At 33.8% G+C, this 72,089-nt stretch overlaps 1 protein-coding gene across 1 annotated transcript; it reads left to right on the top strand.

Moving 5' to 3' along the window:
• Positions 1-36,769: 36,769 nt before the first annotated feature.
• On the top strand, positions 36,770-40,550 carry LOC149580195 (tRNA dimethylallyltransferase). Its single transcript, XM_089789977.1, has 7 exons — positions 36,770-37,079; positions 37,302-37,419; positions 39,241-39,284; positions 39,411-39,521; positions 39,641-39,733; positions 39,855-39,973; positions 40,093-40,550. Exons 1-7 carry the CDS (start codon positions 36,961-36,963, stop codon positions 40,215-40,217), a joined length of 729 nt encoding a protein of 242 aa, XP_089646103.1. The 5' UTR covers positions 36,770-36,960; the 3' UTR covers positions 40,218-40,550.
• The last annotated feature ends 31,539 nt before the right edge of the window (positions 40,551-72,089 follow it).

The following is a 72,089-nucleotide window of genomic DNA, read 5'->3' on the forward strand; positions in this document are numbered from 1 at the left end:
AAGTATGTGTGGTTGTTTACTTTGACACATTTGATATGAAAATGAGCTACCTATTGAAGGATAAAGAACCTAAGACATTATACTAGGCATTTATGACTACAATTGATATTGAAAATAACATGAAATATGGATTGACTAGAGGTTATTTTGCTAAGAACACATGTCGATATAATGCATTATTGAGTAAGGATGAATTTAGTATTAATATATTAGCTTCAAATCAATGTATCAACCCTATTGTAGTTTCTAATCATGTTGAGGAGTTCATATTAGATTGTATACTTGGAAAATAATTCCATATTCCAAGGAAGGGTTGATCCTATTACTGATGAAATGTCACAATTGTGAATGATGTTTCAAATTGTGCTAAATATGATCCACAGAGTGAGATGTCAATCCATGAAATAGTTGTTGCAAGAAGTTTTACTCATGGTTCTTATACTCATTATGATGTTGACAATAATGCTAATCAAGAACTTGCAGTATATATACCATAGTTTTGTAATGAAGAAAGTGTTGAAACTTGTTATGCAAATGAGGAAGATGAAAAATATGGTGCCGATTTGTCCAAATGTAAGTCAGATGCTACTTGGCAAGAAGAGAGCAATTATGAGAGTGATGATCCTCTATCAATGAAGGTATTGATCACTCTCCAAAATCTAAAAATGCATTTTAATCTCTGCAATATACAAATCAGTTTGATGATGAAAGTATTGAGAGTGATTTATCTCCAAGATATGAAGATAAAGAAATGGTTAGCCAATATGTTACTTATGAAGCTGAATGTGAAAATTAGAATGAGGAATTTGTAAATGTATTTGCACTAAATATTGAAGTTGTAGCATATAGTGATGAGTTTAAGGATGATTCATGGTCATTACATATTGATAATTTTGAACAAGAGAATGAAAAGGATGTTGATATGAACACTATATGCTTAATAGATGAAATAGAAAATGAATCTTTATGTAGTTTTGATTTTTCTTCATACACTAAAATTTTCCATGATAGTGGGAGGGAGTGATTTTAAGGTGTTCAGTAATGTTTTATATGATGGTGATTTTGACTGTAATCAACCCATACTTTGTTATAATGTTCATAGGGGAGCATTACATGGAGTTTTTAACCCACTTTTTGAACAACACATTAAAGTTTTAGATTTGGTTAATCTTGACTTTAATGATGATGCATTGTCATATTATTGTAAAAAATCAAATTACTCTTTTTCTAATATTGATAGTAATAACGATGATGATATTGCATTTTGTGAACTAGATAATGAATTATTTGATGAAACTATTATTGTGGATCAACCAGCTCTTTGCAATAACTTGTACGGTGAACATTGTTACAATATTTCTAATTTGTTGTTTGGATGTGAAGATTCATTGGAGCACATTGAGGTGGTTTCATATTTTTATGCTGATCACATTTGTGAATATAGGTCTTATTTCTCATTTGAACACCAACTGGTTGTACATGAAGAGATACTAGATCATGGTATGTATGATGCCCTTCATCAAGTTGAATATGAACATTTTGATTTTCAGCTTAATATCATGTACAAGATCCATAATGAAGAATATTTTTATTTTATCTCTGATATTCTTGAGCATTCTAATCCATATATTCACATGAGCATTATGTTGAAGCTATGCCTAGTTTGTATATGCACTATGAAAGTGAAGATGTAGAGTTTGTTTTGCCTGATAAATTAATTGAAGGTGTGTGTGTGTGTGTGTGTGTGTGTGTGTGTGTGTGTGTGTGTGTGTGTGTGTGTGTGTGTGTGTGTGTGTGTGTGTGTGTGTGTGTGTGTGTGTGTAATTGGTGAAACTAGTATGGATAAATATTTCAGCTTACCTCTTGAAGAGAGAAATAGGAATCAAATTTATGATAGAGCCATCATTTGTATAGTTAGAGTTAGTTTTCTTTCTTTTAATAAAGTTATTCAAAGAGAGTTTGTTGGAGTGGTACACTTCTTCCAGATATTTGAATTCTTTCCATGCCCACAAGGGAAATGCATCCCTAGATAGAGCCACTGATGGGACTCAAAATTGCAAGTGAAATTTGAGTACCATATTTAAAATTTTGTTAAATGAACCCCTATAAATGCCTTGTGTGCCTAAGTGATGGGTTTCCATTTTGAGTCATGGGATGTGTTTCAAGAGCTTATTATCATTCATTCAGTATAATCATGCACCTTAGGTTAGTATTTTAAAGTTTCAATCATTCGATGTGGTGTAGTTTTGAGCATGTATTATAATCTGCATATTTGCATTTGTCAAACAATGATTAGAAGCCTAGTTTACAATTGAATATCTTGCACTTGGTAAAGTGTCATGACTCGCCACTTTGGTCATAATTTAGTATATTCATGCATCTTAGGTCACTAGCTTGAAGTTTTCAATCATTCAATGTGGTGTTGTTTTGAGCATTTGTTATAATCTGCATATTTGCATGTGTCAAACAATGATCATAATCCTAGTTTGCAATTGAATATCTTGCACCTAGTGAGGTGTCATGACCTACCACTTTGGGAGTGTCTAGTACACATATCAAAGACCCTATGTTTCACATTTCAAGATGTTTTGATGTGTTTTGATAAGGTTTTGAGTTCTCCAAAATTGGTTGTTTACTATTGTCATGTTGATGCACATTGTTCGAATTTCGAGAAGCCCTGTTTGACAGTGAATATTTTATGACCTATTATGTATTTTGAAGAAATGGTCATACCAATGCATTCTAGTCATAAATCTCATCCTATTTTTTCAATTTAATATCTTTATGAATTTGTTTGACTAGTTTTCAAATGTGATTCCAAATGAAGTTTCTAAAGTTATATTGGTAACCATATATGCAGATTGATTAGGAGGCCTATTCGGGAGGTTATAAATTTGAAATTGTGATTGGTGAAACTAAATTGATTGTGTGTATATATATATATATATATATATTGAAAATACTCATCCCATGCCCGAATGCAAGTTTCCACCAATCCAATTGCACATTTTCTCAGGACCGTTTTTATGCAAAAATCTCAGTTTAACAAGTTACCCAATTCTATAGTTCCAAGAAGCTGACTTTAGAGTTTTCCAAATGAGCCCAGTTATCTTTCATTAGCCCAAATACTAGAACTGCAAGTGGTGGTCCCCTTGTACCTACTTTGCAAGTATGTATCACATTTGATGGGGTAGCAGAAGGCCGAGAAGGGACATGCTTGGAAATTTTTTGGTGCATGTATTTTTGAGGGGCACTCTTATGTACCTATGCCTCCTCTTCAAAGACCAAGTACCTACACTTTGGGATCCAACTTGTACCCTGCATCATGCTTTGGTATCCACATGCTTGCAACAATTTTTGGAGCTCACACTCATTATGGAAGGCACTTTTTTCTTGTGCTTAGGACTATTTATTTGGAGTAACACTTTTTTGGGGACCACTATGTCTTTGTCCGAACTCCCAAAACCTCCCTCTACATGCATCTTTGGTCCACCCTCTATCACATCCATAGTTTGTGGCCTCCACATATGCCTATCACATGCATTGATTTTTCTAAATTTGATTGCATTTTTTCAAAACAAGCTTGCATTTTTCCAAATTGGCTATGTTTTTTCAAGGAGGATTTCTACTCTCATCACACTATCATTTATTAATATATGATAGTTTTGGGGGATATGAAAGGTCCTTCAACATAGGACACGCCTCATGTGTCTACATCACCAACAAGAACTCATAGAAAGCTCCTATGCACCCTCCAACACATGTCCTTTTGCATATGTGACTCATATTTGGGGACATATTTCCTAATTCAATGTGCTTTAAAAGCACCTATCCAATCCACTTGAGATGTCAAGCAAGTATTTCCTATCCCACCAATCATGAGCCCCCATGCAAACTCTCTTTTTGGTGAGTGATGGACTTTTACAATGACCTCTTTATTTTTCTCCTAGTATTTTTGCCCTTTTCTAAGAGGATTTGAAATCTTATCAGGTCATTTGACATGTTGATGGGAATTTTATTCTTGCCTTCCTCAAGGTGGTTCTAACATTTTTTTTGGCACATGTGATTTTTGGCCACTAAATTTTATTTTTTGCACTAACTCTTGTTTCCTAGTAGACTGGGTTTTTTTCACAAGTATTTCTGGCAAACTAGATATTTTTATGGAATTTTTTTTCCTTGACAACCCTTTGACTATCAAATTTTGACTTGTCACTTGCTAATGTTAGTGCCTACATCATTATACTTGGTTGCCCTTCTAGCTTTCTTTTGACCTCCCTATGGTTTTTTTTCCATATCTTGTTCATGTAGACTCCATTTTCTATAAACAAAATATTGCCATAAAGATGGTTCTGAGCACATCACAATGGTATAGGTATTTGTCAGTTTTGATGAATTTTTTTGTTGTTAAAGTTAGGAGTTTCTTTTTGCACTTTGGGAGACATATCTTGAGCATCCAATCTTTGATTTGGGAATTCTTTATGTCAATAGAAATATCTTTTTGTACCTTTTCTTTTCTAGTGATGCTAGTTGTTTTTCAAGAGTTTGCTTCAGACACATTCTAATAATTTTTTTGCATTGTTGCACTCTAGTGGATATCTTGGTTGTTTTAGGTTTAGCGATCGATTTTGTTGCTTCAGATGATTCGTCATTGGTTATACCATATATTGTTTTATCATTAGGTCTCTTCTAGTCTTTGTAGACATCGTTTGTATACATTTTTGCAAATGCACTAAGATAAAGTGCCATATTCCATTTGTATTTTTGTTTCACTTGTTTTGCCTTGTTTTATGTTATGATTTGAGCAATTTCATCTGAGGACACTCATGCCAATTATTATTTTCTTTGGATCTACCATATCTTGTGCCTTATTGTACATGTACTACTCTATAAGTGCTATTGGGGTGATGTTACCATATTCCTTTTTTAGTGAGTATTCCATCCGTGACATGAGTCTCATGATGTGTCTAAGATTGATCACCTCAGTACACACATATAAATTCCTTTGTGCATCTTGATTGTGGTTCTTTGACATACTGTACTTTTGAATCACTTTTTCAATTGCCTAATACCTCACCCATTTTTATATTAGGGAGGGGTTCTTATGCTTCCTTGGTTCGATGGAGTGAGCTATGTATTAAGTATTTATTCCTATGTAGTAGGTGGATGTAGTGGCTGGGTAATTATTCATTTTTACGAGATGGATCATTTACCATACATAAACTCCTCTTTTCCTTCCTACTATTGAGATCCATTTATGGCCCATTTTATACCATATTTATATTCATTTTATATACTATTATATTCACTTCCATATCCCATTTTATTCTTTTATGTTGCATATGATTATAAATTTATAAGAGATAACTAATATAGTTTGAGATTAAAATATGGGGATTATATATTAATTGTGTTTACTAATAAGCATCATTATGTCAAGCCATATAAATCTTATGTTTCTTCATGCATATTTAATCTTCCTTCCTATCACTTTTTAGTCAAGAACTAATGAGTATTACTCTTGGACTAGTTTCATGGAAGGAAATATTTGGTAGAAATCAAAATCATTTTCTTATTTCATTTGTCGTTATATTGAGCCATTTCAAAATTATGGAGAATAGAAACAAAAAAAACATTATCATATGCACATAATAAATTATGGTTGAAAATAGTTTTCAGATACATGAGGAGAATGGTTTATGGCTAGTCAAGAACATACTTCAGCTATAGTATAAAAGCCATGTTTTTAATATATAAGATCAACTATTTAAATACAAACAAATCTACAAGAATAATGAAGTTTGTTAAGAGCTATGATTCATGTGAATAAAATTCTCTCATCCCAACACATACAAGCTATGAAAGGGGTTTTGCAATAACCATGAAGTATTCTACTTTGGGTTGCCACATCATTATCATTATTTTGTTTGGATCTATTATAATATAGAAGTTAAAATATTTTATTTGTAGCCACATTGTAACAAAAATATTATTATTATATGGTCACGATTTAAGGCCATGCATAGACCGTATGGTTTCTATAGATTTGTGATTAGAGACCAGCTAAAATATGGAGGAGAATCCTTGGTCTAAGTGGTTGCATAGATGGAGAAAAAGACAATAATTTTAGCCTTTATTTAGGCTTCTTATTTCAACGGACTTATTATTAATTTGTGGCTATTTTCAAAGGACTTATAGGAGCCTCCTGGTCACTTATTTGTTGCAACAAACCATTTAATCTATCTTGCATTACTATTCAATGTATACTTATATATATCTTATGTAAATAAGAATGGGGAGATATTCACATTTCATATTATATCTCAAAATTCTGACACAAACCTTCCAGTAACAAGATTCTATATTATTTATGGATGAATAAAATAGTGTTATTCTGATTAAGCAAGGGTAGCAAGTTGCTTGTGTTTCATCACCAGTCATACTAGGGAGACATGATCTACTTCTTGGGATGAGTGGTGATTTAGTTTATAGATTGTTTGTGTGTTTTTATTTTCTATGTGTCATTTTTTTATTTGATTTCATACATGAATAATTTTATTTGTTTATATACTCTAATTTATGCAATTATATGGATGATTTTATATATATTAAATGTATGTTTTATTTTCTGTGTGTTATTATTTTGATTTATACATAAATATATTAGATTAGTTTAAATATTTTAATTTATGTAATTAAAAATAGTATTTTTAATTCATGTTTTCTTTAAATTTAATTGTAAATTTAGATTTGTGTAGTTTGTTCTTATGATATTAAATTGTAGATTAAATTTTCATGTTTTACAATGCTTTCAAATTCTTAGAATAGTTTTTCTTTAACAATTATATTTAGCTCATGTCATTAGGAAGTGACAATTCCTATTACCAGTTATGTTTTGGTTTGTTGTAGGTTTCAGCTTAGCTCCTACCGCTAGTTTTGTTTTGGTTTGTTGTAGATTTTCTTTTGCATGCTCTAGTCACATCCATACTCACTTGGCATGCTATCTTCATCCCTTGAAATGACAACCACTATACATTCATTAGTTTATGACCCCAGATTGACACTTAAATGTGAGATGAACTGGCTCTTAATCTTATCAATTATCCTTAATATTTGAACTATAGTTTTTCTCTAAATTTTTGGCATTGTTTTCGGGGAAAGGTATTAAAGGTGTGGAATCATAGTAAGCCAAGTTAGGAACAATGTACCTTTGGGAGTGTCTGATCAAGTTTCGATCTTGCCTAATCTAGTACCTTAGGTTTATACTATAGTAAATCATCTAGGTCCATTGTTTTAGAGTTTGCAAGTATGTCTTAGAGGTTCAATTCACTTTTATGTTATTTCTAGTTATTGTGATTAATTGGAAATGAAAAGGAAAATTTGAAGAAACAATGTTAAAGATGATGTATTTTCAAGGTAATCCATACACATCAATTTTGAGGGAAATCTTCTTTAAAAATACAAAACGTGAAGAGGATACAGGAAGCAAGGGGCATTTCCCCTTGACCCCACTAGAAGTTGCCACGCCTAGACCTTTGCTTTAAAATTTGAAAATTAAAGGAGAAATTGGTGGGGGAATTACATCGAACAAAGGTGGTATTTTATACACTCTCTACCTAATAAATACAATTTAAATGATCTTTGATCTTCCATTGTCACAGGTATATCCAAATATTATTTCCATGTTTGAACAAGAGCATATAATTGATGAATTTTAGAATGATGTAATTTTGTGAATGAAAATTTAACCATTTGTTGTTCTATTTGTTATGGGAAAGGTGATAAATGCATATGCCCAAACAATGAAGAACACATGGTGAATGAAGTAGGAGATCTTTGTGAACCTCACCATGCTAAGGATGCAAGTGAAAATGTATTATTTATAATTTGTGAATAGTTTCAAAGAACAAATCAAGAAGATTGAGGTACAAATCATCACTCTACTACATTGCAAAGACAAATGTTTCTTCAAAATATAATTCTTCACCTAGTATGTACAATGAATGTACTCATGTATGCTCACAACAACTCATATATCCATCCTATATCATACCCTCTCCACTATTCCTATTCTACTCACCTACTCTATATTTAATACAACCTTTTCCATTATCTTTATTCCATTCATTTTACCTACCATCCACTCCAACATATCCACTAATGAAAATTGCAATTCCTCACGAAACATTACATAATAAGGTGGATCAAACTACATACAATGATAAGATTTTACTGATCCTTTTAGATTCTCTTAATATGCACAAAATTGATGGTATGGGTAAAGAATGTGATTTTTGTTTTAAAAAAGTAGAGAAAGATATTGATCAATTCAATGACCATCAATTTAGTTCTTCTTACATGCTTCTTAAGTCACAAAATTTTGAGATATTTCACACATATAAGGAAACAAACCATTATGATTTCATCATTGAAAATATATCTAAGCTTGCTGAAATTAATCATGCGCTAAAAGGTGATCTATTGTATACCTTAATCATTCAAGTGTTGTGTGTGATGCCAAATGATATTTTACAAGATTTATTCTTTACAAATGTTTTAATATTCACACTCAAGATCTTGGAAGGCTTGTGACAAAAATGTGTATTCCTCACACACTTATTGATTTGGGTCCAATTGATTAAAGGGAACTAGAAGGATTTGAATGCACTAATGACCAAATAAAATATGTTACATATGGATGATTCATTTGTTTAACAAGAATCAAGGTATCAATATATATACTTCTCATTACTGGTTCTTGTATCTTAAGATGATCATTCATTAATTTAGTAGTTACTAGACCAATTTCTTGATTCCTTGGATGATTTGAATGTCTATGCTTTTGTAACATGACATTATAGAGAAATCCACAGAGTTCTTGAAATTGACTAAAACTCAAGAAATTCTTAAATGCGCTACTCACTTTATTTCATTTTTTAATTTATCTTAATGTTCTCGTGACATTGTAGTATGAAGTTAAGGGGAAATCTCTCCAATTTTGTGGTTCTTGATTGATTTCCAATAAAGCTACATTAATTTTTCCATTGGTCTTCTAGTAAAAATCCATATGTAAGATCTCAACCAATTCAAGGTATGTGTTGTTGTGTTGATTTTTCTTGATAATATATGTACACAAGAATTTATTTTATTTATCCATTTTATTATCATCAAGCATCTATTCATATTAATAACTCTACCTATCATTTGCAAAATAAATTGCCTACTTAATAGTAGAGTTATTGAATGGATGATATTGGTTTACTATACTTGATATGCTTGGTCTTAAGAATGTCGTTACAAGTCTCTTATTGTGGTGGGTTGATATCTTTGCACTAATACCAATTGGCAATGTTTCCTACATAAGAATCTAACAATACTAGATTTGCTAATAGTTTGTTGGCCTTGTTAGTTATTTGGAATATATCAGTTTCTATTGTGCTTTACTATTCAATATTATGTGAAAATTTCTCACTTGACATATTCAAGATCTTCACCTATCAGAGATGATAGTTCTCTTCTTTGGTGCTAGAGGGTGGTCTATAACTTGGCCTATGAGATTCATGAATCTTGTAGTGTTATTTTATAGAGATGTACATTTAGAGACAACTTGAAGACATGCATAAGGATCTTGGGCATAATACATATCATCACATTCCTTCCTACAAACATATCTCTATTTGCCTCTAGTTTTATGGACACATTGGTGACTACAATTGGTCTTTGACTCCACCACCTAGTCTTTGGTAATGAAGGTGTGTTGTTAAATGCAATGGATACCTCTTATTCTTACCAAGATAAGATAACATAGCTTCATGTGTTTTCATCATAGAGAACTATGTCTTTTGAGAATTTTCATCATTATGAGTAATTCTTTTAGCCAGGTGTGTTAATATGTGTTCCACAAAGTTCTACAAGAAGATCCCACAATCAGTGGCATGAGATACATGGATCGAGATTGTTTGATTGGAAAGTTCTTAGGATGCTCAATTTATTCTTGGTCATCATTTCCAGTTCATTATGCAATACATTTTAAATGGTGCCTTTTGTAAGGTCATGGCAAGAATTCAAGTTTTTGATGATATTGTTCTTCATCATCCATATAAGGATTGCTTTTCCTTTGGTTATTCTATGCAGTTATTAAAAAAAGAAAAAAGAAAGAAAGAAAAGATCCAACAATGAAAATCTTTGGGCATTGTTGGCTAGTTGATATATGAACACCGATTCCTAATAGATATTAACTAAAAAATAAATTCCTTGTGGTGAAAATTATTTTTACAACACCATTAAGCGATAAGAGATTGAAAATTGGCTTCCCAAAAATCACTTGTCATTATTAAAAAAAAAAATGAAAAAAATGAGAAAAGTGCAATAATTGGGTTGAGCTAATCATTTTTTTAAGGACACGTAGTTTCTTCTTTGGATCTTTCTCTCTTAGTGTTTCCCATATCTCTTGTTGCTTCATTGTGTGGTTGTGCTTCAGTTTCTAGTGGTCACCATGATTTTGATCACCTATAGTTTGTGCTACACATTCAGTCAAGGTTCTATGGGAAATGGATCCATCTCCCTTTAGTGTGCTCTATATTGTTTCTTTCAGATAGTGATCTTCCATTCAATGGTAGTTCAAGCCAACATTTTTGGTTCCTTCTTTGTTGGTGCCTTACCATTGCTGAGATCTTTTGGCTATTATACCTTGGCATCTATCGCCATGCATGTTGGTAACATAATCAATTATATTTTTCATTATTTTATCTCTTAATTTTATTAATGTTTCTTATTATATTGATCATATGTGCAACATCCCTACCTTCCCTCTTCTAGTTTCCTAAGGATGATCAACACTTTAAGTTGGGGGGAGATATACCATATTTATTACATATATTTTCACCCATTATATTTTATCCTTGTTCATGCCATCCTGAAACCCATAATTTCCTACTTCATATTCTTCATTCCATCTTGCATGAATCCAATTATTTCACCCTTGCTAATCATTTGTGTTACATAACAATTCCACCCATTCCAAGTCATCTTGTGCATAGTGCAATGAAATTATCATGAAACCTCCTGTACATCTAGCATTTGAGAAATATAATGCTATGAAATATGAAAATATAGAAAAAAAAATGTTGGAGGCATGAATAATAAAATGCAAAATGCAAAAAATTCAACATAAGCTATAGAAATTAAAAGGTGAAGAAGGCAAATTCTATAAATCCAAGGTTCTCTTTCAAAAATAAAAGATTGCACGAGGATGTGCAAAATGCTAAGTTGGGGGGGTGGATGATGATGAGAGCCATTTATGACCCATTTTATATTATCTTTCTATGCATTTTGTATACTATTATATTCACTTCCGAATCCCATTTCATCCCATTTTATTCTTTTACATCGCATATGATAATATATTTAAAAGAGATAACTAATATAGTTTGAGATTATAATATGAGGATTATATATTAGTTGTGTTTACTAATAAGCATCATTATGTTAAGCCATAGAAATCATATGTTTCTTCATGCAGATCTAATCTTCCTTCCTATCACTTTGCAGTCAAGAACTAACGAATATTACTCTTGGACTAGTTCCATGGAAGGAAATATTTGGTAGAAATCAAAATCTAGCCATTTTCTTATTTCATTTTCTATTATATTGAGCCATTTCAAAATTATGGACAACAACCACAAAAAAATCATCATCATATGCACATAATAAATTATGGTTGAACATAGTTTTCAGCCACATGAGGAGAATGGTTGATAGCTAGTCATTACATACTTCAGATGGTGTTATAAAAGCCATGTTTATAATATATGATCAGCTATATAAAGATAAATAAAATTGTAGGAATAATACAGTTTGTTAAGAGCCATGGTTTACGTGAATATAGATCTCTCATGTCAAAACAAACAAGCTATGCAATGGGTTTTGTAACAACCATGAAATATTCTCCTTTGGATTTCCACATCATTATCATTATTTTGTTTGGATCTGTTATAATATAGAAGATGGAATATTTTATTTGCACCCACATTGAAACAACAATATTTTTATTATATGGTCATGATTTAAGGCCATTCATAGACGATATGTTTTCTACATATTTGTGATTAGAGACTAGCTGAAATATGGAGGAGAATCCTTGGTCTAGGTGGTTGCATAACTGGAGAAAAGGACAATAATTCTAGTCTATTTGGGATTCTTGTTTCAAAAAAATTATTATTATTTTGTGGCTATTTTCAAAGGACTTATATGAGCCTCCTACTCACTTATTTTTTGCAACAAACTATTTAATGTTTCTTGTATTTTTATTGTAATATATATATATATATATATATATAAACAAGAAGGGGGAACAAATTCATATATTAGATTTTATCTCAGAATTCTATAGCAAACATCCTTATAGAAATATTGTATATTATTTATGGATGAATAAAATATTGTTATTTTGATCGCGCAAGAGTAGAAAGTTGTTCATGTTTCATCACCATCTATACTAGGGAGGTAGGATCCACTTCTTGGGATGGCTGATGATTTAGTTTAGATTATTTGTGTGTTTTAATTTTCAGTGTGTTATTATTTTTATTTGATTTCATATGTAGAATTATTGTATTAGTTTATATACTCTAATTTATGTAACTATATTGATGATTTTTTATATATTAAATGTATGTTTTATTTTCTATGTGTTATTATTTTGATTTGTACATAGACATATTATATTAGTTTAAACATTTTAATTTATGTAATTAAAAATAGGTAGCTTTAATTAGTATTTTTTTTAAAATTTAATTGTAAAATTAGATTTGTGTGGTTTGTTCTTGCAATATTAAATTGTAGATTAAATTTCCATGTTTTACAATGCTTTCATATTATTAGAATATTTTTTCTTTAACATTTAGATTTAACACTTATCGCCAAGAAGTGACAATTTGTGTTGACAATGTTGTTTTGGTTTGTTGTAGGTTTCAGTTTAGCTAGACTATCACCAGAAAGTGATAATTTCTATTGCTAGTATTTGTTTTGGTTTTTTGTAGATTTGCTTCCACGTGTTCTAGTCACATCCATCCTAACTTCGCATGCTACCTTCATCCCTTGAGCTGACAACATATATACCTTTCATGAGTTTACAATCCTATATTGAAATTTAAATGTGAGATGCACTAGCTCTTAATATTATCAATTATCCTTAATGTTTGAACCATAGTTTTTATCTATACCTACTTTGGATGCAAAATTTCATGTTTGATTGATGAGCTCTTCAAGCTTTGGTATTTCATATCATTGGTATCTTTGAATTTAGCTATTTTCCTTTGTGTTCCTCCTAATTTGAGTAGTGCCTTTTGATGACACTCATGTAGATTATAGTCTTCTCTACTTGGTCGGGTTCTATGTCTATTGAGGTTCTTCAGATCAACAATTACTTTTTGATAGAGATTTGCAGCTTCTTCATGTTTTAGTGGTGTTCTTCATTATCATCCTTTTTGTTCCTATATTCTAGGTCATTCTCTAGTTTGGAGGCTTTTACAGTCCTTCACTTGTCTTTCAACATTATTTCCATCTCTTCTTGGCATAGGGTTTTTCCCACGTGGTTTTCTCTATTTCTCCACTTTAAAAAGATTTGATTATGCTTGGGTACCTCATTAAGCCTTGTTGTTGGGACCCAAATCTACTTTTGGTACTACTTTCTAGGTTTTTAGCTACTCCCCAATTTTATCTTAAGGGGGGGGGGGGGGGGGGGGGGGGGGGGTGTGTTAGAGTAATAAGGTATTTTCTTATTAACTCTATCTTGCTTAAGCTAAAATTCAAGCATATAATAATTAAGTATTTCAATAATTATTATCATGCAACCTAGGCTTTAACTTTTAGGGTTTTGATCTCTTTGTAATATTTTATTCACTTAATACATTTTAATTTGTTTCAATTGCAATGTCTCCTCTCTCATGGATCTATGAATTCCAAGCTCCAAATCTTTACTCCTCTCTTTATGTAGTAGGTGTTTGCATGCAATGATTTCTGCAATAACCATCAAGCCTCAACCATACAAACAAAATGGACATTTTTAGAATAATGATTATCGCTCATTCACACCATCAAATATTTTTGCATAACTCTTTTTTTTTACTTGACATATAATACATATTATGGTCTACATGTATTGTTTGTTTTGCCTGTTGATATGTCGCTTTGTATAAATCTCAAACAATGATAATATTTGTATCCAAATTGTGATACTTATTCAATATACTCATGCCTAAGAGTCTTTTTATGCATTCAAACCTCCTTTTTCCCCTATTTTAACCATTTTTTGTATTCACATTTTTTGCCTAGGCTGGCTTTTTATCTTGGGAATGTACAAGAATGCATATTTCAATCGCATTCCAAGAATTAGAAGATCTACCGAATTGTCATTCTACTTCACATGACTTAGGGAAACTTGAAAAGCATTTGTTGAAATGTATGAAAAATGTGAAAACTTAGCCTCAAAACACCTTAAATGGAGATAAATGTTTTAATACCAATCTTTGAACTTGGTATAAATGATTTCATGTCCTAAAGATGAGGGAATTAATTAATGTTTACAAGTCTTTGAACTTGGTATTAACGATTTCATGTCCTAAAGATGAGGGAATTAATTAATGTTAACATTGCTATTGTTCTAGCTGACGGTTGTGAAATAAAGAATTGTGCTGAAATCTAAGCTGCGAAACATGGAGTGAAAATTTATTTAAGCGTAGAAGTATACAATCATTGTAATTACTACCTTGTCAGACGTGAAAAATTGGAGAACCTAAAATATGTGGATCATTCAACATAATTTCCATGTAGTCCCCAAGAATTCTACAAAATTAAATAAAATTTACAATAACTATTTTTTCATATGAACCAAAAGAAAAGAAAATAATAATATTTTTAAAATTAATTATAAACTATAAAACTATTCCCAAAAATTATTAAATTTTATACAATGATTGGAGGAACTATTGAAAAGATCAAATGCAATGAATGTAATAATAGGTGGAAAAACCAATTGAATTAGAAGTAGCATCTAAATTCTTTTATTGAAATAATATGATAAAAAAATTAAAGTATTAATAAATAAGAAAGTGAAATAAATTTAGAACTAGACATTATACAAAACAACCAAAAGAATTAGAAGACACTAGCTACCCAACTTGACTCAAGAACATAACTTAACCTAAGTCATTTTTTGTCAAGTAATTATTTGATTTTTATCACTTGCAGGTGCCAAAGTTTTCATTGTTTTGGGAAGAAAATGTAACATACCATTCTTTGTCAAATCCAAAATCCAAATTTTTATTCCCTGAATATCTGAGGAATTTGTAATAATATATTTTGACACTGTATTCTCTCATTTAAGCAATATTGGAATAGTTCTTCTCTCACCCCAAAGTGCACACCAGACTGGTTGGAAGGAAATCTCACACAACTAAACACACTGAGAAGAAGAATTGAAGAATTATGCTCCTAGGGCCTTCACATAGGTACATATGTAAATCCACTTCATTGTTTCATTTTTCTCCACTTAAATTGTTCATTCCTTCTTTTGGGTACACTTTATTTACTATTTATATGGGTTTTCCTTTTGGGGTACTAAAGCACCCCTTTCTATTTGAGTGGCTTGAAATTATTAAGTTTTCTATTGTCGGTTATCATGGAATGTAAAATTCACTTCCTCTAGACTATTATATGTTTTATTTTGCAGTGGGAAAACATCCCTACTTTTGCAGTTTGCTTATAATTATTCTATAGAGACCTCGATCACTGTCATTTTTCTCTATAAAAGATTTTTTTTTGAGAAGAATCCCCCATTTTTACTTCAAGTTGGAAAGTTATCTTTTATTTTTTGTTTGTTTTGGGAATCACAAATTTCTTTATTTGAAAGAGTTGTGACCCCAGATTGACATTTAAATGTGAGATGAGATGGTTCTTAATCTTATCAATTATCCTTAAAATTTGAACCACAGTTTTTGTCTATACCTACTTTGGATGCAACCTTCCATGTTCAATTGATGAGCTCTTCAAGCTTTGGTGTTTCATGCCATTGGTATCTTTGAGTTCAATTGTTTGCCTTTGTATGCCTCTTAATTTGAGTAGTATCTTTTGATGACACTCAAGCGGATTATAGTCTTCTCTACCCAGTCAGGTTCTATTTTTGTTGAGGTTCTTTATATCAACAATTACTTTTTGATGGAGCTTTTGCAACATCTTCATGTTTTACTGGTGTTATTCATGATCATCCTTTTTGTTCCTATCTTCTAGGTCATTCTGTAATGCCCCGCCAAGGGATCCAAAGAATTTTTCTAAGTTTACCAAACAATTTTTTTTATTTTTTTTTTTAAAACATGAAAGATAAAACCATTCATAACATTTGCGGAAGCAATAGCAACAATTTAAATAAAAATAAATATAACATATATAAATAATAGGTTGCATTCTTTAAAGATCCCTTAACGTTGTATCACATCTAAATTAACTAAAATACATGAATCCATCTAGTACAACATCCATATGAATAATAATGATAAGTCCAATGTTCCTACATTACATTTCCAAATGCTCAATCATCCACTGTACATGTCACAGGGTATGAAGGCTTAAAAGAATTTACATATGTGAAATAAGGTACATCATCCTATTCCAATCCATGATACATCAAAGTAGAGATAATCACATGATACATCATCATAAAAGACATATACATCTATCATAAAGATCAAACAAAATAAACTAAGTGCACGGTTCCTCCCAACCGTTAATAGCATCATTAAACCATCGTGGATCCTAACCATCCCTCCGTGCGTAACATCCCAAAGCACCGAAGAGATCATCGGCTATAACATAGTAGGAATGTCACTCCTAAAACATCCTACTAACATGCAAAGTAAAGCATAGGATACCATCATCTAACATATGCAAATCATCAATATAATAACATACCAGTAATACATCCATCATAAGGTATATCATCTATCATAATGCTCTAAGAACATAATGAAGATAAATACCAACCAAGAATGCTCTAGCCACGGTGTCTTCGACGGATCTCAAATGATAAGAGTGGAAAAATTACTACCACCCGACCGCATGGAACCTAAGTGGTCCACTCCCACCGTGCTGAGGAGATAATCTCAAGTCCCAAACAGGCTATCAATCCACAAAGCATAAATCTCTATAGTCTAGGAATCCTGAAAGTATACTAACTCAAAGGTTCCAATCACACACAAAATCAACATCTAATTCCCAGAGGCACAACAATGACATGTAGGAAACTTACTCTGCAAGCGAGAAAGTGTCATCGCATTTATCTCGTACAAGTTACCCTGGTAGTTAGCTAAATTGCACGGGTCCATACAGATCTCATGCGGCCACTAGTATCCTCTCATACTGACGAAGCATACTATGGAATGCAAGGTCACAACCATGCATTCTCACTACTCCCATCCTAGCCTATACAAGCACTCAAGGCATGGGCAAGAACCAAAACAATTATCTTTTTAGGTTCATTTAATCCCCATTTAGTGTGTAAATGTTATCACTTATTAACCAAACTTACAATGAGTTACCCTGGCAGCCACTTAGGGCTCCGACCCCCATTGCAAGCCACTTTCTGACACTACAAGTAGATTACCTACCCTAATGCTCATGGAATCATAAATCACCACAGTCCTGTACAAGCGACTGTAAAGAAAATTCATAAAAAGAATCATCAAATATCCATGATAAAAGCATCAAATATCAATAATAAGAATCATCAAATCTCCAAGATAAGAATCATCAAATCTCCATGAGCATCCGAAAAGAATCCATAGAAAATCATGATCACAATAGTTCTCTATTGGCAACTGAAGGCATCAATAATAATCATAAGTATCCATTGGTTCTCAATAACCAAAATATATCATCACAATCCATTGGCTCTCAATAAGCAACCAATAATATCTTAAAATCATACTGATCGAAGACTCCAAAATGGTTGAGTCAAACATGTCACAATATGACATCATCAAGAAATAAATCAACACTTTAGTCCCATCATGGCGACTACAAAGCAATCCAAGGATAACTGATCAATGACTCAAAAATGATTAGCTCCAGTGTCTCATACACATACATCTCAGCTTCACACATGAAGACTGATGAACAATAACAAACATTTCATAGAGCATATGATCACATAACCATGGTTGGGTTTATAAAGATCGAAACCAAATAAGATCAACATGCCATCACATCTCATAACCCTCGAGCCTCTGGTCACAACCTAGGACTAGTCAACGCTAGTCAACCTAAAACCCAAAACAAGAAGCATATAGAATACACGATGCAAATAAATAATCTCTACTAGATTATCTCTAATCAAATTGGTTGGTAACTATTTAAATCATTATTTATTAATAGTTTGTTAGACCCAACAAACATTAATAAATAATGAACTCATCAAACTATATTTCCATAAGCCCCATTAGTTAATATTTAACTAACCTTTAAGACATATCAATAATTTAAATCGTAGCTATGTTATAACAATGTTATAATGTAACTATGACTCCTTGTCAATAATAATAATTCTTATTTAAATCTAAATCCAATATCATTAAAATTTGAGTCTCTTAATAATCATCATTAAACACTTTTATAAATTACCACCTCTTAACTATATATATTAAATAGTATTTAATATTGAAAGTCATCTATTCTCTATTAATTCAATATCTCTATTCATCAGCTCCATCCACAACTTTCCATTAAAAATCTCCATTAATTCATTTAGAACATTCTTATTAGTCTTTAGACTAATTAAATAATTATTAAATTCTGATTATATTACTTTGATATATTATTTTTGTGAAGTTTAAGCATAAAGAACTCTTGGTTATGGAAGATGAAGAGACATCCGTTTTTGAATAAAACAGTCTCAGTACGAGGGTCATATCTCCCTAATGAACCGTTAAATCGGGCTGAAATTTAAATATGTTGGAAAGGGCCAAGTTGCGCCAATTCTGACCGAAGCGATCGAATCAATTCGATCCTGATAAAAAGTTATGAATGACTGAATTCGGATCTATCCAAGGGGCAGCGACAGGACAATTTGTGATGAATTAAAAATTTCCTGTTAAAATAATTGTTCTCTAAATTTAACCATAAAAGGGTTTGTTCATATGCATCTAAAAATATAATTGATAGAAAGATTACATCTAATCATTCGAATTTTCACCATAAAAATTTTATTTTAATTTCAAATCTTCTCTATCTAATATCACAATATAAATTCGAACCCAAACCCGATTAAGATTTAATCATTTCTCCTTAATTGGATCTAAGTTTTTCTATTGTTTTCTTCTCAACCAAATAAAATATCTTGATTCTAATTTTAAATAGTAGATTCAATCATAGAGAGTATTCAGACACATAGAACAGATATGATAAAGACAAGAAGAGAAAGAGTGCAAAGGAAATATAAAAATATCACGAGTGCACCTGGACACTGATGCTAATTTGTCATGCCTCAGAAGTTCATAGAAAATTCTTTCATTCTCCATCATTCGCAATTCTTCCAAGAATCTGACCCGATCGAATCCTCCAAGTGATTAGAAGTGCTAGAAGGAGCATAGAAGCAAGTAAAAATATATGAGTATATGAATCTTCTCTCATGCATGTAAGCTTTGAAACTTCTATCTTAGCTTGTAGCTCATGGCTTCCCTTAATCTTGTAGCTTCCATTAAGCTTTTTTTTTAAGCTTTTATGAATTCTTGAATATCAAGAGCTCTCAAGAAACTTTTGAAATGCTTCTTGAAACTGCTGAAAGGTGTCACCAACTAAGCATGGATCTTTTTCAATTCTTTTTTATGAGTCATAGAATTGTAGACACCTTATGCTTAATTGATGCACTAACTCTTGTGTTGTTGACACGTGTTAATTTTCACGTAAGCTTATAACTCCAATTTACTTTACTCTTTTCAAATTTAATTAATTTATTAAGTCTCATGCACTAACTTTAATATCTCCTCTTTTCAATCTTAATATATTTATATTTTAATCATATGAGATTTAGAATCTGTTAATAATTTAAAATATATTTTCCACTTTAAAATTTTATTTCCCAAAATTTTATTGCTAAAATATTTATTAGCTTTAATAATAATATTATTTAGTCATCTATTTAAAAATGAGCTCCAAATATATTATTATTAAAATAAATATTGTTACATTCCAAATTTAATATTATAACTTTTATCTTCCAATTTAATTATTTTATTTAATTAATTTCTCAATTAATTAAATAAGATAAATAATAAAATACCATATTAATTTTGCATCTAATTAAACCATTAATTAAATCTTTTAATTAGGCTTAATTAATAGAAAATATTCCAAAGACTCACAAAGGTAAAAATACGAAAAATCCATCATAGCCAAAATACATACAAATCAAACCAAGGGGTTTATATCATGAATTACATCATCTGATGCATTCGAAGGGTACTCAACTTAGATACTTTTCCTAATATTTCAATTAGAACAAATGGCTTAAAGAGTTGGAATTTGGACTTGAGAATATATCTCCCCTCTCTTATTATTGAGATAATGTGATAGGGTACGCTCATCCTGACAATTCAGGAAAGTCGATACTCGGTACCTGCAACCTACATAAAAATTATGCATGTACAAGCACAATATATACTAAACTAAACAGGCAATGGCAGGAAGTGGTGCATCGTGTAGATCCCGACTAGCAGGTGACTACGACTCCCTTCCTTAACCACAGCAGACATGCCATACAAAAGCAAACACACAAAGCAAACATGCACACCATACACATGCAAGTATGGGGTAAGTATCCATAAGAAATCACATATAATAATAAATCATCTTATTAATCATCATTAATAACTGAAAGCAATGTAATAATCATCATCAATAATTGCAAATATTAAAAATAATCATCATACATACATAAAATGTAGAGTCTAAGTAATCTCATCACATATCAACTAAATCCATAGCACAATATCTGATAATCTCATAACAATACTGCTAACCAACAACATAAAACTAGCTCTAAAAGAGTTCAACAATGATAACAAAATGTGAACTAGGGGCAGGCACTACATCCACCCCCCCTGAAATTAGGCTCACTCCTAGAAGCCTACAAGAATGAAAAGCTAAGATACTCACTATGCAGCTGTCATTGAACCCTTTTCTTCTGTAGGGAGGCATGATTCCACTGAAGATATTACAACACCTTTAGAGCAATATGATTCTGGTTTAGTGGTAAATCGAAAACCATATCGATCCAACATCATTCTTTTAACAACTACTGAAATATATCTCTTAATACATTCTAAACAAGAGCAACTTAATGCTTGCAAAGATAAACAAAGGTATACTACCTTGAAACTTAGATAAAAGATACATGTTTTGCAACTAGAATAAGTTTTCAATTTTCAGTTTTGTCTTCGTTTAAGTTTTCAGTAGAATTTTCAATTTTGAAAGCTAAGTGTTAAAGTATGAAAAATATGTAAGTAACAGTTTCAAGTTCTGTTTCAGTTCACCTAATTTTCAAGTTTTCAGTTTGAAAAAGATACACATGATAATTAAAAGTTTTCATTTTGATCAACTAGTTAACAACTAGTGACATTCCAATATACCCAGAGCTCCCAATGCTGAAACTTGGGCTCTGATACCAAATGTAATGCCCCGCCAAAGGATCCAAAGAATTTTGCTAAGTTTGGCAAACAAAAATTATTATTATTTTTTTTTTAAACATGAAAGATAAAACCATTTATAACATCTACGGAAGCAACAACAACAATTTAAATAAAAATAAATATAACATATATACATAACAGGCTGCATTCTTTAAAGATCCCTTAACGTTGTATCACATCTAAATTAACTAACATACATGAATCCATCTAGTACAACATCCACATGAATAATAATGATAAGTCCAATGTTCTTACATTACATTTTTAAATGCTCAATCATCCACTATACATGTCACAGGGTATGAAGGCTTAAAAGAATATACATATGTGAAATAAGGTACATCATCCTATTCCAATCCATGATACATCAAAGTAGAGATAATCACATGATACATCATCATAAAAGACATATACATCTATCATAAAGATCAAACAAAATAAACTAAGTGCACGGTTCTTCCCAACCGTTAATAGCATCATTAGACCATCGTGGATCCTAGCCATCCCTCCGTGCGTAACATCCCAAAGCACCAAAGAGATCATCGGCTATAACATAGTAGAAATGTCACTCCTAAAACATCCTACTAACATGCAAAGTAAAGCATAGGATACCATCATCTAACATATGCAAATCATCAATATAAGAACATACCAGTAAATACATTCATCATAAGGTATATCATCTATCATAATGCTCCAAGAACATAATGAAGATAAATACCAACCAAGAATGCTCTAGCCACGGTGTCTCCGACGAATCTCAAATGATAAGAGTGAAAAAATTACTACCACCCGATTGCATAGAACCTAAGTGGTCCACTCCCACCGTGCTGAGGAGATAATCTCAAGTCCCAAACAGGCTATCAATCCACAAAGCATAAATCTCTATAGTCCAGGAATCTTGAAAGTATACTAATTCAAAGGTTCCCATCACACACAAAATCGACATCTAATTCTCAGAGGCACAACAATGACATGTAGGAAACCTACTCTACAAGCGGGAAAGTGTCATCGCATTTATCTCGTACAAGTTACCTGGCATTTAGCTAAACTCCACGGGTCCATACAGATTTCATGCGGCCACTAGTATCCTCTCATACTAACGAGGCATACTATGGAATGCAAGGTCGCAACCACGCATTCTCACTACTCTCATCCTAGCCTGTACAAGCACTCAAGGCATGGGCGAGAATCAAAACAATTATTTTTTTAGGTTCATTTAATCCCCATTTAGTGTGTAAATGTTATCACTTATTAACCAAACTTACAATGAGTTACCCTGGCAGCCACTTAGGGCTCTGGCCTCCATTGCAAGCCACTTCCCGACACTACAAGTAGATTACCTACCCTAATGCTCATGGAATCATAAATCACCACAGTCCTGTACAAGCGACTATAAAAAAAATTCATAAAAAGAATCATCAAATATCCATGATAAAAGCATCAAATATCCATAATAAAAATCATCAAATCTCCAAGATAAGAATCATCAAATCTCCATGAGCATCCGAAAAGCATCCATAAAAAATCATGATCACAATAGTTCTCTATTGGCAACTGAAGGCATCACTGATAATCATAAATATCCATTGGTTCTCAATAACCAAAATATATCATCATAATCCATTGGTTCTCAATAAGCAACTAATAATATCTTAAAATCATACTGATCGAAGACTCCAAAATGGTTGAGTCAAACATGTCGCAATATGACATCATCAAGAAATAAATCAACACTTTAGTCCCATTATGGTGACTACAAAGCAATCCAAGGGTAATTGATCGATGACTCAAAAATGATTAGCTCTAGTGTCTCATACACATACATCTCAGCTTCACACATGAAGACTGATGAACAATAAAAAATATTTCATAGAACATACAATCACATAACCATGGTTGGGTTTATAAAGATTGAGACCAAATAAGATCAACATGCCATCACATCTCATAACCCCCGAGCCTCTAGTCACAGCCTAGGATTGGTCAACGCTAGTCAACCCAAAATCCAAAACAAGAAGCATATAGAATACACGATGCAAACACATGTTTTGATTTTTCTATCTTACATAGTTGAATCAGTGTAGAGGTTTCTAGTTTTCTGTTTGCAAGTATATTTTCAAGTGTCTTAAGTTCATCATTTGACTTACAAGTCAACCCATTTGTTCCTCGATAGCATTATCCTTCCATTATTAAGAATTGCATTCTAAGAGTAACTTAAGCATAAGTATTTACTTATTGGTCTTTAATTAAATTGTTCTCTTTATTTAACTATGATCCACATTTTAATTAATTAACCTTTCAACTTTTCTAAAATAATTATTCGTTATATTATAAGAGGATCAATTATCATTCTTCGAATAAGAGATTATAACTTTATTAGAATGATTAATTAATATCGGTTCACAATCTTTGACCTTTAATCGTTCTAATAATTCTCAATTATATATTACTAAGTCTTCACCATTAAAATATCTAAAGTCATTATTCAAGTCATCGGAATAAGACCTATCAACTTGATATTACTATTTCTACAATCTCATTAAAAGAATTATATCAATTAAATCTCTATTACATAATTTAACTATTAACTAAATCCTATTAACTCTAGTTAATTGATTTAATTAGTAATTTCACAATCAAACCATCAATCCAATGAATATTAATTGACTAATAACTAAAGGTCAGCCACACACAAATATTCAGGTTCATAGTTCAATAATAATAATAGCTTGCTAATATTTAATGACAAGCTATATTGAGAATCTTATTAATAGATCACATTCATCATTCTGCAACAATGTTCTCATTTATATTTTAATAATAACAAGTTATAATAAATTCTCAATACCAAGTATTATTATCTCAAAAAAGTTTTTCCTATGTACGTTAATTCAGTTAACTGATAATCCTCCAAATTATTAACCAATTCAATTTGATTAATATCTTTTACAGTACTTCAATCATTAACTAATCTCTTTTAGAGTAACACTATTTGTATTAATTGATAACTATTTATACTATTTATACTATTATTTATTAATAGTTTGTTAGACCCAACAAACATTAATAAATAATAAACTTATCACAACTATAAATAATCAATCTAGAGAACTTTTACATAGAACTTCATTAGCTAACTCTTAATACCATTAAGGTATTCAAACGTATTAACCAATAACATAATAATTCAATCTTAATCCAATATCATTTAGAGTTTCTAAATTTAAATCAACATAATATAAATTATCATCTTATAATTATTTAATCAATATTAAAATCAACCATTAGACTCCATTTTCTGATTGTTCTAATGTTTTGTTTATATAAAAGTTGTTTTGAAAAAGATCCCTATCAAATCAATAAAACTCATTGTAGATTTTAACATGAATAATTTTCAAATTCTTAACATTATCATCTTCATTAAACAACTCTAAAATTGTTTAATAGTATTCAATATACATTATAAAAAGTCCACTATATAAACTATATTAAAATATCTTTTCTTTTAATCCATTTACTTAGATTGACTAATAATTAATTACATTTCTTATTAACTAATTTTAATTAAATTAAATTAAATTAGATTAGATAATAAATCATATAAAACTAATGTATATTAATAAGATTCTAATAAGGGAAGATTGCAATAATATTTTTAATTCATTAAATAATCTCCACTAGATTATCTCTAATCAAATTTGTTGATAACTATTTAAACTATTATTTATTAATAGTTTGTTAGACCCAACAAACATTAATAAATAATAAACTCATCAAACTATATTTCCATAAGTCCCATTAGTTAATATTTAACTAACCTTTAGGGCATATCAATAATTTAAATCGTAGCTATGTTATAACAATATTATAATGTAACTATGACTCCTTGTCAATAATAATAATTATTATTTAAATCTAAATCCAATATCATTAAAATTTGAGTCTCTTAATAATCATCATTAAACACTTTTATAAATTACCACCTCTTAACTATATATTAAATAGTATTTAATATTGAAAGTCATCTATTCTCTATTAATTCAATATCTTTATCCATCAGCTCCATCCACAACTTTTTATTAAAAATTTCCATTAATTCATTTAGAACATTCTTATTAGTCTTTAGACTAATTAAATAATTATTAAATTCTGATTATATTACTTTGATATATTATTTTTGTGAAGTTTAAGCATAAAGAACTCTTGGTTATGGAAGATGAAGAGACATCCATTTTTGAATAAAACAGTCTCAGTACGACAGTCATATCTCCCTAATGAACCGTTGGATCGGGCTGAAATTTAAATATGTTGGAAAGGGCCAAGTTGCGCCAATTCTGACCGAAACGATCGAATGAATTCGATCCCGATAAAAAGTAATGAATGACTGAATTCGGGTCCATCCAAGGGGCAGCGACAGGACAATTTGTGATGAATTAAGAATTTCCTATTAAAATAATTGTTCTCTAAATTTAACCATAAAAGGGTTTGTTCATATGCATCTAAAAATATAATTGATAGAAAGATTACATCTAATCATTCGAATTTTTACCATAAATTTTCTATTTTAATTTCAAATCTTTTCTATCTAATATCACAATATAAATTCGAACCCAAACCCGATTAAGATCTAATTATTTCTCCTTAATTGGATTTAAGATTTTTCTATTGTTTTCTTCTCAACCAAATAAAATATCTTGATTCTAATTTCAAATAGTAAATTCAATCATAGAGAGTATTCAAACACATAGAACAGATATGATAAAGACAAGAAGAGAAAGAGTGCAAAGGAAATATAAGAATATCATGAGTGCACCTGGACACTGATGCTAATTTGTCATGCCTCAGAAGTCTATAAAAAATCCTTTCCTTCTCCATCATTCGCAATTCTTTCAAGAATCCAAGCCGATCGAATCCTCCAAGTGATTAGAAGTGCTAGAAGGAGCATAGAAGCAAGTAAAAATATATGAGTATATGAATCTTCTCTCATGCATGTAAGCTTTGAAACTTCTATCTTAGCTTGTAGCTCGTGGCTTCCATTAATTTTGGAGCTTCCATTAAACTTGTAGCTTCCATTAAGCTTTTCTTTTAAGCTTTTATGAATTCTTGAATATCAAGAGCTCTCAAGAAACCTTTGGAATGCTTCTTGAAACCGCTAAAAGGTGTCACCAACTAAGCATGGGTCTTTTCCAATTCTTTTTGATGAGTCATAGAATTGTATACACCTTGTGCTTAATTGATACACTAACTCTCGTGTTGTTGACACATGTTAATTTCAACGCAAGCTTATAATTCCAATTTACTTTACTCTTTTCAAATTTAATTAATTTATTAAGTCTCATGCACTAACTTTAATATCTCATATTTTCAATCTTAATATATTTATATTTTAATCATATGAGATTTAGAATTTGTTAATAATTTAAAATATATTTTTCACTTTTAAATTTTATTTTCTAAAATTTTATTGCTAAAATATTTATTAGCTTTAATAATAATATTATTTAGTCATCTATTTAAAAATGAGCTCCAAATATATTATTATTAAAATAAACATTGTTACATTCCAAATTTAATATTATAACTTTTATTTTCCAATTTAATTATTTTATTTAATTAATTTCTCAATTAATTAAATAAGATAAATAATAAAATACTATATTAATTTTGCATTTAATTAAACCATTAATTAAATCTTTTAATTAGACTTAATTAATAGAAAATACTCCAAAGACTCACAAAGGTAAAAATACTAAAAATCCATCATAGCCAAAATATATACAAATCAAATCAAGGAGTTTATATCATGAATTACATCATCTGATGCATTCGGAGGGTACTCAACTTAAATACTTGTCCTAATTTTTCAATTAGAGCAAATGGCTTAAAGGGTTGGAATTTGGACTTGAGAATATATCTCCCCTCTCTTATCATTGAGATAATGTGATAGGGTACGCTCATCTTGACAATTCAGGGAAGTCGATACCCGGTACCTACAACCTGCATAAAAATCATGCATGTACAAGCACAATATATACTAAACTAAACAGGCAATGACAAGAAGTGGTGCATCGTGTAGATCCCGACTAGCAGGTGACTACGACTCCCTTCTTTAACCACATCAGACACGCCATACAAAAGCAAACACGCACACCATACACATGCAAGTATGGGGTAAGTATCCATAAGAAAACACATGATAATAAATCATCTTATTAATCATCATTAATAACTGAAAGCAATATAATAATCATCATCAATAATTGCAAATACTAAAAATAATCATCATACATACATAAAATGTAGAGTCTAAGTAATCTCATCACATATCAACTGAATTCATAGCACAATATCTGATAATCTCATAACAATACTGCTAACCAACAACATAAAACTAGTTCTAAAAGAGTTCAACAATGATAACAAAATGTGAACTAGGGGCAGGCACTACATCCACCCCTCTTGGAATCAGGCTTACTCCTCGAAGCCTACAAGAATGAAAAGCTAAGATACTCACTATGCAGCTGCCATTGAACCATTTTTCTCTGTAGGGAGGCATGATTCCACTGAAGATTTTACAACACCTTTAGAGCAATATGATTCCGGTTTAGTGGTAAACTGAAAACCATATCGATCCAATATCATTCCTTTAACAACTACTGAAATATATCCCTTAATACATTCTAAACAAGAGCAACTTAATGCTTGCAAAGATAAACAAAGGTATACTACCTTGAAACTTAGATAAAAGATACACGTTTTGCAACTAGAGTAAGTTTTAAATTTTCAGTTTTGTCTTCGTTTAAGTTTTTAGTAGAATTTTCAATTTTGAAAGCTAAGTGTTGAAGTATGAAAAATATGCGAGTAACAGTTTCAAGTTCTGTTTCAGTTCACCTAGTTTTCAAGTTTTCAGTTTGAAAGAGATACACGTGATAATTCAAAATTTTCATTTTGATCAACTAGTTAACAACTAGTGACATTCCATTATACTTAGAGCTCCCAATGTTGAAACTTGGGCTCTGATACTAAATGCAATGCCCCGCCAAGGGATCCAAAGAATTTTGCTAAGTTTGGCAAACAAATTTTTTTTTTTTTTTTTTTTGACACATGAAAGATAAAACCATTCATAACATTTGCGGAAGCAATAGCAACAATTTAAATAAAAATAAATATAACAGGTTGCATTCTTTAAAGATCTCTTAACGTTGTATCACATCTAAATTAACTAACATAGATGAATCCATCTAGTACAACATTCACATGAATAATAATGATAAGTCCAATGTTCCTACACTACATTTCCAAATGCTCAATCATCCACTATACATGTCACAGGGTATGAAGGCTTAAAAGAATATACATATGTGAAATAAGGTACATCATCCTATTCCAATCTATGATACATCAAAGTAGAGATAATCACATGATAGATCATTATAAAAGACATATACATCTATCATAAAGATCAAACAAAATAAACTAAGTGCACGGTTCCTCCCAATTGTTAATAGCATCATTAGACCATCGTGGATCCTAGCCATCCCTCCGTGCGTAACATCCCAAAGCACCGAAGAGATCATCGGCTATAACATTGTAGGAATGTCACTCCTAAAACATCCTACTAACATGCAAAGTAAAGCATAGGATACTATCATTTAACATATGCAAATCATCAATATAAGAACATACCAGTAAATACATCCATCATAAGGTATATCATCTATCATAATGCTCCAAGAACATAATGAAGATAAATACCAACCAAGAATGCTCTAGCCACGGTGTCTCCGACGGATCTCAAATGATAAGAGTGAAAAAATTACTACCACCCGACCACGTGAAACCTAAGTGGTCCACTCCCACCATGCTAAGGAGATAATCTCAAGTCCCAAACAGGCTATCAATCCATAAAGCATAAATCTCTATAGTCCAAGAATCTTGAAAGTATACTAACTCAAAGGTTTCAATCACACACAAAATCGACATCTAATTCTCAGAGGCACAACAATGACATGTAGGAAACCTACTCTGCAAGCAGGAAAGTGTCATCGCATTTATCTCGTACAAGTTACCCTAGCAATTAGCTAAACTCCACGAGTCCATACAGATCTCATGCGGCCACTAGTGTCCTCTCATACTGATGAGGCATACTATGGAATGCAAGGTCGCAACCATGCGTTCTCACTACTCCCATCCTAGCCTGTACAAGCACTCAAAGTATGGGCGAGAACCAAAACAATTATCTTTTTAGGTTCATTTAATCCTCATTTAGTGTGTAAATGTTATCACTTATTAACCAAACTTACAATGAGTTACCCTAGCAGCCACTTAGGGCCCCGACCCCCATTGCAAGCCACTTTTCGACACTACAAGTAGATTACCTACCCTAATGCTCATGGAATCATAAATCACCACAGTCCTGTACAAGCGACTGTAAAGAAAATTCATAAAAAGAATCATCAAATATCCATGATAAAAGCATCAAATATCCATAATAAGAATCATCAAATCTTCAAGATAAGAATCATCAAATCTCCATGAGCATCCAAAAAGCATCCATAGAAAATCATGATCACAACAGTTCTCTATTGGCAACTGAAGGCATCACTGATAATCATAAGTATCCATTGGTTCTCAATAACCAAAATATATCATCACAATCCATTGGTTCTCACTAAGCAACCAATAATATCTTAAAATCATACTGATCGAAGACTCCAAAATGGTTGAGTCAAACATGTCACAATATGACATCATCAAGAAATAAATCAACACTTTAGTCCCATCATGGCGACTACAAAGCAATCCAAAGATAACTGATCAATGACTCAAAAATGATTAGCTCCAGTGTCTCATACACATACATCTCAGCTTCACACATGAAGACTGATGAACAATAACAAACATTTCATAGAGCATACGATCACATAACCATGGTTGGGTTTATAAAGATCGAAACCAAATAAGATCAACATGCCATCACATCTCATTACCCCCGAGCCTCTAGTCACAACCTAGGACTGGTCAACGCTAGTCAACCCAAAACCCAAAACAAGAAGCATATAGAATACACGATGCAAACACATGGTTTGGTTTTGCTATCTTACATAGTTGAATCAGTGTAGAGGTTTCCAGTTTTCTGTTTGCAAGTATAATTTCAAGTGTCTTAAGTTCATCATTTGACCTACAAGTCAACCCATTTGTTCTTCGATAGCGTTATCCTTCCATTATTAATAATTACATTCTAAGAATAACTTAAGGATAAGTATTTACTTATTGACCTTTAATTAAATTGTTCTCTTTATTTAACTATGATCCACATTCTAATTAATTAACCTTTCAACTTTTCTAAAATCATTATTCGTTATATTATAAGAGGATCAATTATCATTCTTCGAATAAGAGATTATAACTTTATTAGAATGATCAATTAATATCGGTTCACAATCTTTGACCTTTAATCGTTCTAATAATTCTCAATTATATATTACTAAGTCTTCACCATTAAAATATCTAAAGTCATTATTCAAGTCATCGGAATAAGACCTATCAACTTGATATTACTATTTCTATAATCTCATTAAAAGAATTATATCAATTAAATCTTTATTACATAATTTAACTATTAACTAAATCCTATTAACTCTAGTTAATTGATTTAATTAGTAATTTCACAACCAAACCATCAATCCAATGAATATTAGTTGACTAATAACTAAAGGTCAGCCACACACAAATATTCAGGTTCATAGTTCAATAATAATAATAGCTTGCTAATATTTAATGACAAGCTATATTGGGAATCTTATTAATAGATCACATTCATCATTCTGCAACAATGTTCTCATTTATATTTTAATAATAACAAGTTATAATAAATCTTCAATACCAAGTATTATTATCTCAAATAAGTTTTTCCTATATACGTTGATTCAGTTAACTAATAATCCTCCAAATTATTAACCAATTCAATTTGATTAATATCTTTTACAGTACTTCAATCATTAACTAATCTCTTTTAGAGTAACACTATTTGTATTAATTGATAACTATTTATACTATTATTTATTAATAGTTTGTTAAACCCAACAAACATTAATAAATAATAAACTTATCACAACTACAAATAATCAATCTAGAGAACTTTTACATAGAACTTCATTAGTTAACTCTTAATATCATTAAGGTATTCAAACGTATTAACCAATAACATAATAATTCAATCTTAATTCAATATCATTTAGAGTTTCTAAATTTAAATCAACATAATATAAATTATCATTTTATAATTATTTAATCAATATTAAAATCAACCATTAGACTCCATTTTCTGATTGTTCTAATGTTTTGTTTATATAAAAGTTGTTTTGAAAAAGATCCCTATCAAACCAATAAGACTCATTGTAGATTTTAACATGAATAATTTTCAAATTCTTAACATTATCATCTTCATTAAACAACTCTAAAATTGTTTAATAGTATTCAATATACATTATAAAAAGTCCACTATATAAACTATATTAAAATATCTTTTCTTTTAATCCATTACTTAGATTGACTAATAATTAATTACACTTCTTATTAACTAATCTTAATTAAATTTAATTTAATTAGATTAGATAATAAATCATATAAAACTAATGCATATTAATAAGATTATAATAAGGAAAGATTGCAATAATATCTTTAATTCATTAAATAATCTCCACTAGATTATCTCTAATCAAATTTGTTGGTAACTATTTAAACCATTATTTATTAATAGTTTGTTAGACTCAACAAACATTAATAAATAATGAACTCATCAAACTATATTTCCATAAGCCCCATTAGTTAATATTTAACTAACCTTTAAGGCATATCAATAATTTAAATCGTAGCTATGTTATAACAATGTTATAATGTAACTATGACTCCTTATCAATAATAATAATTCGTATTTAAATCTAAATCCAATATCATTAAAATTTGAGTCTCTTAATAATCATCATTAAACACTTTTATAAATTATCACCTCTTAACTATATATATTAAATAGTATTTAATATTGAAAGTCATCTATTCTCTATTAATTTAATATCTCTATCCGTCAGCTTCATCCACAACTTTCTATTAAAAATCTTCATTAATTCATTTAGAACATTCTTATTAGTCTTTAGACTAATTAAATAATTATTAAATTCTAATTATATTACTTTGATATATTATTTTTGTGAAGTTTAAGCATAAAGAACTCTTGGTTATGGAAGATAAAGAGACATTCGTTCTTGAATAAAACAGTCTCACTACGACGGCCATATCTCCCTAATGAACCGTTGGATCGGGCTGAAATTTAAATATGTTGGAAAGGGCCAAGTTGCGCCAATTCTGACCGAAGCGATCGAATAAATTCGATCTTGATAAAAAGTTATGAATGACTGAATTCGGGTCTATCCAAGGGGCAGCGACAGGACAATTTGTGATGAATTAAGAATTTCCTGTTAAAATAATTATTCTCTAAATTTAACCATAAAAGGGTTTGTTCATATGCATCTAAAAATATAATTGATAGAAAGATTACATCTAATCATTCGAATTTTTACCATAAAATTTCTATTATAATTTCAAATCTTCTCTATCTAATATCACAATATAAATTCGAACCCAAATTCGATTAAGATCTAATTATTTCTCCTTAATTGGATCTAAGATTTTTTTATTGTTTTCTTCTCAATCAAATAAAATATCTTGATTCTAATTTCAAATAGTAGATTCAATCATAGAGTATTCAGACACATAGAACAGATATGATAAAGACAAGAAGAGAAAGAGTGCAAAGGAAATATAAGAATATCACGAGTGCACCTGGACACTGATGCTAATTTGCCATGCCTCAGAAGTCCATAGAAAATCCCTTCCTTCTCCATCATTCGCAATTCTTTCAAGAATCTGAGCCGATCGAATCCTCCAAGTGATTAGAAGTGTTAGAAGGAGCATAGAAGCAAGTAAAAATATATGAGTATATGAATCTTCTCTCATGCATGTAAGTTTTGAAACTTCTATCTTAGCTTGTAGCTCGTGGCTTCCCTTAATCTTGTAGCTTCCATTAAACTTGTAGCTTCCATTAAGTTTTTCTTTTAAGCTTTTATGAATTTTTGAATATCAAGAACTTTCAAGAAACTTTTGGAATGCTTCTTAAAACCGTTGAAAAGTGTCACCAACTAAGCATGGGTCTTTTCCAATTATTTTTGATGAGTCATAGAATTGTAGACACCTTGTGCTTAATTGATGCACTAACTCTTGTGTTGTTGACACATGTTAATTTTCAAGAAAGCTTATAACTCCAATTTACTTTACTCTTTCCAAATTTAATTAATTTATTAAGTCTCATGCACTAACTTTAATATCTCCTCTTTTCAATCTTAATATATTTATATTTTAATCATATGAGATTTAGAATCTGTTAATAATTTAAAATATATTTTTCACTTTTAAATTTCATTTCCCAAAATTTTATTGTTAAAATATTTATTAGCTTTAATAATAATATTATTTAGTCATCTATTTAAAAATGAGCTCCAAATATATTATTATTAAAATAAATATTGTTACATTCCAAATTTAATATTATAACTTTTATCTTCCAATTTAATTATTTTATTTAATTAATTTTTCAATTAATTAAATAAGATAAATAATAAAATACCATATTAATTTTGCATTTAATTAAACTATTAATTAAATATTTTAATTAGGCTTAATTAATAGAAAATACTCCAAAAACTCACAAAGGTAAAAATACGAAAAATCCATCATAGCCAAAATACATACAAATCAAACCAAGGGGTTTATATCATGAATTACATCATCTGATGCATTCGGAGGGTACTCAACTTAGATACTTGTCCTAATTTTTCAATTAGAACAAATGGCTTAAAGGGTTGGGATTTGGACTTGAGAATATGTCTCCCCTCTCTTATCATTGAGATAATGTGATAGGGTACGCTCATCCTGACAATTCAGGGAAGTCGATATTCAGTACCTGCAACTTGCATAAAAATCATGCATGTACAAGCACAATATATACTAAACTAAACAGGCAATGACAGGAAGTGGTGCATTGTGTAGATCCCGACTAGCAGGTGACTACGACTCCCTTCCTTAACCACATCAGACACGTCATACAAAAGCAAACACACAAAGAAAACACGCACACCATACACATGCAAGTATGAGGTAAGTATCCATAAGAAAACACATATGATAATAAATCATCTTATTAATCATCATTAATAACTGAAAGCAATGTAATAATCATCATCAATAATTGCAAATGCTAAAAATAATCATCATACATACATAAAATATAGAGTCTAAGTAATCTCATCACATATCAACTGAATCCATATCACAATATTTGATAATCTTATAACAATACTGCTAACCAACAACATAAAACTAGCTCTAAAAGAGTTCAACAATGATAACAAAATGTGAACTAGGGGCAGGCACTACACATTTTCTAATTTGGATGCTTATATAGTCTTTCACTTGTCTTTCAACATTTTTTCCATCTCTTGGAGTAGGTTTTTTCCCACATGGTTTTCTCTATTTCACCTCATTAAGCTTGTTGTTGGGACTCAAATCTATGTTTAGTAGGAGTTTCTAGGTTTTTAGCCACTACCTAAGTTTACCTTAAGAGGGGTAGGGGCCTGGGGCTATTTATCTAGGTTTTTGTAATATTTCATTTACTTAATATATTTTTGATTGTTTCAATTGTAATGTCTCCTCTCTCATGGATCTGTAAATTCCAACCTCCATAGCTTTGCTCCTCTCTTTCTATAACATGTGTTTGCATGTAGTGATTCTTGGGAGTTGTGGGGTTGAGCTTTCCTTAACTTCAACAATTATTATGTTGTTATACTAAAGGTTTCCTTCGCTTTAACTTATATTCAATTATACAATAATCGTCAAGCCTCGACCATACAAACAAAATGGACGGTTTTAGAACAATGATTATTGCCCATTCACACCGTCAAATATTTTTGCGAAACTCTATTTTTCTTTCTACCCAATATATAATACATACTATGGTCTAAATGTATTGATTGTTTTGCCTGTGTATATGTCATAAATCTTTGACAACAATAATATTTGTATCCAAATTACGATTCTTATTCGATAGACTCATGCTCGAGAGTCTTTTTATGCATTCAAACCTCCTTTTTTCCCCCTATTTTAACTGCTTTGTGTATTTACATTTTTTCAGCTCTACTATCTTTTTACCTTGGGAATGTACAAGAACACATATTTTCAATTGCATTCCAAGAATCAAAAGATCTACCAAATTATTATTCAAGTTCACATGGCTTAGGGAAACTTGAAATCCATTTGTTCAAATGTATGCAAAATGTGAAAACTTAGCCTCTAAACTCCTTAATCAAAGATAAATGTTTTAATACAAGTCTTTGAACCCAATATAAACAATTCCATATCCTAAAGATTAGGGAATTAATTAATGTAAACATTCTAGTTGACATTTGTGAAATAAAGAATTGTGCTAAAATCTGAGCTACAAAATAGGGAGTGAACATTTATTTAAGCGTGGGAGTGAACATTTATTTAAGCGTAGAAGTATACAATCATTGTAATTGTTGCTTTGTCAAACATGAAAAATCGAAGAACCTAAGACATGTGGATCATTCAACATAATTGCCATGTAGTCCCCAATAATTTTACAAAATTAAATAAAATTTATAATAACTACTTTTTCATATGAACCAAAAGAAAATTAAACAATAATATTTTTAAAATTAATTATAAACTATAAAACTATTCCGTAAGATTATTAAATTTTATATAATGATTGGAAGGACTATTGAAAATATCACATGTAATAAATGTAATAATAGGTAGAAAAAGCAATTGAATTAGAAGTAGTATCTAAATTCTTTTATTAGAATAATAATAAGATAACAAAAATAAAATTATAAAAAATAATTAATAAAAAAGTGAAATAAATTTAGCACTAGATAATGTACAAAACAGCCAAAAGAATTAGAACACACTAGCTAACTGACTTGACTCGAACACATAACCTAAGTCGTTGTTCGTCGAGTCATTATCTGATTTTTCCAAAATGTTCATTGTTCTGGGAAGGAAATGCAACATATCATTCTTTGTTGTATTACCTGATTGTCCGGGGAATTTGTAATAATGTATTTTGACACTGTAATCTCTCATTCAAGCAATGTTGGAACAGTTCTTCTCTCAGTCCGAAGTGAATGCCAAACTGGTTGGAAGGAAATCTCACATAGAACATACTGAGAAGAAGAATCAAAGAATTCTGCTCTCAGGGCCTTCACACAGGTACACATGTAAAGCCCCTTCAATGTTTCATTTTTCTCCACTTAAATTGTTCATTCCTTCTTTGGGGTACGCTTTATTTACCATTTATATGGGTTTTCCTTTCGGGGTACTAACGCATCCTCTTTCTATTCGAGTGGCTTGAAATTATTAAGTTTTATATTGCCGGTTATCGTGGAATGTAAAATTTACTTCTTCTAGACTGTTGTATGTTTGATTTTGTAGCGGGAAAACATCACTACTTTTGCAGTTTGCATATAATTGTGCTACAGAGACCTCGGCCACTGTCGTTTTTCTCTGCAAAAGAAACAATTTCGAGAAGAATCCCCCGTTTTTACCTCAGGTTGGAAAGTTATCTTTTAATTTCTGTTTGTTTTGGGAATCACAAATATATTTATTTGAAAGAGTTAAGGTGTAAATTTTATTTTGGGAGTGCATCAAAATCCATAGTCATTGGTCTTCTATGTGAAGGCCACATCTGATGTTCAAATAATATGCATCATCTAGTCATCAAAATGTGGTAAGGTAGCAAACTGGACAATCAAAGGCCTACAGGGGCAGAGTTACATCTTTGAAGATGTGGTATTTACAAAATGTTTCTTCTCTCATGTTAAAATGTTGTCCTTGGTAAAACTTGGCTAGGGTTATTGATAGCCTTGACTGCTTTCTGGAGTATTTGGGAATTGTCAAATAGAGGGTAAGGTTATGATTGTATGATCGTAGTACAATTGTAATATGAGGAAACATGGTTGAGTCCTGACCGTATCTGTATTCATTACAGAAGAATCAAGGCCCATGTCCATTAGAAATATATGCCAAGAATATCATCTAGATTATAGTCTCAAAGATGGGGAAAATATTTTAGCATCGTGCTTCTGCGATTGGGTTCCCTGTGCTTTGTGAGGGAACCACTTGTCTCACCGATGACAATGCTAATAAAGTAATTTCATATCATCTCAGACCAGTTAGTATATTTGACCTTTGAAAAAGAGCCATCAATAACATGTAATCTACGCAGCCATCAATAACACTTGATTTACACACATAGATTCTTGTAGTATTTGGACCCTAAATATAGGTTCTTTAAGATAAGATTTCACATCCATTCGTTATCTTGGTTAATTTAGTTTGATATGCTGCATCTTTTTGGCAATATAGTTCCGTGGCTGTTTGATGGATTTCATAATAACCAAGGCAGGACGTAAGAATGTGTTTCCTGTTCTTCAGTATCTTTTACTCAGGAACATGACATTTATTGTTTTTGGTTAAGAAAAATAGCTCGCTTTACATTTGTAAAGAATATATAAGAGTACACTGCAGTCTGGTTAACAAACTAGGAGAAAGCTGCAAGTATGTTTAATTCAAATTTAGAAGTAAAATCTCTAATTTTCTTGGGGAACAGGTGCCTACATTCACCAATCCATTACCATGTTCTTTCAGGTCAACGTAATTGGTCTTTTTATCCTTACCTATTGGACTGAGTATGCCCTCTATCCTACGTTTTAAAGAGTAAAACAGTAGTAGTTTCCAACTCTGTTGCAAGGAATATAGTATATAATAAATACTTTTCTTCTTAATGATGGGAGCATTTCAATTTTATCATCAATTTCTGTCTATTTCACTTGCATTTACCAATTCCTCACCTTGCTTGAGAATGGACTTGAGTTTCCTTCCTTTCTTCTTGGGAGAGGTGGCCCTCTAACCTTTTTTCGAACATTAGTGGCATCTATAGTAACTATAAATTGTCAAGATGTTGAAGGAAAACATGGCCATATGAAAATGATATTTCATGGTTTCTAATTTTACTCTTTAAAGAGATACCTCGTGTAATTAGATGTAGCAGCTAAGTAAAAACTCAGATTTTATTGCCGTGACCATTTGAAACTGATATTTCCTAGCGCCTAATTTCACTATTAAAAGAGACACCCTGTTTGTCTAGTCATTTGGAGGAGCAGGTAAGTAAAACTGCAGATGGTATTGCTCATCATCTTCCAAAGTGTGTACATTATGTGCCCATGACTGAGACATGAATGGGAAATTGTTTTTTCTTTTTTCAGTGGAATCAAAATCATGGAATCATAAAACTGACACATCAGATTGTGCCATTGATTGACACCATACACCAATGCAGTTTTTGACACGGTCAATTTTGGTACTTTTGCAGGATGTTGACCCATCTTCTGATATCTTTGAACGGGTACATATAAAGTAAGGGTTTTCTATTCAACACTGCACTGATCTTTCTTAGGTTGATTTTCTATGTATTGGCTTGTGGTGAATGATTGTTTTACGTTTAATGTGTTTGGATAGCTTTAATATTTCTTTGCAGTGCAGGTATCTAGAAGATGATGAAGGAATAAGAAAATATTTTGCTGCATTTCATATGCATAGCGATTTTCCAAGAGCTGTTATTTTAGATGATTTCTGTGATTATTTTGATGAAGGGTATTTTGTTACGTTCTCTTTGACAGTATTTTTAAGAATTTTAAATAATTGTTTCGAAGATAAATTAAGCTCACTTAAGATTAGAAATGTTTCCAATGTGATATCTTATCACTTTCCAGAAAGTGTCGCGAAAAATATGGACAAGCAAGAGGGTGTGATGTGGCAATGGTCAGAACTCTGGCCTTATGTTGTGACGCTATAAATCATGCAAAGTAAGTAGACTTCACTGTGTTACAAAAAAATTCTTTCATTTCCTCTCGCAACAATGATTCTTTTAGTACCATTCTTGCCCATTTCAAAATCTTTTCTTAGCTTCTGATTTCATTTTTTCAGTGATAAACTACCTTCCACAGAGTCCTGCAAACTCTTGATTTCTGATAGTCATATTGGAGACACTCCCAGGCTTCTATATATTTATCAGAGATGGCTACCATGTATCCTAACTGTAAAAGGTATGTTACCCTTAAAAGATATTAAAATATCTAGTATTCCATACAGGACTGGTGAGCTATTCTTGTTCATTTAAGTCAGTAATTTCTGATGTACATTTCTCCCTCATAATTGCTTGAAGCACATGATGGATTTACATTTACATTGAGAATCAGCAACATACCAGGCAAACCAAAAACAGGTTCCTATGCAAAGTACTCAACTGCCCTACAATATCTTACATTGGTGGAGATGCAGAGCAAATGATCAGGCAAATTTCAAATATTTTCTTGGTGCAGTCATCTTACCCTTGCTAAAGAAGTGGCGGCAGAACATCATTTGCTGTCCTTAAGAAATGACTGTTTAGTCCCTTATACAGCCTTTTCCGTAGCATTAAGAGGTAGAAGAGATCATAACACAAAGACATACTGTTCTGCTTGAATTTTTTAGTCCTTTGTGCAGTCTTTTCTGTACCATGTATACTTTGAAACTGAACAATGTAGAAGACATATGACACAAACACTTGCTCTTCTGCTTGAATGCGCATTTTCTGGGATACCATAAATCTGATAAAGTTGCTTTCTCCCTTTGCATACATAAGTTATACTTCCATTTTCATCTTTTGTGGGAGCTTGTTTCATTTTTGAAATTTGTGCGATCCTAATATTGTACTTCGTTACTAAAATGCTCTTCAATATTGGATTAGAGAAGTTTGCAAATGCTTCATTGGAAGCATTTTACCAGGAAATTGGCCTAACAAATTTGTAAAGTGTAATTAATTATATTTGCTAGTGTTATCTAAAATGAATCACCTCATCTAATGTCTAGAACCAAGAAAAATACATATATATAGTTATCAAGATATGAATATTATAATTTATAATTTTTTGGGCATAACAGAGTAGAGCACACCTCCAGATTGCAAGAAAAATCAAGCATAAGAATGTAGCACCCTGCCTTACATGAGTAAGTTTTAGCCCATGAAATTAAGAACATGTTGCAAATGGCAGTAGATTGTCACATGATGTGAAGTGAACATGAAAAAGCATGTAACATGAGATCATAAGGATACACTCAACAATATTAAAAGAACAGAGATGAAGCAAATATAGAAACAATAGACATACCAACTTGGTCCTTCACATCCTTTGACTTGAGCTTTCACCTTCTAGACCATGATGATGACAAATTCAAACTTTGGTTGCTATTTGAATTGGTACTTTATGTGTAAATATTGGCTTAAATACAGTATCAATATTTGAATGTACAATTCATGGCATCCTTTTGATTGCCTTTGATGATGGATTATTGATTTGTGGATGATGAATTAATATCAACATATCTTAAACCTCAAGTGATTACGTCCTGTTAGTTGACTCTAATTTTCTATATGATAAGTATATTTTTAACTTCAACAACTTCAGATGAACCTAGACAAGATTTTGAACTGAATGACCTGGTATGCATTTAGTTGAAAGCAGAAGGCTAAATTACTGTGTCAATAACTAAACCATCTGAATGAATTGTAAGTTCAGCACATTGAGATGCAACATGTTGAGCTCTTTAACTTGGAAGTCCAAAGTAGATGCATAAGCTCAGTTGATTGCTTGGAAAGTCCTTCATGTTAAATTTCCTATTGGTGACCAACTCTCCTTCATTTTCCCTTCTCCTTCTTGCCCCTTCTGTGCTAACAAAGTTTCCGTTAGCATGCTTTGTGGTTCTGCCCACATTTCAGCACCTTTGGGATTTTCTGTTCTCCACTCTTCCTGCGCTCTTATGTCAGACTTGGTCCTGGGAATAGCAATTGTTGGGCTCTCCCCATATCACAATGTTATTACTCAGACCTTCAGATACATTATCCTTAAGCGTATATGGAGATTCAAATGTATTGCTCCCTTGTCTCACCCTTTCAACTCTCTACAAATTGAATCCATAATTCTCTGTGCGAACTTTTCTCCCAATATCCTTATCCTTGAGTCTTTTTACCAAGCTAACCTTGAGATCAAAAAGACCTTAACTGATCTGTAGGCTGAGCTTGGCTCTTTTGAGGGAAATTCCAAAGTGTAATGTTACCAAATTAACAACAGAGCTGATTAGATGTGATCTCTATCACGCTTCTTGAATGGTTCCTTATGGATGATGCCTGGAAACAGCAGATGCTGTTTAAAACTCTTGAAGAGCAAAAAGTGCAGGTAGATTTTACAGTTTAGAGATTTCATATGCAGATGAGTTTGTCCAGTTGGTTCATTTGAGTAAACAGGGCTGGAAACCCAAGCTGGAGACTATCCAAGATAAAGAGAATTTTATGAAACCAGTTTTGATTGAGAGGCTGGGAGGAGACCCCGGGATAAAAATATGGGCGGTGTTTATAGCTGTGTTATTGGAAGGAGGAATGTTTGGAGCACAAGAGAATATTATACACTGGAAGCAGCTCAAAAGTCATGAGCAATGAAGAGAGTAGGCTGATACTACTGTGCAGCAATGCCCGATTGCAGACCGAGTGTACCCCGGAGCTGCTCAAAACTCATGAGCAACAGAAAGAGCAAGTTGATGCTACCATGCAGTAATGTTCAATTGCAGATAGAGCATAGCCAGAAGCTTCTCAAAATTCATGAGCAACAGAAAGAGCAGGTTGTGCTCAATTGCAGATGAAGTGTACAGTCAGTCAATATAATCATAAACCACAAGAAAGCAAAGCAATGGACGATTGATTTATTTTCTTGCTGTAGGCAATTTTGCTCTTTCTTGTTTCCCTTGCTGCTGGAGTGCACAATCTGATGGTTTACTGTTTATTTATAATTGTTTTGTTCCTTAATCCAATAAGTAAATAAACTTTTGTAATAAAAGTTATGAATGCTCCTATGTGTTTCATTTTTTTAATAAAGTTTATGCATATTTAGCCAATAGGCTATATATTGTGGGCATTGTCCATTGTAAGCTTCATGTCTCATGGTGGGAAATTTGACTGGACATGCCAAGCAAGCGGGAGGAGAGCAAGTTTGTACCGCCAGAAAAATGCCCACAGTTACATGAACCTGATCTCTGCTAACCACCTTCACATGATTTTACCAAATTTTTATATTAATTTTGCTTTGAGCTGGCTGATAATAAGCGCCCGAGCAACAATCCAATGACCCTGCATATCCCTCCATTGCCCTTGGAACCCTGTTGGATGACACAGTTATGTGTGTTAGAGTAAATTATTTATTACTCTAGGTGCTTTAGCTCTCTTAGGTGCATATAATTAATATTTTATATTAATTATATTGTACAAACCTAGCTTTCTTTCCTTTAGGGTTTTGTTCACCTTAAAAGGTTGAACTTTTGTATTTTGTTTTTATAACTTAAAATACATTTTTTGCTCTCACATTTCTGAGAACTTCTAAGCTCTGCTTTGTCCGTTTTTTGGCTTCTCTTCATTGTAGAATATTTGCATGCAGGTGTTTTTGAGGGTCTGTGAAGTTGGATTTTTCAACTTCTACATGGTATTAGAGCGGGTCTGCTGCTTCCTCTTTTGAAGATTTTTGAAGCCACGATTCGCAATCAAAAACTCCAGCTTTTTCGGAGTTTTCTTCTTCAGAAGGGTGAAGGGCAAATTTTCGGGGCACTTTGGGCTTAAATGGACGCCGCCATTGGATCTAAAAGGCCGTTTGCAATTAAAATACATAAAAAACTTGCTATTTTTGGACTCAGGGCATCTGGGAAAATTTTTTTTCCCTTCGGAGGCCGTACAGACACGTTTTTCGAGAAAAAAAATTAAAAAATTAAAAAGGGCGGGTTTTAGGCCACTCCGCCCACCGGCCACCCAGGCACCACCTCGCGGCCGCCAGAGCGCCGCCCGCGCTCGGCCCCAGTTCCGCTGCTGCCGGCGCTCAACTCGCAGCGCGGCCTCCGCCCCTCCGCCACCAGCGGACCGCCGGCCCGCCACCTCTTTCTGCTGAGCCACCAGCCCTGCTCCGCCTCTGCCCTGTCGGCTGACGTCAGCATCCCAACTGCTGATGTGAGCATCTCGACTGCTGACGTCAAAAAATGGTCGTTGACGTCACTTGTCGGCAACATTTTTCGGTGACTTATGACGTCACTTTTTCGGTGGATGACATCATTTTCAAGCAATCGGATTTTTTTCTCAGCGACATCCTAGAGACGGCGATACGGTCGTCAAATTTAAGATACTGTCTGTAATTTTCCAGAGAGTTGTTTTTCTAGACCTACAGTCGGTTTTTTGGCTATAACTTGAGCATACGAAGGTCTTTTTTCGATCCGAAAGAAGCGTCAGAAAGCTGACTCAAAGACGGAGACATTGGTGTTGGTTTCATGTGATTCCGAGTTCGTTTAAGCTTCCAAACTTGGCATTGAAGTAGAGGCTTTTGTTTTCCTCTTCTCTGCATCCGAATTCCAGGTTCTTTTCTCAGTTTTTGTGCTTTTCCATAGTTGTCTCTTTGGCTTTTGGGGATATTTTTTATTCGTTGTGGGGGGAGCATTTTCTATTCTGTAATTTGCTTCAGAATCAGACCCTTCTACTTCCGTCTTTTCTTTCTCTCAATGTTGGATCTTTTTGTGATCCGGCTCACGCCGCACAACTATCACACCTGGAAGACACAAATGACTAGACTTTTCATGTCAAGAGGTCTATGGTCTTGTCTGGATGTGAATCAACCTGCTCTTACGCGACCTTATGAGGTTCTATAGCACAAGAACAAAATGGATGAAGCCATGGGACCGATTGCACTCAACATTTCAGACAGTTTGTTATTTCACTTGGATGGTTTAACTACTCCACGGGCTTATTGGCTCCAATTTCAGACTTTGTTTGGCCAAGTGAATGAGTTCTGAGCACTTCAACTTAATGTAGAGTTGACTTCTTTGACACCTGACAACTTTCCCACCATTGAGAACTTCTTGATGAAGTTCAAATCTCTGCGCACAATTTTGCAGGGATGTGGTAAAAACAAAACAGATGATGAGTGTATTTTTTTGATACTTTCAAAGTTGCGAGGACAGTATCAAATCTTTTCTTCCACTTTCTACTCCACCATGGACACCTTAGGTAACAGACATCAGATGCCCTCATTTGAGACATTTTGTGATCGGTTGACACAGGAACAGGCTAAGATACAATAGGTGGATGCCTCTGGCTCTTCTAGCCAAGCATTGGTTGCTCAGACTTCTCAGGGGAAACCAAAACAGAAAGCCAAACCGAAGAAAGATGCACCAAAAACTGATGCCAAACCTCTAGCTAACCCTTCCAAGGGTAAATCTACTTCGAAGTCTACTGAGTCTACCTCCAAGACTAAGAAGAAATCAACTGAGACCTACAGTTTTTGTGAAAAGGATGGACATCTCGTTTCTAGGTGTTGGAAACATTTAGAGGCTTTAGAGGAAGCCATGCAGGAGCATCACATTTCAGCTCCTAAGTCAGCATCCCCCCTGTAGGGAAAGGTCACGCTCTTGCTGCACGAGCTATGACTTCTAGGCCTACTTGGATTCTTGATTCCAGTGTCTCTCACCATATCACAAACACTCAGCAGTTGGTCACCTCACTTGCCCCTTCTCCTACTACCCAGATTGCTTTTGGGAACTCATCACATCTTTCTGTCATGGGTTCTGGCTCAGTTGCATTAGCTGGGGGCTCTCTTCAGGATGTTCTTCTTGTCCCTGACATTTCGACAAACCTATTGTCGATATATCAAATTTGCCACTCTGGCTCTGGTAAGACAGTTGAGTTCTCACCACATGATGTGGTTATCTAGGACTTGCATGATTCTGAGATGATTGTGGCTACTGGGAGTGTTGATTCTGCATCTCGCTACTGTGAGGATGTTAAGGCCTACGGATTGTTTGATCCTGATTCCTGCGAGGTCCTCTTTCGACGAGATGTCTAGTTTGATGAGCGTCTTCCTGCAGTAGATGCCCCGCATCCAGAGTCTACTTCACTTACCACCACTCCCTCATCTCTTCCAGTCTCTTTCGGATGATGAGGATGATGATCATGTTGATCTCCATTTACCTCCGCCACAAGATCCTCCCCAGATGCCTAAATGGGCTTGAGCTACAGTTGAGGCTGCAGGATCGCTAGCTGGTGACCCTACCACTTCCCGTCGCACCCGTTCACATACTACGGGTTCTAGTCTACTCAATCATGCTATTTGTGATGATCCTCAGACTTTTGCAGTAGCGACAGGACATCCTGAGTGGGACAGTGCAATGGAGGAGGAGTATTCTTCTTTGATGAAGAATCATACTTGGGATCTTTGTTCTCTTCCTAAGGGAAGAAAGGTTGTGCGATGCAAATGGTTGTATCGTACTAAGTTTGCTACTGATGGTTCCATTGATAAGCGCAAGGCCCGTCTTGTTGTGAAGGGTTTTTCACAGGTTGAGGGTATTGATTACACTGAGATATTTGCCCCTGTCGCCAAAATGAACTCTATTCGCCTTGTCTTATCCCTCGCAACTTCACAGGGATGGCCCATTTTTCAGATGGATGTGAAGAGTGCATTCTTGCACGGTGATCTTACTGAGGAGATTTACATGGAGCAGCCTCAGGGATTTGTGCAGGATTCCACCTTGGTTTGCAGACTTCGCCACTCATTGTATGGTCTCAAACAGGCCCCTTGGGCTTGGTATGAGAAGATGGACTCTTTTTTGCTTTCTACAGGCTTCACTCGTTGCCATTCTAATCCTACAGTCTACATTCAACGTCTTGAGGCTGAGGTGTTAATCCGTGTGCTATATGTTGATGATCTTCTTCTCACAGGTAGCTCGTCCTCTATGATTAAGGATGTTAAGAGAGCATTAATGGACCAGTTTGAGATGACCGATCTTGGCCTGCTACACTATTTTCTTGGTCTCCAGATTGTTCAGTCCCCTGTTGGAGTCTTTGTTTACCAGCAGAAGTATACTCTTGACATGCTTCGACGCTTTGGCATGCTTGATTGCAAGCCTGCTCCTACACCTTTTCAGTCGGGTGTTACTTTGTCTACCTCTTGCACTTCGCCTTCAGTGGATCCCACTTTGTACCGACAGTTGGTTAGCAGCTTGTTGTACCTAACACACACTCATCCTGATCTCTCCTTTGCAGTGGGTCTTGTCTCTCGGTTCTCCCATGAGCCTCATGAGAGTCATTGGCAAGCTGCCAAGCATATTTTGAGATACATTCAGGGCACCTTGATGTATGGCATTCATTACACAGTAGGGACTCCTCACATTGTTGGCTACACTGATTCGGATTGGGCCGGTGATGTCGATGATCGAAAGTCTACTTCTGGCTTTGTTTTCTGTCTTGGCTTTGGTCCTATCACATGGTCGTGCAAGAAGCAACAGGCTCTCGCACTTTCATCTATAGAGGCTGAGTATCGAGCCGCAGTGCTTGCTAGTCAGGAGACTCATCGTCCCATTGTTCTGTGGTGCGATAATCAGAGTGCTATTCACATTTCCCGTAACCCGATGGAGCATCAACGCACTAAACACATTGAGCTTCATATGCATTTCATTCGTCATTTGATACAGGATGATGTTCACTCATTGGAGTACATTTCCATTGATGCACAGGTTGCTGACATCTTCACCAAGTCATTTGCTTTGCTTCGCTATCTTCAGCTGCAGTCTATGCTTGGGATTACGGAAGTTGTCCTTGGGGGGTCTTCTTGAGGCCTTCCTTCCTTCATGTTTTTTTTTTTCAGCATGTTTATTCTATCTCTTTTTGGAGAGGGGTGTTTCCCATTGGGTTTACTCCTTTGTCTCTGGTTCACAGAGATTTCCTTGTATTGGGTACTTGATTAGGCCTTGTTGTCGGGACCCATTTTTTCTGCTTTCATAGCTTTGCTAGGTTAGCTTCTAGAGTAAATTATTTATTACTCTAGGTGCTTTAGCTCTCTTAGGTGCATATAATTCATATTTTATATTAATTATTTTGTACAAACCTAGCTTTCTTTCCTTTAGGGTTTCGTTCACCTTAAAAGGTTGAACTTTTGTATTTTGTTTTTATAACTTAGAATACATTTTTTGCTCTCACATTTCTGAGAACTTCTAAGCTCTGCTTTTTTCGTTTTCTAGCTTCTCTTCATTGCAGGATATTTGCATGCAGGTGTTCTTGAGGGTCTGTGAAATTGGATTTCTCAACTTCTACAATGTGAGGGTTTTGCACAGAGAAGGCTTAATAATTATTTCTTTATCTTTCACACGTGTTTGGTTTGTGATCTTGAGGAATCATGGGGGTTATCCTTGTGGTCATCCGGAGCTTGCTTCTCTACAGATGAGCTCAAGTACCTTTCTAATGGTTTCCATCTGTGTTAGTTTAATTTAGATGGCTGGCTGATGATTGAATTTAGCTTAGTCCAAACATTTTCATTAGGTGTAATGACACAATTTTATATAAGCTTTTGTGGAACATTGTTTCCTAAAGGGGATATTTGTGCTTTGATTTTGTCAAATTATACATTAGAATTACAATGGTAGATTTAAAGAACTATTGGATGATTCATTTTGACATGGTTTTTAATTGTTGGGAGGCTTGTGAATCATTGCCATTGCAATGCATTTTGTTTAGTTGTCTGTTTCACTTTGTGTGTGGAGTACAAATGGCAGATGTCCTCTTATACACTTGTTGCTTGAGGCATGTCTTTGACATAGATTACAAGCAAGGACTTGCAGTTGCTTACTCGAAGTATGCCACATCCAAAATTGTAGGCCATGACTCCTGAAGTATGCCACATCCAAAATTGTAGGCCATGACTAAGTGTACCCTTTTCAAGCACACTGTGAATGTGCTTTAGTTTAGATGTTGCTTTTCAGGACCCGCCTCTTGTCACCACATTCAGAACTAAATGTGTTAGTGTTATAGGAAATTATATGCTTGGAAGCATTTGCCAATTCTATAATTTTCAACTACATTGGGGACATATTTTTGCTTAAATGCTACACCCTAGGACTCGCACCTTGTCAATTGAGGTAAGAATGTGATGTTGCACTTGGTTTTACATTTGGAGACCATTTCTAACTATAGTCTTTTCAGCTACACTGGGGAGGTACCTTGGTTTAAATGATGTATTCAAGATTTTTTTTTGGCTGAGGTGTTCTACATCCAAAATTCAACATGGTGCATCTCTTAACTTGGAGGCCATTGCCAATTCTTCGCTTTGTAATGATTTGATATAGATTTAGATGCTAAATCCTAGGACTTGTACTTTGTTGGTTGAGGTATGCCGTGGTCAGAATTTTATGTAGTATATTGTAGAATTTTACATTTGAACACATTTTTGTGAGATTTGAATGAGGCTTTATTATAAAAGTTCCATAGTTTAGATCATAGCTAAAGTCTTGGCTCTCAAGATTCACCATCCTTTTCCTTTGATTGTGCGCCCAAAGCAAACTGGATTCATCAAATCTAGATATATCCTTGACAACATCATTGTTGTTTGGGAAGTTATGGAATGGGCTCTTAGGTCTAATCAACAAACCCTTTTTCTCAAAATTGATTTTGCCAAGGCTTATGACCGCATTGAATGGCCTTTCATTCTTGCTATGCTTCAAGCCTGAGGAATTGGTCTAGTTTTTCTTCAATCGGTGGAAATGCTCTTTGGGGATGCTTCTACTTGCATTACCATCAATGACAGGGAATCTAAGGCCTTTGGTCTCTTTAGGTCCATCCGTTAGGGATGTCCTCTGGCTTTGGCTTTGTATGTTCTTGCTGCTGAAGGGTTTGGGTAATTGCTCGCCAATGCTATCTCCTCTAGCCATGTCAGAGGTATTTCTGTGCCTTGGTTGCCTACTTAGCTTGTCAATGGGCACTTTGCTGACGACCCCTTTGTCACTCTCATTGAGGACGAGGAAAATGTTTCAAATGCCCTCCAATGTCTTGGTACTTTTTGTTTGGCTTGGTCTGCAATTTAATGGCACAAATTTTTGTGCTACAGGGAGTCATTTCTTCCCGCTCTGCCTTAGCTTGCTCAATACAATTGGAATTGGAGTCAACACGGAGAAATCTTCCGCTTCTTGGGTATCCCTTTTGCCTTTCAAGCTTCAGCTGTGGACCTCTGGAATGCTGTGCTTGCCAAGATTTCCAAAAAAGTGGATTACTAACTCACCAAGCCTCTTTCTTTGGCTGTTAAATTCTAGATTTGTTCCAAGGTTTTGGTTGCAGTCCATGTTTATTACTCTTCATGTTGGGCCCCTTCTAAGGCCTCTTATTTGAAGTTGGAGAAGCTTCTTAGAGATGTCCTCTGGGCTTCAAGATTTGATCACCATGGTTTTCATAGAGTTGCTTGGGAGTACGGTTTTCTGCCTAAGGAGTCTGGAGGCCTTTGCTTTATTTCCACTCGAAAACAGTGTATTGCCTTATGTGCCAAATGGGTCATCCATGCCCTTGCTGGAGATGAAGCTTGGAAAATCCTCCTCATTTGTATTTCCTCTAGATTCCTAGTCAATAGGCCTACTTATAAGGGGATTGGGCTTGAAACCTTCTCATCATGCCTGAACCAATGTAAATCTAGGGCACTTTGGTTGTTAAAAGTATCTGAAGAGCCTAGGAAGCCATCAAACCTTGGGTTTGTTGAGTTGGTGATAGTTTTAGGGATGGGCTATCTAGGAACCAACACAATATTTGGTGGTCTCCCCTATTTGTAGTGCAAGGAGTTCCACTTGCTAAAATCTAGGGTGCTAGTGCGCTGCATTTTTTCAAACGTGGCATTAAGACTCTCAAAGATCTGCTTTCCAGAGTTAACATGAGCCTCAAAACATGGGAAGATATGCAGGCCTAATTTCGCCTGACTTAACCAAATCATCAGACTTTTGACCTAGTGGTCTCTGCTTTGCCTTCTCATATGCTTCATGAGTTGGGTATCCAACCAATTAAGCCATGGTGGAAGGACTACAAGTGGTATCCATGTACTCTTTTCAATTATAGGCCCAAGATGGGATACCTTTGGCTAGTGCACCGTTTGCCTATGGTTGATACTCCCAACCAACGTTGGCATCTCCAATCTTCGCAATAGAGTTGGATATACAAGTTTAATACTATTTGGAATGCCATTATTGAGCTGAAGATTGCACACTTTGCCTAGTGTGTTTTGTTCTAGGGATTGCCACTGGGTCCTAGGCTCAAGCATTTGGGTATTCCTGACCCTCGTTGTCCCTTTTGTGGGCAACCTGAGTCTTTCCTGCACATCTTTCAGTTCTATCAAAGAGCCCAACATTATTGGCTCTGAATTCATAACTTTTTCAAGCCTTCTAGGCCAGAGCTGTTTTCTTGGCACATGATCTTGTTGGGAGATTCTCTCAAAATCCCTGTTAAGTATACCCAGATTTGGCATGCTTTCAACATGGAGATTCTTTTCACTCTTTGGAAGGATAGGAATGTTGTTCTTTTAACTCACAACTTTCTATACATAGATGTTTCTATTTATACTAAAGCTTGCATATGTAACAATGTAATGATGCAAATACAAGTATAAGCCAACAACGTGGCACTTTGATGGCCCACTTGCTGGAGTTGCTCACTCATTGGGGCAACACGCCATGTATAGTTGCCCGGGCACCACTGGATTCTGCTTCCATGGACCAAACTCCATGGCCCATCGGCGAGGTCACATTTCCTTTGCTCATTGCCCACGGATGCCACGCTCCTAGGCTCCTCGCCACTACCCTAGCGGTGGTTTTGATGACCAGCGTCGCTACTTAACCTCTCCACGAGGGGTTCTAGTTGGTCCCCGGATGCTCCTCCTGCTGCCCCTGCTAGCTCCGGTTGGCTTTCTTCCAATTGAGATCTGAAGTGGTCATTCCCTTGCTTGGACTTGGCGATCTTGCCTTGCAGGGAGAAGAAGAAAAAGAAAAAGATGTTGCTGATGACGGGTGGGCTCCTCCTGAGCCACCAACCCCACTGAAGTATGTGTTTCCGACAATCATCATTGTCCACCTCCCTCAGTTGGCATTACTTTAGCCGCCCGAGGGTAGTTTATATGTTTCTTTTTTATGAAAGTTGTTAGCTTTTCAGCTTTGTTGTGTGAACTCTTGTGGGGTGATTGTTGTATCCCTCGGCCCTTTTTTTGTGCATATGTAACTTTTATATTTTAATTAGTAAAAAAAGGGTTTATTCATAAATAAAAAAAGGTTCCATAGTTTTATCTTTGGCTTAGATGGATCAACAAACCTTGATTTAACACAGGCTTTTTCAGAATCTCAAAATGTAAAGAGGTACAAATTCGAAAATCAATGAGGTAAAGTTTAAAGTTTCTGTTGTTTAACCAAATGAGGCTATTATGCCCCTATGTTGCATTGTCTACAATGTGATGTAAAAAATCATTGCCTTGCGTAGCTTCAACTCACCCTAATAAGCAATTCCATGACCAATATTCTATCTTTAAAAATTATTAAAATTTAATTCCCAATAACTTGTGCCAGTTAGATAAACATTTAGTTTGATGATCAGTTCGCTAGAACCTCTAGTGTGTATAATGTTCTTGGAAGGTGATGGAAAATCTACTTTTGCCATTCTTTATTTGGTTTTGTTGAAAGGCTTGTCAAATGACCTTAATTATCCTAGTTGATACTAAGCAGTGTCTTTTCGTGTGGATCTTCATCAAAATTAAATTGATATAATTTTAATTTTACTAAATAACTAATTTTTTTGTTGAGTTTAATCAATTGTTCCACTCTGCTTGTAGTTTTAGTCCCCTTTTCCTCCTTCCATTGTTTTCTACAGGTCCCTTATTGCTTTATTTGTTGAGATGTGGTTCAGTTTTGGGAATCTCTATGTGTGGTTGTCTGTTCCTTACCTTTTTTCCACTTTTTTGGCAATTTTTAAATTGAATCCTTCTATCTATAACCTGGCTATTGTTGCAAGCTCAAGAGTTTGATTGGCACAAAAAAAACTTAGGCTTGCCATTGAAAATTGTTTTATAAACTAATGGGAAGTCCCTACCCTTTAAGATGTTTTTGTTTTGAATGTTATTAACGGTCTTGTGAGAAAATTAGTAGACATCCTTTGATTTGGTACTTCATAAGTTTGTAGTTTATGCTTCAATAGATTATATCATAAAGATTAGGATCAGAGAACCCACCCATTACAACTTAGGAGTTAAAAATCTAATGAAAAAATGTTTCTGTCTGTGAAAGAAATACTCTGACTAATGAGAACAAGACTTAAAACAAAAATTAGTTTTGGAAGTGAGATTGATGTCGCTTGTGGTTCTAACAAATCAAATGATCATGTAGATACTGCTTTCTTCTGTATAGTTCCATTAGGTAAATCATTTTGATTTGTTCTTAACATTTGAATATTCACATTCAGTTATCAATTATCAACTGGGTTCTACCTTTTATTATGTAGATTATGGTTATTTGATCCTCTAATCCACTTTAGGCATGATTAAACTCCAAATCAATTTTCAAATCTTATGACCTATGTTTTAGGGCAAAAGACCTTTCGATACCTAGCTCCCATTTTTAGATTTATGAAGTTGGATGAACCTATGCTCTCAGATCAAAAGGTCTTTGATTTTGACCTCTCCTTGTTTTGGCTTGTCCACATTGTGCCTAGGGATAGTTTGGTATGCCCTCGGTCCATTTCTTTTATTTCACTATTTGGTATAATAAAATACACTTCAGACAAAGCATGCAGTTTTTTGGTGTAACTTGTTATAAGCTTCAAATGTATTATCTTTAGGTTCAAAGACAATAATGGATGCAGTGATTGGTTAATGATTTTGAATGTTGCATGGTTCCCCGTTCTTAATTTGGTTGACAAACTGGCATGGGTTGCGAATCTCATGGAGGGAGAAGTGGTGGTCAAGCATAAAAGTCATATTAGACGAAGTATGGATATTACATAGGCTCTCTATCACAAAATTACATTAGAAAAAATGGAGAGTTTGAGAACTCGTAGGGGTTTCAAAAGATATTTCAGATCATGTAGAAAACATTTTTCTGATAAAAAGATTGAGGAGAATGTGAGAGTGTGCTGAAAAATAAGATGTTTTACAAAGCTTGAAAGGAAAATAAACCTACTCTGTCAAGAATTTCTTGGTTAAGTTCATGTTGTTGCTGATGATAATTGTAATAAATTAAACAACAGATTAGTATTTTGTTTGTTGCATATATGCTAATGAATTGTGAGATTTAATTTAGCAGTTCACTCAACTATTAAGAGGATATTATCCTGACATCAAATGGAGATCCAAAGTGTACATAAATCAATTTTCAAAAGTAAGCCTTATTTATCTTAAGAGTGAGTGGTTTTAAAGGGAGGGGGTTGTTGGAACCACTTCTTCAACACTTCTGAGTTGATACTAACGTAAATTTTGATGGGGATGGTTTATCTGGGGTAATTTGTTCTTAAAAGCAATTCATACTTCCACAAGGAGAAGATATAACCATTTGACTTATGACAAAATCATAAAAAGACTTCATATGTTGCTCAAGGACTATGGATTTATCAATAGTGGTCTAATCATAGAGAACATGTATGACTCCTTTTTTTGGGTCCAGATCTATCTGGTGATTAAATGTTTCTTGACTTGAAATTCATGGATGTCTGAGTTATGTCATATGACCAATAAGATACACTTGATGTTTTGCAAGATAAACATCTTTCGATAATACACAAGTTTCGACTATTAAAACCTAGAGAATTACATTAATGTGTTGTTGCCCATTACCTAAGACCGAAGCTGCTTTGGTAATATATGAGAGATGTTTTTTACAATTTAGTTTTAAGAACAAATTTGCATTTTTAATATTTATTAAAATCAAATTGTGTATATTATAAATAATTATCACTAATGAATGTAATTTTTACATTATGTGTTTTGTACCACCTAATATACTATGGATGTGGCTAAGCTCCATAAAAAATGTACTGTTAACCAATTTTCAAAAAACAGAAAACACAACAGATTTTCGTGAAATTTTAAGCTTAATTCTTCATGATTTGCAAATTTTGTGTTGGAAAACAACATAAAAGTTGCAAATATAATCACGACCTTTTTCCAGATTTGAGACAAAATTAGTGTTTTCAACTTACGTGCATTTTTGTCAGGAACTTAGCCCTTGCACCTCCTTTTGGTGCAAATGTTAGTTTGCAAAACTTCTCAAGTAAAATCTAGTTTATACAAATTATAAAGTCTAAAAGATAAGAAAACATGAAGTCGCCCATTCTTTTTTTCTACAAATTATTTAAGTACTTGGTAAACATTTTAACATGATCGTGGACAATGACACGACATGCACTGCAAGTCCACGTTGAACACTTTTGAAATGGAACTAGCAATGCCACAAATGGGGGACTCATCTCATCATTATACAATTGAGGACCAAACTTGCGACCACATTGGATCGGTGAAGGCATAGTTCACAATCATAGTCGCCTAGTGGGGGTTTAAACTTGGGTGGGACAACAACGTTACTGTCGCTTAATGAACACACTAAGTAGTCAACCCCCACACGAAGTTGCCCATTAATTAAGCCTTGGAATCTTTTTTGGTTTTTGTTATTAAGATATTCAAATATCCAAGCCAAAGGGAAAGCAATAACATACAAAGCCATTTAGCCACCACTTGTAGGTGAGTTAGTCTGTGCCTTCAAGTTTACTTCCTTGAGGTCATAGGTTTGACTCACCTTTGTAGTGGAGAATGGATGTAGGCCAGTTTCCCTTGAGGGACTTTCGTGCCAAGTACCTACTCCGCTGGCCCAAGGTATAGGACTAGACTTTTCCCCAAAGTTTACGGATGCTGCAACTATTGATTCGATTGTTGGCCCTCTTGCAGCTTTGTCTCAGGGTAGAGCTTGTATCCCTCCTAGTGCTATGGTCTAGGTTTCGTGTGGTGGTGGTATTTCTTCTCCTACTGTGAGGGTTTTGGGGGTTGGTTGTGGTGTGGATGACTTTGAGTGGCACAAGGCTACTGGGAAGGTGGAGGATGGATGGACAACAATAAAAGGAAAAAAGGTCAAGCCTTCCAATCCATCATTTGATATGTCTTTGTGTTCTCAAAAGATGAGATTGAAATGTAAATCTTGAGGGTCGATTTTCTTAACATGTTGCTCGCTTGTTCTTAATGAGGCTATCCCTTTTTGTTTGGTTCTCCTGGCCCTTTTGGCCTATTGTTTCTTTGTAGTTTGACATAGTTCAGGACTAAATGTCTTCTTTTGCAACCATGGGGTTTTATGATCCTGTTCAAAACCTATTTAGGTGGTAGTAGTGCACTGTGTTATTTGTGAGGCCACCCTAGTCACCTTGTTTTGGCGGGCAACCTGTTTCACCTTAGGAATGTTGTATTGTTTGTTTGGACTTCATTGAAAATTATTTGATCTATAAAGGGTTTTAGACACCCTTCAAAACTTGTTTTCCTTAATCAAAAACATACAGAGCCATTTTAAAGTGATGCTTTCTCTCTAGCTCTAACAATGTCAACTTTACTAATATTGAATTTGCTCAAGTATGTAAGATTTCAACCTTATTATGGCTACAACTTGAAATTTTCTTTTATTACCTAACCACTAAACACTAAAATCAAAATATCTCAATATAAGGTGTGGAAGTTAGTAGTTTGACATGCAACAATATTCCAACTAATGAAGGTTTATTGTATGTCTTTGAAGAGGTAAGTGCTTCATTAATAAAGTACTAGCACCTCCTAAGGGAAAATTCACGAGTTTAAGAAAGTAAGGGACATGTGGATGCACCTCTTAAGGGTGTATTCACTATTTTGATGGGAAACTCTGCCAATGGCTTTATAAATAGTAGAACTAGAGCCTCATGAGGATAAAATGCAGGAGTCTAGGAAAGTCAATTGGCACATAGATAGATGTGAATGTGTCTATTTTCTTCCTCCACTTCCCTATCTTCATGTAATCAACTATATAAGACAAATTTAATATTTGAAAATAATGAGAATGCAATATATTCCCTAAAGCAATGAAGTTGTCTTGATTATAAGAGGTTCTTCCAAGTATAAATGTCATGTTTTGACACAAGGGATGTAGAAAAGACATTCCTAAATGAAAGCAAAAAAATAGATGATTGTGTTGATTGGGCCATCTACTTTATTTGATTAATATACATAAAAAGTTCACATGGGTGCCTAACATGCTTTTATTTTCTCAGACCCACCATCTTCTCATCCACCTAAGTTTTTTCTTAAAGGAGGGATGTTAATGTATGTTTTTATCCACCTAGTGGGTTGTTTGCTTTTCCCTTAGTCCTAGATAAGATAAGATAAATTTATTAATGTCCAACAAGAGAGACCAACAAGGGTCTAAGGGACCGGAAATAGTACAAAGGGAAAACCCCAGCTGGAGGAGCACCAAACGATGTCCACAGAAAGAATGTGAAAGCAAGACAACAAAAGAACTAAGAACTTCTCATAGGCGAGAAGTAGTCCAGAATGGAAAAGTGTACATTAGGACAATCAAATACTCTGGAAGGTCGCCTCTGAGGTCTACTAGAGGGACTTTTCCAAGTATAATCTCTATAGGGTCTCACAGATCTGGTGTGAACTGAGATAGTGTAGAGAGGCCACTTTGATCCATGGGCAGGAACCGTAGGACTGAAGAAAGAGGTGATGAGCTGTGTAGGGGTCGAAGTCGAGCAAAGCTGGAGCTATATAGTGTGCTCACGAAGCTGCACGGTCTCTTGAAGGTAGAGTGCAAGACAGTGCTGGTCAATATATCTGAAGAATGAGGGAAGAGACTGACACTCTTTGAACAAACAGTAGAATCTCCCATGGATCTCATAGTAAATGGGACAACGAAAAATAAAGTGAGACTTGGTCTTGACCTCCCTGAGGTGACAAAGCTAATAGATCATGTCCTCCCTACCAATTTGGTGATCAGTTTGAATATGTAGCTAGTGGGATCCCACCTTAAAAGATCCCAAGGAGATGTGAAGAGTGTAAGTCGAACAACAAGTGAGGTACCAAGGATGTAAGATGATCTCGTCCAGTATATCAAGAAAGTGCTCAACATAGAAGGCCTTGCTTGGACGGAACCCACCTGGGGGATTCTTCCAAGTCATGATAACATACTATTTGTAGATGTCAAGTTTAACATGCTCATTCAACTCCCACTGAGATGGAAGAAGATGGACAGGAGTGTCCAGAGAAAATTAAAAGGGGGTAAGACGATCCAAGCTAATACCAATCAAGCCTAAGAGAGCAAAAACTTGGGTGTACCAACAATGAGACATGTGACTAGAATCTGAATCTGCAACCTCCATAGAAGAGCAGTAAGCCAAGTAGGAATATCTGTGATGATCATCAAAGGAATTGGCAAGCCAAACTAAATAAAAAATGGTCCCCAATCTGAAAGGTAGCACCAAACTTAGCCAAAACAATGTTGTATGGTGTGAACCGATGGCATCTGATAATGCGCCGAAGGAAAAGAGTTTGGACTCTCTCAATAGAGGCCCAGTCAAACTCCAAGAGGGAGGGGCCCCAAACAGTAGAGCCATAAAGGACAATCGGCTTGACCAAGGAGTCAAGAGACATATTATTTGTGGTGTCCTGGAAGTGGTGTCGAAAACACTGTCACTCAAGAATAGTGAGGGAGAAGAGCTCCCTGTTGACTCTAGGTTGCATGGCTGGTCTCAGGCTGAATCGAGGTCCAGAAAACTTAACCCCCAAGTAAGTATATGAAGATGTAATCTCGATCTCGGTACCCTAGAAGTTAAAATGGAGATGAGATGTCCTCAAACAATTGAAGACCATAAACCAAGCCTTGCCCAGATTTACAACTAGCTCACGTGAGTCGTAGAAAAAGGCCAAGCCATCAAGGAGTTGTTGAAGACCATCAAGAGAAGATGCTAGGAGAATCACATCGTCGAAAAATAAGAGAATAGAGATCAATACCTGATGTAAATAACAACCATCACCAAGGAGCGAGAAATCACAAAGAAATGCCTCAAGCTCGTCAATGTAGATGCCAAAAAGAGTGGGGGAGAGAGGACAACCCTATTTCACCTCGATAGTGCCCTGGATAGGATCAGAAAAGCCCTATGGAGTCCTAAATTTTCCCTCGACATGCTCGTATAACCTCATAATAGCTGTAAGAAGAATCTTTGAGATCTTGATATCCCTAAGATGCTGAAAGAGAGCTGCCCGAGAACAAATTCAAAGGCTTTGCAAAAGTCAACAAAGCAGCAATAAACTTTTGTCGAGCGGTGGCGAGCCTCCTCAATGATGGCCCGTAAAGTCAAAATGTGATCAATGGTCTAAAACTCTGAATGAAACCCAACCTGACCTCTAGCTCAACAATGTTGCTGATCAAGCTCACTGGATAGGGTACTGTTCAACACCATTGCATATAGTTTGGCGAAGGTATGCCCAACCATGATGGTCCTATAGTTTTTGGGGTCCAAATCTGGCCTAGATTTATGGATCAGATAGATAATATGTCATGACCAAGAGTCGAGGAAGATGACGCAAACCACTCGATTAAAGAGCACTCTAAGAAAGGGACCGAGGATAGAGATACCCAACTTGAAAAATTCTGCTTGAAATCCTTCCTAATTTGGAGTTCTACTACTGTTCATAACTCTAACTACCTCACAAATGTGGGAAAAGGAGAAGAGGTGACAATGGGTGGGGGGAAAGGATGAGATAGAGAGGGGGCTGGTCATGAATATCATAGAGGGTGGAGATGTGGGAGGCAAGGGAGTGAAGGTCCAAAGTAGAGGCGGGGGGGGGCAGGGATGGCAAGAAAACATGGTGCACTAAAAGAGCTTTTGAGATTGAAAGAACATGGCACAAAGAGACTTACACTGCAGTAAAGTGAACTTTTGTTTCTTATGGCGAAGAAAGCGGCAATATTCAAACCTCAACTAAGAGGAAGAGGAGGAAGAAGTAGTGGATGGAGATAGAGAGGGGGCTGGTCATGAATATCATAGAGGGTGGAGATGTGGGAGGCAAGGGAGTGAAGGTCCAAAGTAGAGGCGAGGGGGCGGGGATGGACTAAAAGAGTTTTGGAGATTGAAAGAACATGGCACAAATGAGACTTACACTGCAGTAAAGTGAACTTCTGTTTCTTATGGTGAAGAAAGCGGTGGTATTCAAGCCTCAACTGAGAGGAAGAGGAGGAAGAAGTAGTGGATGGAGCAAAGTGAAGCATGTGATGAAAGGATTTGTAGTCCTCATCAAACCACTAGTTCATGGGGCAAGACCTGCGAGTGGGGCGAGGGGTGAGCAAGGAGGTGCAGTGGAGAATGGAGAGAAGGGAAAACTCTCACAAGGCAAACGCAAGGGAGTGGAACATGGAGGTGACGTCTCTGGATTCAAGGAAGGGGTCCTAGGGGAGAAGTCATTTGAGGTGGTGGATGAAGAGCTCCGCATCATCATCAGAGAAGAGAAAAGAGGTGCGAGCATGGGGGGATGGAAGAGGGGGGCGAGAAGAAGCAGATAAGCAAGGGGGAGAAGATGCCAGGGATCCCCAAAGGGTGATGCTAAGGAGAGCATGGTCAACCAAAGGAAGGTGAGATATGGTAAAATGACAAATGAGAGGGATGGAGGCAATAGAGAGAACATAGTCAACAACGATAGCACCCCGACCATGTGGGCAACAAGTAAAGAGTTCAAATCCAAGAAAACAAGAGAGCCCATTCAAAATCACTAAGTCAAAATACTCACAGAGCTGTAACAAATTATGACCATACCTGGTGAATGACCCCTAACAATCCTCGAAGAGCCGAAGTAGGCTTGTAGAACCAAGATTAGAAGTAGTCGTACACATGGGATCAGACTTGTAATCATGGAGAGGAGGTTGTAGGTCTTTAGTTCATGTGTTAAAGTCTCCCAGAATAATGATGTCCCCCATGGCAAAGAATTTAGTTATGTACTCAAGAAGGTCCTCATAGGGGTACCCACCCTTAGTGCTATGAACTGCATAGTACAAAGATGCTAGCGAGAAGTAACAAACAATGATATAGGTATCTCTATAGAGCAAGGTTCCTCAATCAATGCGAATCCACATGAATCTGGCATAGTTGTCAAAGTGAACCAAGGAAATTTTACTGAAAGGGTGGTCCTAAATAAGGCAGGTAACCCCACTAGAGCCTCTAACCCCACCAGAGCACCTGACTCCATCTCTAAAAGAGGAGAGCCACTGATAGCCAATAATATCAAGAAGAGGATGCATGGGGCTCTCATGTGTCTCAGTAATAAAAAGGTCGGCGAAACCAATAGCATCATTAAGTAAGCCAAGCATAGATCAAAGGATACCATTACTGTTCCAGCAATTGAGACATAAAGAGCCTATGCTCAACTGTTGTTGAGCCAGTCATTTGGCCTTAGAAGCCGCCCTCGGAACCCAACCTATAGGAAAGGTATCACGGATTACTAGTTTAAGGTTTCTGATGACCACATATTTACCCTCTTGTCTTGCTGCCATAACTAGGACACGAGCTTGCTTGAGTTTTGCCATCTATGATCGGGTGAGGTCCTCATCTAGGTAGATCTTAGGGGAAAGAGAGAATAACTTTTTCTTTGCTCTAAGAGCCTGCAACTTGTTAGAGAGGGAGAGGAACTGGATGAAGAGAGTACCATCAGGGCCTAACGAACATTGTCAAGAGTGATGTTTGAAATGTCCAAGTGATCCCTGAGGAAAGAGTATCCAACAGTTGAAGGATCATCAATGGAGGAGAGACTACAGACTTGTAAGTTTAGTTCACAGGTCCTCCTAACCCGCTTACCATCCATCTTCCCTTGTACTAACTTCTCAATGCCTAAAAGGGGAGCTTCAACTACAAAACTGCATAAAGAAGCCCAAGACTTCACCTTTAATTCAATCTTTGTTAATAGTGAACGATCTCTGATTGTTTCTCCTTGATAGTGTCTACTCCTTGAGCTACATGGTAGTAGATTCCAGATTAGCCTTGAGGTCTGTATTTTCAACAACTAGAGATTGCACAGTATCTTGTAGAGTGTGGTTCTTAGATTCCAACAAAGTCAACCTTTCTACAATTTTAACATAGAGTGAAGTTGACTGAGCAACAACACTTTGAAGGACAACATTAGCGGACTCCACGGTAGCCAAGTGATCAGCGAGATGTTGTAGTGTAATTAGATCAGAAAAGGATGCCATAGCTTATAAAAGAAGGTGCCCCTAGAAGGTCACAGCCTTACTACAGGTCAAGCATTCTGTCAAACAATTTATAGACAGCTAGGTGATGCACAATCTGTCAAATAGTTGAAGATGTTGTCACCAAACCAGTTCTTGATGATTTCCTTGTGGTAAAGGCTCTAACAAAAGATGTGGAAGGAGTGACTGAGGAGTGGAGTTAGAGTGGCAACAACTACTCCCAAAAACCACGGCTGGCTCAAAACTCAGAACTCCACTCACAACAAAGGACACCAATCTATCAATCAAATTGCATTTCGTTTCCACCAAATACCTTGAAATTTTTGAAGTTGCACTTTCGTTTTATGTTAAGTGACCATTTTTGACTATTAAACTTTCCGTTAGGTTTTTCCTACACTTTTATGAAACTTTCTTAGGCTTATATAGTGATTTTGGCTAGGGTATGATGTTGCGGTGTCCCCTTCCATAAAAGGCAGTATCCCATCCTTAATGGGTGGAAGATTCCTTAAAGGCTAGAGCTTTTGCTATCTTTAGACTACTTGGTGGTCACACTCTATTTGTTGAATTTGTTACATCCATCCTATCCTCAATTTTGTATAAACTCACTCTCTAACTTGTATTTTCAATCTTTTGCATACATTTGCTACTATTGCATAGGTTGGCATTCATGTACTTTGACTCATGTAGTTATTTCTCTACATCATCTCTTTGAGCTCCAAATGCAATCTTGTCATCTTGACATTTGCACATCTACTGCAATTACATTTATGTATTGCTTTATTTCATCTATAGATTATAACTTCTTTCTTGATATAAAATTCTTTTTCATATATTTCAAATTTTATCTTCAATGTCATAATGAAACAATTATAACAGTTTCTACAACTCAGTCTGGGATAATGGCTCTCCATTAACCATAAATAGCTCAACAATCAATTAAAAAACTCGACCACTAAAAATAGTACAACAATTTGTCACATTTTTCTAAGAATAAGATATAAAATTAAAGTCACCCCAAAATCTTTTTGGTTAGTGGAAGAGGCATAAGGTTGTAAGTAGTTCTCCATGGCCTTGGGTTCAAATCTGAGAGTCCGCTTCTTAAAATGTATTGGTTCTACAAGCGAGCCAAGGGATTAGTCTCGCCTTAGCTCGCCTCATGATGTTGGGTGTTACGTTAGGTTGCGAGATACTCCTAGATTTGTCAATCTCAATCTCCTTGCACGTGGCTACTCAAATTGGTGCGTTCTACTTTATAAAAACTTAGATATTTAACATCTATATATTTCAACTTGATTATATCCTTTAAAATGATATTCAAATAAAATAACATGTCACCCCATCAAATTTTGAACTGAATATTAGATTTGCATTTATCTATTGTTAACCACCAACGACATATATAATAAATTTCAATCTAAATTAAATAATTTAAATTAGTGTTATTTACTCCTCACAATAGTTTAATCACACTTGCTTACGTTGTTAAGAAGATAGTATACAAAAAGCATATGGCCTAAATCTAGACGATAGGAAAGCCCTTGTAATGCAAGTTAAATATTTCTAGAAGCCAATGGCGTCCAGATCAAGCTAAATACTGTGGAGAATCCAAGATACCAAGCGTGACAATGTAATTTTCCTCTCTCTTGGCATTATGCATTTATTCAATAAAAAAATATACTTTGAAGCTAATATTTGAAATAGAATGGTATTATATATTCTCTTATATGGAAAAATATGAGGGGAAAAATGCATAATTCGGGGGAGCGGAATATTTTCAATTGAATTATTGGTGATGATGACATGGTGTCTTTCGAAATTAATTTAAACATTCTAGTAGTAGTCAATATCCATCCAATCTCATCAACCTTTGTAGTGGATTTTCACTTACGTCAGAATCTCAATAATGGAGCCAAATTCTGTCACAATTCAAACATAAATAAATAAATTGGATATGTCCCCACACACCCAACTTAAGAAAAGAATCTGCCAAAGTAAACATTTAATAATATAACCAACAAAAGATTCAAATCTCATTTACAAGTATATATATCTTTAGTTTTGGATTTTATTTGTTAATCAAAAATATAGAGTTAACGGAAAATAAATAAAGTTTCATCTTCCAATAAAAATAAAAAACATTATTCATCCAACATATGCATGTATAGAGGCTTAGATATGTCACAACTAAAGCAAACATTTAATAATATAACTACCAAAAGACTCAAATTTCATTTACAAGTATATCTTTAGTTTTGGATTTTATTTGTTAATCAAATATAAAGTTAAAGGAAAAGAAATAAAGTTTCTTCTTCGAATAAAAACAAGAAACATTGTTCATCCAACATACGTATGTATAGAGGCTTAGATATGTCACAACTAAAATTAACAATTATTATCTTCTCGTGATGTGTTGAAGATATTTACATCTTCATGTCTGATTTCGAAAGAATGTCTTATTATGAATATTACATAAAGTAATATTAATTTGTGTTAAGTTTTGGTTGTTTTCACATTATCATGTTATTTATGTTCATGTTCATTTCTACATATTTTTATACATTTAATGTTATTATATTTTATTTGTATTTATTATCACATATTCATCTTATGAAACCTTCACTTTTATTTATCTATTTTATTTTTTATTAGACAGTTCTCATTTTAGATCAATTATCTAATGTATTAGAACAATCTTACATAACATAAATATTATCAAATTTAAATGTTTAAATTTTAAATTATTAACTCACAATTTTCTATCTATCATTGGACACTAGCTTGATAAGGATTTGTGTAGCTTAATTTTTTTAAATATCTTTGTATTAAAAGACACTCATTTCAAGATTTAACCACATTTAGAAAGAATCAAGCAATCTTAGAGTATTTCCACCTCAAGAAACATTCATCCATAGAAATATTTTGATTTGGAGCTTTTAAAGAAGAACCAACATTACATCAAAATCATCTCAAACATTCCTTTCTTTTGTTTCAATCTCTAATAGAAAGTATGAATATAGAAAATATGGGAGTTGATTAAGGAGAAAGTGAACCCTTTTAATCATACATTTTCCCATGGGCATTCCTAAATTTGTCAATCATTATGCTTTAGCAATTGTAAAGACAAGGGTGCACTCGGTCATCAAAGCACACAAACAACGTTATTTTTTTGTGTATTTGTAACTTGGAACTCTAGTCAATATATTTACTCTTCCCCATTTTGATCAATGTATTTTTTTTTTCAAATAGACCATATAATATACATATAATAAAATTTGTTTTCATAGAATGCTAGCTTTTGTCTTAAAAATTTATTTGACATAGAAAAGAGTTATATTATTTTGGCATAGAATACAATCTCTAGCGAGTCATAGTTTTTCGAGAAAAAAAAAAATCCAATTTGATATTTTTTTTGACAAGATAATCAACCTTACATTTTGGTGATGATCTACTCTTTTGACATTGCTAATTGTTTACAAACATGAGCACAACCATGATACCAATAATAGCTCGTTATGAGAAACTATGCTAGAAACCATCTATGCAAGGCTTAGATTCACAACTTTGAAATGTATATTGGATGGACCATTAGGATTTGAACTTGGGTCTCTACATTGAAAACTCAATGGTTTAACCAATTAAGTTCAAATTGTTAGCATGATCAAGATAATCAGTCATATTATTGTCATTGATGTCAAACTATTTGGCATGTCGTTTTAACTTGTTACCACATATTCATAAGAAAAGAGAGTGAGTTACAAAATGAATTGAGTAGAGAGATGTTATGTAAATGTGTAAGTAAAAAATCAAATAGGGTAACACTTGGGACAATACAATGGAAATAATTGAATGATTTGACTGGTTTGTCAAATCTGTGAAGGAATTTGTTGCATATGACTCATGAAGATGTTGAGGAGACAAGGTTAAGACAATAGACTATAATGATTATAGGTGATAATGATTTAATCAGTTGAAAGTAATATAGGCTTATAGGTAAGAAGAAAGATCTTATTGGTACACTAAGAAAACTTATTGGAAGACCTTAGTCTTATTAGAACAACGGATTAATGATCATTTCAGTACGAAGGGAAAGGAGCTTATCATAATGAAGAATGAAAAGGTTAATAAGTAAACAAGAAAGCTTATCGACGAAAAATTGGTGAATATTCGAGATATGTTCGAAAAGTTTTAATTGTTATTGGAAATAGTGAATTGTATCGGACATTTGGAAGGTTGAGGCATGATTGAAGGTAAAAGGTGATGACACACATATTTAGGTAACACTTATAAGGATATATTCATTGAGAAGTTTCTACAAGGTTAAAATGACTTATGAAAAAGATGAAATGTGAGGCCACTTGAATGATTGGATGTGTTAAGATTAATTTGGAGTATTGATTCTAGGATTAATTTTGTGATCAAAGTGTTACTATTGTGTGGATATCATTTCATGTGTTGCATGTTATTGGATTGTTCACTTTACTGATAATGTTGTTATAGGTTAAGGAAATCCTAATTGGTGGAATGGTTTGATTAAGTTTAATCAGGCCTGTAAGTTTATTGGGTTGGCGATTATTGATTCAATCCCATTCTTAGTAATCATTCTTATACCTACAATTGGTATTAGAGCTTGGTCAAAGGTTCGAATCCTCAAACCCTCGGGTAACACTGAGGGGGAGATTGTTGGTAAAATCATCAATGCTCCCATTGGGATTCATGACAAGGGCTTAACCTCCTTCTATGTACTATAAGTTGTGCATTTGTATCGAGCACTGACATATCAGTCTTTTGGTGCAATGACAACCCCACTCTTACACAAACCATCAGACATTAATGACATACTTTTAGTAAAAATTAAAAATTAAAAATTAAAAAACCTTTGGTTTTTGAAACTACACTTATAGATCTTTAAAATGGTATATTTATTTTTTTAAATGTTCTTTATAAGAAAATATTAGTTGAAACATTGAGTTTTTATTTTCATTAACCTATATAAATTTAGTGACACTTCTAGTTGAAAAAGTTGTGGCCTATATCAAACTTGACTAGAATGAATCTAGCTACTTGCTTGACCAAAATTGTTTTTTAGTTACAAATTCTTAGATTCTCTTATGCTAATTCTATGTTAGAAATTCTATTCACATATCCTTTTTTGTCTTCCTTATTTACCATGCAACCTTGCATTCTTATGACTAATGTTGTGCTTTATGAACCTTATTATCTTTAGCGTATTTTTCATGAATTATTTTTTATTTTACATGTTATGTTTCTATGCACTTGCACATTACGTATAGTACTATTACATCAAACATCACTTGCATACTCACGCAATGTTCATAATGCTTATCTTATAATATCATGTTATAGTATTATACATATAAAAACATATCACGTCTATATCTTATGATAACATGTTTATATTTTTTTCATGATATATATGCTCTATTATTATCTCATATTACAATGACCATATCTACATTGTTGAGCCATCCTATTGATCACTAAATACTAGGGCAACCATAGGCGTATGATGACTTTCCTATATATGTGCTTACATACATTGTACTCTATCATTTTATCATATTTAATCTGATATCATTGTCATGCATCTTTCTCTCTCTTATTGCTCCTTGTATCTATTGGATGTAATAAATTAGAGGTGATATATCATCACTCATTTTTTTCATCGTAGATATTTTAGATGGTATCAGTGTAAAGCAAAGAGTCATAACCATATTCAAGATCTTTTTTTATCATGTCATATGGATTTCATCACATTGTTACATTATATGGACCTTTATCATATGATTGCATTATATAAATTTATTATAAATTGTTGCATCGTGTAATTTTAAAATATTTTTTTAAATGAGAAAATTTCAATAATTTGTTTCTTTTCTTTTACTATTTTAATAAATAGTTATAGAAACCCGCGGTTTATGGTTTTCTTGATCATGTGGTAAGCATTACTCATTAGACATTTTCTCTAGTTTTATAGGTTTTCGTGGTATGTTCATGCTAGGGAAAATTAAAAAATAATAATTGTATCCTTTTTTGACATATATTATCTTTTATGAGTGTTTAAAGATATATTTTCATATTAGTTTGGAATGTCTATATGCTTTGAAATGCATGTTCAATATTATATTTAAAAACACATTAAAGTACTAAATGAAAGAGAAAGGTCAAATTGCATATCCATTTGATGTCCTTTTTAATTTTCTTCCCTCCTTGATCGAAACTCCTTAGAGAAATAACATATCAAACAGTGAGATACTGACCGTAAGTTATATGTGATTTTGAAAATGTTTCCAACCGATCTGCCCACCCATATAGCTCCTTTTTGCATGAATGGGGATTTTATTGTTCATGGGTTGGATGCTTCAGTGGGAGATGGATCCTCTTCCTTACCTAATGTGATATTTTCTTCCTCACTACTAAATGTGTGTGCAAAGGCTATCATTCCTAGTGTTGATGATGAAGGGTTCTCCGCTTTTGGGGTTGTTAAGCACGAGGTCTCCCCCTCCCTTCAGTCCCCCAAAAAAATAAAAAAATAAAAAAAATCTATTGTTGCTAGTGGATTAAGCTATGATCATCCTCACAAATCTATTTCTAGTATTCATGCAAAGGTGAAAGATCAACCCATTGTTTGTTCTAAGACCTCCCTTGTGGTGATGTATCACCCAAATATGCTAGATAATGTGGGTTTATACCAATGTTGTGGGATGGTATGTAGGTTGGTTTGTCTCTGACCTTCTCTTTTGCATCATTGGGTAACACATTCCTAAGAATCGTTCATCTCTGGTAACTTTGAGATTTCTCCTTATGTAAAGGGGTTTTTGTTCAGTTGCATTTTCTTCTTCTAAAGATCATGATTTGGTGTTTAAATAGTTGTGGGTTTGGGGGAATCCCTCTTTTTTGTCCAAACCTTGGATAGCCTTCTTCAACCCTCTTATTAAACTGGTCAATGCACCCCCAATGTGAGTTCGTCTCTCTAATCCTCTACTTTATTTTTGAGATATTTCTTTCTTTGAGGCCATAAAAATGTCTACTGGAAATTTTTTGAAGGTGGATGAGGCTATGGCTTCATTGGATCATTCTATCTTCACTCACATTTTGGTTGACATAGATATCTCCACAACACTTCTAGGGGATGCAGTGCTCATTGTTGGGGACAAGCATTGGACTCAACTGTTAGATTATGAAGGCCTCTCATTTTGATGTCAATGATGCTTCTCTACTAGTCATCTGGCCTTAAATTATTCTCTTTTAAAGGTGTTGCTACTTGTGGAAGTATGTAAATGATGATCATTTAACTATCTAAACACTAGTAAATTTGGACCTATTTTTCAATGCTCTTCTATTGAAATTGCAACTCCAAAATGTCAAAAACTACTATCACTAAACTAGAGTCAAAATTTCAACCACAAGACGGGTTTCAATATATCGATGACAAAATTTGTCAAAAATTATTACCATCATTGTCCCATGGCAGCGTCAGACAACTAGTTCAGAATGTCAAACTATCGACAATTATGGGAGATGGTTCAATGGGTCTTCCACATCATCAACGGTAGGATGTGTTAAACTATCGACGACCTAGTGATATGTTTTGATGGGTTTGTCATACTCTCGATGGTAGGATGCATCAAAATAGAGATGACTTATAGAGATGTTTCGACGGGTTGCTTATACCATTAACGACAGTAAACATCGAAATAGTGATGGTAGTTAGAGTTTTTTTTCTTTTTTTTTTCTTTTTTTAAATAATGCAGTAGCAAGAAAAATTCTATAAAATAATTGATATTAGTATAATTGCTATTGAAGATGACATATTAGACATCATTTGTTAAGCATGGCTTGTATCTTTAGTTTAAGCACATTGGGTTTTCCATTTACAAAGAGATCTTATTGATAAATGAAAGGTTGCATGAAGAAGACTTGCAACCCAAAATCTCACTTCATCTCGAACTATTAAAGGAGAATGGTAATCATTCCAAAGAATCATTGATTACTTAGACTTTCTTATACATCCAATAGTGACGAGTTTTGAACACATTTTCAATGTAACATGTCAATCATCAATATATGTGAATGATGCACATGTTGGCAATAAATTACAAGATTGAATTAGAGAACTATGACAACATTAGCCCATTTATGTCAAAGCATATCAAGGAGGGATTTGAATATGAGAGCGCTTTTAAAAAATGAAAGTGGCAAGTTACTTCGTAGGGTCATTCCATGACAAATAATCAAATATTTTCATGACATACAACATGACCATTGTGGAAAATAGAAAATAAAAATCATTATATATCATTGCCACTGGTTATGACAATAACTACAATAAACTAATGATGCACACTTTTTTCATGCTAAAAAAGGCATGCTTTTGTCTTCACAACTTGTAGAATTCTTGACCTTTTTCTCTCAATATAGACATGACTTTTGCTATGACAGACTTTAAGGAGCTTGGAGAGAACAAGGATCTAGGGGTGTTTTTTTTTTTTTTGGCAAATTAAGGATGATAATAAATTAAAACTTGGAAGAAACTCTTGGTATCAACTAAATAAACTCTATGGTTTTTGGTTCCTAATGCTCTCATACCCCTCTAATCTTGGAGTCATCTTTCATCCTATGATCTACGTTCATTCACCTTCGTTTGACTTGTATAGATTCATAGCTCGTACTTGTAGAGAGTTTCATAAGATATTGATAGTAACAAAGATAGTATAAGAAACCTAAAGCCAATAAACTTAGAAGATTAATATACCTTAATATTGACAATCAAATGCTTTCTCCTCCTTGGTGGACAAGTGTGATGCACAATCTCTTGCGAGAGTAGCTCCATGTTTGCATACAACTAATAGAGAAAGGAACATGTCCATTTCTATCAGAGAAGCAATTGGTAATCAGCAATAAATCAAAATCTGCATACAACTTATAGAGAAAGCAACATGTTGTAATTCATAGTACTTATGTTAAGACCATTTTAAGGGGTGCACCTAGAACATGCTATGTCCACCCACTAAAAGTAAGTACCATGTTGGAGACTTCAAAATTTGAGCATCCCCATGATCTACAATAATGACAATAATGCATGTGAGATTCAATAATGACATGATACAAAAATAAGTTGTAACTAAAATGCTTTTAATGGGTTTAGTTTGAGCTTCACCTAGTTTCGAGAATCCTTTCATATTCTCTATTTATCAAGGCCAACCATGTGAAGGCGGAAGCTCATTTGGCCTCTCCCCCTACTATAATCACTCTAAATTCCCCATTAACAACTAAGGAAATATTTCATTCATTCATTCTAGAAGTATATCATTGAATCATTATAATCACATAACATACATTAACATGAAAAACAACTAATTAATACATATAAACTTCCATCAGTAATTTGTGAACACATCAATCATTATAATCACATAATAGTATTCAATATCATGACATAAAATTCATCAACATTCATTAAAATCCATCAACATTCATCATCAATAAGAAACATTCATAAAAATCCATTAATAAGCAACATTCATCATCATAAAAATCCATTAATAAGCAACATTCATAAATATCCATCAACACATTCATCATCAAACAAGGTTTTTAACATTCATTTCTTCTTTTCTTTTTTTGTTTTTTTGAAGATAAAGGCTAATAGGCACATCCTGACTATCTTTGGCATCATGTGGCTCTTGTGGTTCTAATCTTATGACATGAGGCTTCCTCTTCTTTCATCAAGTTGGACAAGGTTGATGCGCCCTTGCAATAAGAAATAAATGGGTTTAATTCTAAACCTTTTTAATGTTATAAGTATTTCATTAATCTAAAGAGCATAATAGGGATTTTTCTTTACCTGATAGTGCCACACCATCTACTGTCACATTATGTTCAGCCCCAACCTCAACATGCTCAACACTAACATCACGTTGTGCATACTCAAAAAATATCACATAAAGGTTACACCAATTGCAATTTTAAGATGTTAAATTTTATTAATAATTACATAATTAATTTTCAATAGAAATTGAATATGTATATGTATCATTGTGATGCATATTGAGGTCTTCATCA

This window comes from Cupressus sempervirens, chromosome 1, assembly GCF_028749045.1.
Source record: "Cupressus sempervirens isolate cs-2001-9-10 chromosome 1, ASM2874904v1, whole genome shotgun sequence".
NCBI lineage: Eukaryota > Viridiplantae > Streptophyta > Pinopsida > Cupressales > Cupressaceae > Cupressus > Cupressus sempervirens.

Coding starts and splice junctions, on each gene's coding strand:
- LOC149580195 (XM_089789977.1), top strand. CDS start 36,961: ATGTTGGAACAGTTCTTCTCTCAGTCCGAAGTGAATGCCAAACTGGTT. Junction 37,080..37,301: donor CTCTCAGGGCCTTCACACAG/GTACACATGTAA, acceptor TTGATTTTGTAG/CGGGAAAACATCACTACTTT. Junction 37,420..39,240: donor ATCCCCCGTTTTTACCTCAG/GTTGGAAAGTTA, acceptor GTACTTTTGCAG/GATGTTGACCCATCTTCTGA.